The sequence below is a fragment of the Pinus tabuliformis genome, chromosome Q, assembly GCF_031772625.1.
Source record: "Pinus tabuliformis cultivar Carrire ecotype Pingquan chromosome Q, CPIR1, whole genome shotgun sequence".
In the NCBI taxonomy this organism is placed as follows: Eukaryota; Viridiplantae; Streptophyta; class Pinopsida; order Pinales; family Pinaceae; genus Pinus; species Pinus tabuliformis.
The window spans coordinates 638,315,166-638,387,254 of record NC_142296.1 but is presented as its reverse complement, the minus strand read 5'-3'; the positions used below and the strand labels follow the sequence as shown (position 1 = coordinate 638,387,254).

The 72,089-nt window shown below is 39.0% G+C and overlaps 1 protein-coding gene across 1 annotated transcript; it reads right to left on the bottom strand.

The window, feature by feature from the left end:
- Nucleotides 1-21,934: 21,934 nt before the first annotated feature.
- LOC149221086 (ran-binding protein 1 homolog c-like) lies at nucleotides 21,935-26,078 on the bottom strand. The gene is made up of 4 exons (XM_089384990.1): nucleotides 25,547-26,078; nucleotides 24,782-24,933; nucleotides 23,324-23,449; nucleotides 21,935-22,626 (listed from the first exon to the last, which is right to left on the bottom strand). The coding sequence occupies exons 1-4, from the start codon at nucleotides 25,726-25,728 to the stop codon at nucleotides 22,319-22,321; spliced, it is 768 nt and encodes a 255-aa protein (XP_089241116.1). The 5' UTR covers nucleotides 25,729-26,078; the 3' UTR covers nucleotides 21,935-22,318.
- Between the last annotated feature and the right edge of the window lie 46,011 nt (nucleotides 26,079-72,089).

The window sequence follows — 72,089 nt, the reverse complement described above, 5'->3', positions numbered from 1 at the left end:
GTAAGGGTTTCGTTGGTCATTTACAGATGGTTCTGAGGTAATCCATATGTTGTTGAAGGATCGATTCCATATGCAAGTCTAAATTTATCGTATATGTTAAGGGATTTACTCCATCTACAACTTTCAACCTCTTGCTATGACACAAACCCTTTGAAATATGTTGAATACTTCACTTGGTTGACAAAATTATTCTTTCAAGGGTTAACGTGGATATGAATTTATTCAACACTGCTTTTATTTCCTTTCATCCCCTTTGAATATTGATTTGAAAGCATACTTATAGGTGCAGATCTTTTAAAATTCCTTTGGCATTATACATATGTTCGTGACCCTATCTAAGGAGGTCTAAAGCATGGAAATTCTGAGAACAGATTTGAGTATTTTTTTCCTTAGAATCTAAAGCATCAATGGAGTCTTCCAAGGTGTATATCCAAAATCATGGAGCAGTTTAGCCTGGTTGTAGAAATTATGGTGTAGAATTGCAACTTCTTAGGAAATTTTAGTATATCACAAGACACAATCCTACTCTACTACTCTATGGAATTCAATTCACAATTTAGAACATAAATCACAAACATGCAATGAGAAATAACATACATTCACATAGTAGTATTTTTCCATGGGAAATCAATCTGCTAAAAACCCCTTTACCTGCTTGCATTAATCTGATGAATAAAGATGTATTACAATTGCTTGCTCAATCTGAACTCAACCTGCAAGTGAATAACCTATATCTCTACTCACTGAGAAGCTCTGACCCAAACTTAGTCAATTTTTGCCTCTTCTTGAGCCCCTATTTCCTTGTGCAATTCCTGAGGAAATTAGGCCCCTATTATTTAGGAATTTCCTCCAAAATTCTTTTGCAATTCCCAAGGTTGATCATCTAACTGCATGCAACACTTGTACACTCAAGACTAGTCTACAACTGATGTTACACTACCTTGGAATCTCCACCAAAGCTGGGGAACTTGAATTCTCTGCATGCACTAGCTATTTTGGGTTGATTGATTAGTTAACTGGATGATCACTGAGTTAGACTATTGTCCCACTGCACAACTAACCTTCCACTAGTTCCTCCAACAATTAAAACTAGTTTAATTGAAAACAACTTGAAATAACTAACTTTGATTGCTACAAATTAGCAATCACACATGCTTAACTAAAATATAACTCATCTAACTCAAATTTAGTAAGTGAATTGAGTGACAAGAGCCATACCACTTCAGTTAACTACATCCAAGTTGTCTGTTGATGTGGAAATTCAAATTTTCTCAATTTGACCAAGGAAAAATCAAATTGAGACTTTCTTGTTGCATTTTCAACACTCCCTATCCTACACCTGTGGAACTCGAACTTCCCTCTTGAGAAATCCTTTGTCAAAATGTCAACATCTTGTTCCTTTTTCTGAATGTATTGTAGCAATATTATCTGCCTCTGCACACAGTCCGTAAATGGTGATACTGGATATCAATATGCTTAGATCAATCATGAGATACAAGATTCTCAAAGAGCTTGATGCAAATTTGATTATCACAATGGATCACAGTTGGATCCATCATTTGATCAAATAGTCCCACAAGTATTTTTCTCATCCAAATCGCCTCACATGTTGCTTGACTTACAACCATGTATTATGCTTATGCTGAGTTGAGTGCCACAGATCTTTGCTTCATGCTATACTAGGATACATCTGTGAACCCAACACTAAAAATTACACCTAATGTACTCTTTCGGTCTAATGGACTCCCCAACCAATCTGTATATGTGAAGCCACACAACTTCATTCCCTCTATCTGTCTATACCATAGTCCAAAATGTGTAGTTCCTTTGAGGTACTGTAAAACATGCTTAGCTGACTTCCAACACAATTTGGTTTGCCTAACCATATCTTGGCTCAGTTGGTTGACTGCATAGCACATATTTGGTCATGTGTTCACAATAAACATCAGTGAACCCACTAGATGTCGATAAATAGTAGCATCCACCTCCTCACCAGAAGTGGCATCCTCCTTCCTCTAGTTGGTCACTAGAGGTGTCTCCATGGGTTTACAACTCTCCATGTAGAATCTCTGTAGTATCTCATTTTCATACTTTCCTTGAGACACAAACAATTCCCCATCACCTTGTCATACTTCCAACCCGAGGAATTAGTGCATGAGACCCATGTCCTTCATTTCAAATTCCCTTGCAAGGTCCTCCTTACAAGATCTAATCAACTGCACATTACCAGTTAAAATAAAATCATCAAAATATAAGACAATAATAATAAATTTACCTTCTACCAAAATATGATAAAGGTTCACATCCGCTTCACTTTTAGTGAAGCCCAAACCAATGAGATAATTGTCGATCCTGGTGTACCAAGCACGAGGTGCTTGTTTGAGACCGTACAATGCTTGCTTGAGTCTGCACACATGAGACTCTCGATCAAATGTCTCAAAACCTTTTGGTTGCTCGATGTACACCTCTTCCTCAATAACCCCATTGAGAAATGTTGTTTTTACATCCATTTGGTGAATATTCCACCCCATTTGTGCAGCCAATGCAATAATTTCTCTAATGGATGAATACCTTGCTATAGGAGCAAAGGTTTCCTCGTAGTCAATTCCCCCAACTTGAGAGAATCCTTTGGCCACAAATATGGGCTTATATTTCTCCATGCTTTCATCTATTGTGTGATTAACCTTGAAGATCCATCTCAAGCCCACAATTGATTTATCTGCTGGTCTTCGGACCACTTCCCAAAAATTGTTCTTTACAATGGATTCGTACTCTTCCACCATTGCATAAACCCATATAGGTTTCTCTGCTTCTTCGATAAAGGATGGCTCAATCTCTACAAGCTCAGTCATTAGAGCCATGTATCCTGTGTACTGTTTAGGTGACCTCCTTTGCTTGCACAAATTTGAAGGAGCTCCCACATTCTCCTCCGCATCTTGCACAAGTCTATCAACTTCCATGGTTCTTTTCCTACCTTCTCTGGATGGTTCTTCTTGAGTGGATTTCTCCACTCTCTGCTCCTCAATTTATGGTTTCTCCACAACTTCATGAGGCTCCTCCTTTGGAGCTAAGAGCTCCTCTTCTAGTGGGATCTGAAGCTCCCTCTTAAGAGAGAACCACATCTCTTTCTCCTCATCAAAATTTACATACCTTCACACAACTATCATTCTTAGGGAAGGTAAGTACACAAGGTATTAGTGAGGAGTTTTGTTTAACCCATAAATACCCCCAACTATGTTGTCGGCTCAAGTTTCTTCCTTGATTCTTTGGAGACATGGCAGTGTACAAAGGCTCCAAAAATCCTGAAGTGCGACACATCTAGCTTTCTCCCCGAGAAGGCCTCCTCCGGTGTAATCATCATACCAAGAATCTGATGAGGAATCTGGCTCTGCAAACAGACCAATTTGTTACATGCCCTAGCTCACAAATGCAGAGGTAAGCCTTGGTGATGTAACATAGAACTCGTTTCTCCCACAATGCTCTGATTCTTCCTCTCAGCTACCCCAATCTGCTGTGGGTTATGGGGTGTTGTCAGATCTCTTCAGATGCCTTATTTTGCACAATTTTTTTGAATACATTCAAAACATATTCACCTCCATTATTTCTCCTAGGAGCTTTCACCTTGTAGTCAGTTTCTTTCTCAACCAATGCCTTGAATTCTATGAATTTGGAGAATGTATCATCTTTCTTTTGCATGAAGAAGATCCAACACTTCCTTGAGAAGTCAACAATAAAAATGACAAAATATCTATGTCTGGCAGTGGAGGCTGTTGAGAAAAGTCCACAGACATCAGAGTGGATCCTTTCCAAGACTTCATGTGCTTTGTTGTCTCAATCTGGAATGTGGATTTTGCATACTTCCCCAAAGTACATCTTTTGAAAACATCTTGCTTCTCAAGTGCTCCTTTAGGGAGGCCAGTGGTTATTTGTTGCATAATCTTCAAGGCGTCATGATGCAAATGGCCAAGTCTTTTGTGCCAAATTTCACGAACATCGTGACTCTGCACTTTCTCTACCTTGATTCTTAATGCATCACAATCTTCCACATCTATCTTATACAGGTTCTTCACATGAACCCCAATCCTCTTCACCTATCCCATGGTTGTGTCTCAGGAATGCTTTCCCTTCACTGAAGATCACATCATAACCACGGTCTTCCAAAACTACAATAGAGATGAGATTTTTCTTTAAGCCTAGAACGAACTTGACATCCTTGAGTCTGAGAAGGGATCCCGAATCACTCTAAAAGGTGACTGTACCAATGTCGGTCGCGTTGTACCTTCCTTCATCCCCAAACTCGATGTGCATCTGGAGATCTTTCTCCTCCAAGTCACTGAAAAAATCTCTACACCCTATCATGTGGAACGACACACGTGATTCCAAGTACCACACGCTCCCCATCACCGTGTTTGTCATGCATGCGATAAGGATAAATTCAAGCTCGAACTATGAAGTCAAATATTCACCCACTACTCCTCCTTAGGTATTCTTGCTCTACTTTTTGAGTGGAAACTTTGTGGCATAGTGCCTGAATTCATGACAGTTGAAGCATTTAATTTTGAACAAATGTTTCTTCATGCCCCCTTGCCTGGATTTTGGTTTGGTTTAAGATTTCTTCCTTTTTCCCTTCTTTCCCTTTCCAACCAATGAAAAGTTTTCTTCATCCTCACCCTTGGATGAGGTCCCATATCTAGTGTTCCGCCTTATCTCCTCTTGTACCAAATCATACCATAAGTGTTCCCAATTTGGTAATTTCTCCCTCCTGTTCACCGAATCTTGGTAGTTGTGCCAACTTTTGAGAAGGCCTAGATGAGCTAGGCTAACCAATTCATCTTCTGCAACATTAACACCAACCCCACCAAGTTCATCATGAACTTGTGTAAATCTGCTTAGATACTGTGGAATAATGTCATTCTTTTGCATCTTGATATTTCGAAGTTTAACCTTGAGTTCTAGTTTCCTGCGGTCGAATAATTCGGTTAGTGCTTTCCACATTGTGAAAGGAGTTTATTTCCCATGGAGATTTTAGACAATGTTATCTCACACTCCCTCCAAGATTGTTCTCCTCGCCTTGGATACATATTTCTTCCATTGGGCTAAGTTTTGTGCATCAGATGCGTGTGGTTTTGCAATATTTGTCTTTACATATTCTATCAATCCATTGTCATCCAACACCGCCTCCATGTGATCCTTCCATGCAATGAAATCTGATTTTCCTTCCAAGGAATACTCTAATCTCAACCCGTTGAAGGTCGTCTTACCAAATATAAAGAGATCCTACTACACTGAACTGCAAATTCGATCTTCCTAAGAAATAACTTTGAAATTCCTGTTCTAATGTGAATCTTGCTCTGATACCATGTAGAAATTATGGTGTAGAATTGCAACTTCTCATGAAATTTTAATCTAAATCACAAGACACAATCCTACTCTATTTCTTTGTGGAATTCAATTCGCAATTTAGAACATCAATAAAACACATGCAATGAAAAATAACATACATGCACAGAGTAATTTTCCAAGGGAAAGAAATATGCTAAAAAAACCTTTTCCTGCTTGCATTAATCTTATGAATAGAGATGTTTTACAATTTCTTGCTCAATCTGAGCTCAACCTGCAAGTGAATAACCTCTCTCTCTGCTCACTAAGAAGCTCTGACCCAAACTTAGTCAATTTCTGCCTCTACCTGAGCCCCTATTTCCTTGCACAATTCCTAAGGAAATTAGGCCCCTGTTATTTAGGAATTTCCTCCAAAATTCTTGCGTAATTCCCAAGGTTGATCATCTGACTACATGCAACATTTGTGCACTCAAGACTAGTCGACAAATGATGTTACACTACCTTGGAATCTCCACCATAGTTGGGGAACTCGAATTATCTGCATGCACTAGCTATTTTGGGTTGATTGATCAGTTAATTGGATGATCACTCGGTTAGAATGTTGTTCCATTGCACAATTGACCTTCCACTAGTTCCTCCAACACTTAGAACTAGTTTAATTGAAAACAACTTGAAATAATTGACTCTGATTGCTACAAATTAGCAATCACACATGCTTAACTAAACTCTAACTTCTCTAACTTAAATTTACTGAGTTAATTGAGTGACAAGAGTCATGTCACCTCAGTTAACTGCATCAAAGTTGTCTGTTGATGTGAAAATTTGAATTTTCTCAATTTGACCAAGGAAAAATCAAATTGAGACTTTCTTGCTACATTTTCGACATTAGTTAAAACCAACACAAATTTGAGGTATCCCTAGTAATGTTTTTAACATCATTGTGATGTAGATATGAAGGTTTTAGCAACACATTTTTTTTCTAAAACTCTACTTTATTCCTTTTGTTAAGGTGTGTTGATCTATAATCTTTCGACTACTAAAACTCTTGTGATGTCTAATTCGGTGAGGGTTTGTATTGAGACTTAGATTCGGTTCACTATTGAAACGCACCATCTTAAGACTATAATTTAGACTAAATTATTGAAGGGTTTATGCAACTATTTAGTTAAGATTGTTCTTTATATCCGAAAGGAACGATCTAGACATGGTTGTACAAGCTTATCTCTGAGGTAATTTGTCAAGTGTACAAGTTTGTCATCTAAAGTTGTGTGAAGCCTGTAGCGTAACAATTCTTCAAGGTTTTATTTCAGAGCAATACAAAATTGATACAAATCTTCATCTTGTTACTATAGCATGAGGACTATTTGATTAAGGGTTGATTTAATACTAGAGGAATTCAGAATTTGTCACAATCAAAGCACAAATTTAAGGCTATTAGAAGTTCAAGTAAGAGTCATATTATCATTTTGCAGCAGTAAGGGTTTCATTATCAGTAGCCTCGTTTTGCAGTAATAATTTCATTATCATTCTTCAATAGTAAGGGTTTCATTATCATATCATTTTGCAGTGTCGTGGTTTTGCAGTAAGGGTTTCACTATCATATAGTTTTGCAACAACCTAATATCCTTATAAGTGTGTCATTATCCCTGGTACGAGAGTCCACAATTGGTTGTTTATTTTTATTAACATTTCTAGGGTGGTAGGGTGGTGCAAGACAAGAAATTGAAGTCTCCTTCAGGTTGTAGCTTGAGAACACTTCAGGGTGGCAGGGTGGTACTAGGGCAAGTTTGAGCTTGCAAGGTGTCGGAGCATCCTATCAGTGGTGGTTGATAAACCAGGGCATTGGAGCATATTTCTAGTTGAAGTTGGTAAATTGAATGCTTTTCTAGAGTACTAGGGAGTTGGGCCCTTTTCAATTGGACCTTAAGCATAACTTTTGTACTCATAAATTATTAGAGAAGTGTTCGGTGGTTTTTCTCCTTGAAGGGTTTCCATATAAAATTGTTGTCTATTATTCTTGTGATGTGTTGGTTGTTTTTTTTCAATTGTTGATGAAGAAGAAGAAGACTTCAAGAAAGGAAAGAAAAAATAAATAAGATTCAACAAGCAAAGTAAAAAGAAAGGCTTTAAGAAAAGCTTCTATTCAAAATAAGACAACTCTTTGTCTGAAGAAGAGAGCGATAGTGACAAAGAAAATGACATAGGAAGAGTGTTATTGATGGCTAGGAACAACAAGAAGGAAGTTCATGAAGAGGAAGATGGGGTTGATTTTGAAAACGAGATTATCAGAGTTATAAAGAATCACAAGGTTGAAAGAGGAGATGTCAAATCACTAGAAGTTGAGATAAAATAATTGAAGGAACATGCCATAAGCATAAATAAGAAGACTGAAGAATAAAATAATATCATCATCAATCTTAAGGTAGGTACAGTTGGAATAAGCCAAAAAAAATGAAGAATCACTCAAAAGAGAACGAGAAGAAAGCAACAAGGCAAAGGAATATTTAGAAGCAGAGATAGTCTTTGTGTGGAAGGAAGCACATAAAATAAATTTCCAACAAAACTTTGCAAACAACTCCAAAGCATTGGATGAAATTATCAGCAATCAAAGGCCATGCAGTGATAAGACAAAAATAGGCTAGAAGTAAACATTCGTGAAAGGCACAAGTTCCTCAATGACATAAAAGGGAGACGAACATAAAACTTAGGCGCAAATTATTAAAGGATCCATCAAGAAGGAAGAAATCTTCCCAACAGAACAAAATCCACATAATCAACAACCCACATTAAAGAAATCTCAAGAGGAAGGCTCTTGCAGAAAAACATCACAAAGATCTCCCCCTCTCAGGTATCAAACCATTTTTCTTGGTGTTTGTTATTCATGCAAAAAATTTGGACATAATGCTACAAATTGCAAAGCCTATGATAGGAACATAAGAAACTTTGGAAATTACTCCAAGAATGATTATCCAAAAATTCTCAAGAATATTACAAGAAAAATGATAACAGGTTTGGATACTTAAGCAATAAAGTGGAATACTATAAATGCAACAATTTTGGACATTTGGCTAAATATTGCACATTAATCACTCCTCCAAGGGAGTCACAACAAAATCGAAATGTCCCTTCGAAGGTCTAGAAGAAGAAAAATGAAAGTTGCGCATTTGCTCTAAAAGCTCAAAGCAAGAAGAATGTATGATATGTTGACAATGGCTTCTCAATACATATGACCAGGGATAAAGAAAATGTATATCTCTAGAAGAATGAAAGATGGAATAGCCTCATTTGGGAATGATGGTTTTGCAAACGTTATATGAAAAGGAACAATTAAGCTTGGAGGCAAGTAGGGTACAGAAAAAGATGTGTTACTCATAGAAAACATGAATCACAACTTACTAACCGTAAGTCAAATGTGTGATCAATGACACACATTGTTATTCGATTCAAAGAAATGTAAAATAAGGAAAGAGAAATCTGGCAACTGCAACTAGGACTCCAAATGATATATACACATTGGATGAGGTTAAAAACAAAGGTTGTTTCTTAGAAAAAGAGGATGAAAGTTGGCTCTGGCATAGAAGGATGGGACACATAAACTTTGACAACCTTGTCAAAATTAGTAAAAACGAATTTGTATGAGAAATATCGTAGATTTCAAAACCAACCAGGACCTCTTGTAGGCATGGAAAACAAATAAGAGTTGAATTCAATACCAAGTAACACTCCTCGTCAAAACCATTAGAGTTGGTACACAATGATCTATGTGGACCCATGAAGACCAAGGGACTAAATGGAGAACAATACTTCATGTTGATGATTGACGATTATACTAGGATAACAATAGCCAATTTTTTGAAGAAGTTTGAAGCCTTTTAATGTTTCAAAATCTACAAGGAAATGGTTGAGAATGAAATTGATTTGAAGATCAAATGTTTGAAATAAGATACTGGAGGGAAATTCACATCTATATAATTTCAAAACTTTTGTGAGGAACATGGAATAAAGGGACAATTCTCAACAGTCAAGACACCACAAAAAATGGGGTCGTCGAAAGGAAGAATAGAATAGTAGAAGAAATGGCTAGAATTATGTTGAATGCTTCAAAATTAAGCAATGGATTTTGGGTCCAAGCAATAGATAAAACAATGAACATTTTGAACAGAGGGTTGCTTAGAAGAAATTGTGATCATACTCCATACAAACTATGTAAGGGGATACCAACAAATGTCAAGCATTTCAGAGTCTTTGGAAGGAAGTGCTATATTAAAAGGGAGGACCAAAAGGTAAACAAAGGAATTTTTGTTGGATACTCATGCAAAAGTAAAGCATACATATGCTATAATCTAAGACTCAACCGGATAATTGAAAGCATCAATGTAATGTTTGATGAAGTTCATGGACCAAAGGCCAAACAAGGAAGTTCATCCTCAACTGAACTAGAAACAAGAAAAGATTAAAGAGGAATCCCAAGAGGAAGAGCAACCAAATGAGGAAACAAATGTCAACCAAGATGAGACATGATATGATCAACAAACACTTTCTAAGACACCCAAAAGATGGTAGCAAAAGAACCATCCTTAGGATCAAAGCATTGGGGACATCAATGGAGGTATAAGAACCAGAAAAAATCGACAGACACGCATGCCAAAACAAGCACATCTTGTGCTTCTATCCACATTTGAGCCTAACAAATTTGAAGAGGCCAGTTATGATGAGCATTGGATAACAACCATGAATGAAGAATTGGATCAGATTGAAATGAATGACACATGGGAATTGGTACCACGACCAAAGGACAAAAATGTCATTGGCACAAAATGGGTTTTCAAAAACAAGCTGAATGAGGATGGAAAGGTCACCAAAAAAAAGATAAGATTGGTCTATAAAGGGTATGCGCAGGTTGAAGGAATATATTTCGAAGAGACATTTGAAACCGTCACTAGGATGGAAGCCATCAGGATGTTCTTAGCCTATGCTTGTTCGAGAAGGATCAAGGTGTATCAGATGGACTTAATGTCATATTTTATGAATGGAGAATTGGAAGAAGAGGTCTACATTGAACAACCTGATTTTTTTTGCTTACTGACAAGAAGGGTTATTTTGCAGGTTATAGAAGGCTTTATACATCTCAAATAGGCTCCTAGATCTTGGTATGTCCGTCTAGACATGTACTTGCAAAAACAAGGGTTCAAAAGAGGAAATGTTGATAGAAACCTTTATGTAAATGTTGAACAAGATAGTTGATTATCATTGAAGTGTATGTGGATGACATCATCCTTGGAAGCAATGATGACAGGCTAAGTAAGAAGTTTGCATCAAATATGCACAGTGAAGTTTGAAATGTCACTACTTGGTGAGATGAATTTCTTCTTGGGACTTCAAATATATCAAGGAGACAATGGCATAATCATCTGTCCAACCAAGTAAATTAAAGAAATGTTGAAGAGGTTTCAGATGGAAGACAACAAACTGGTTAGCACTCTGGTGGTCACATGTTGCAAGTTGAGCATGGACGATATTTCTAAGGATGCATGCCAAAGAACATATAGATCAATGATTGACAGTCTACTATATGTAACATCTTCAAGGCCATATGTGATGCAGACAGTTAGACAGGTACCACGTTTTCAAGCAGCACCAAAAGAATACCATGTTGTCATAGTGAAGAGAATTTTTCGATACCTCAAGGGAACAACAGATTTTGGCCTATGGTATCCAAAAGGGAATAACCTAACTATCACAACTTATACAAACACAAATTGTTCAAGTAATGTTGATGATCATAAAAACACCAGTGGTGCAACCTTCTACATAGGTGGTTGTCTTGTATCATGGCTAAGCAAGAAGCGGTCTTCAATCTCATTATCCATAACAGAAGAAGAATGCATAGTAGTAGTGGCATGTTGTTCTTAGGTCCTTTGGATGAAACAAACTTTGCAGGATCTACAGGTAAAGTTCAATGAGCCCATTTCAATGTTCTATGACAACATCAATGCCATAAGAATCTCCAAGAATCCTGTCATGCATTCAAAATCAAAACACATTCTTATCAAATACCATTTTGTTCAAGAACAAGTTGCAGAGAAGAACGTCAAGGTCAAATAAATTGGGCCAAATGAACATATTGCTGATACTTTCACCAAACCTCTAACTCGGGATTATTTTGAATACCTTCGGAAGAAGATTGGGATTCTACCAGGTTCACATTGATATGTATTCAGACAGGGAGAGCACATGCATGTTACAGGAAAAAGGAAGTAAGGAGTTTGTCAGGGGGAGCCACACTTTGTCATTCATGTCAAAGGGGGAGAGAAATAGGTCAAGGAGATAGAAGGCATGGCTTCAGGGAGAGTAATGATCACAGGGGGAGTACATGTGTTGCCATCAATCACAAAGAGGGAGATTGTTGAAATATGGTTGTCACTGATGTCAACCCAAACAACACTAGGAGATGCCCTGCCTTTTATAACAAATATGACAAAGAAATTTAAGGTCTTTATGGACACAATCACCTTTATTGGATTATCCTCAACTTGTCGATTCCGACAGTATGTGGCACGTCATGAGGGTCCTTGTGGTTTGAGAGATATGCTTGTTCAAAGATGAAACCCCCTTCTTGGGGTCAATATCCCCATGAGCTAGATGATGTGGTCGTTTATTATTAATTAGCAACTCATGAGTTCAAAATGACTTCTCATTAAAAGTCAAATTAAATATTTTGTGGCTTAATTATTTCATTGAGTACATTAAAATTTAATTAATATCAAATGTTAAGGTCAACCTCATTTTGTGTGGGGTTTTTGGCTCCAACAAAATTAAAATTTGAATTTTATCTTCCCTCCATGAGAAGTCGAACTGCCTCTTCAAAAGAATTTAAACCTTTATAAATATAATTTGAATCTATCCTCCAAAGCACACAAGAAGATTCACTATTCTCTCTGACATAAAATTTGTCCTTGAGGAGTTTTGAAGATCTTGAAGATCCGACGAGGAGGTAAATTTTGAAAGGGTTTATGGGCTTGTGGTTTATCTTCTTGAGTTATGATTTGGTAAGGGTTTCGTTGGTCATTTATATGTGGTTATGAGGTAATCCATATGTTGTTGAAGGATCAATTCCATATGCATGTCTGAAGTTGTTGTATGTGTCAAGGGATTTACTCCATCTACAACTTTCAGCCTCTTGCTATGACAAAAATCCTCTAATATTTGTTGAAGACTTCGCTTGGTTAGCTTAAGTATTCTTTCCATGGTTAACATGGATTTGAAGTTATTCAATACCGATTTTATTTCCTTTCAGCCCCTTTGAAGATTGATTCAGAAGAAGAATTATAGATGCAGATCTTTTAAAATTCCTTTGGCACTATATATATGCTTGTGACCTTGTCTAACGAGGTCTAAAACGTGGAAATTATGAGCAAAGACCTGAGTCTTTTTCGACTTACAAATATGAAGCATCATTGGAGTCTTCCAAGGTGTATATCCAAAGTCGTGGAATAGTTTGGCCTCGTTAAAACCAACGGAGATCTGAGGCATCCCTAGTGATGTTTTTAACATCACCATGACACATATCTGAAGGTTTCATTAACACATTTTTTTATTATATAAAACTCTGATTTATTCCTTTTGTCAAGGTGCGTTGATCTATAATCTTTTGACTGTTAAAACTTTTGTGACGTCTAATCTAGTGAGGGATTATATTGAGACTTAGATTTTGCTCAACTCTTGAAACACACCATCTTAATACTATAATCTAGATCGAATTATTGAAGGGTTTATGCCACTGTTTAGTTAAGCTTGTTCTTTATGTCCAAAAGAACGAACTAGACACAATTGACAAGCTTAGCTCTTTGGTAATTTGTCAAGTGTACAAGTCTATAATCTGAAGTTATGTGAAGCTTGTAGCGAAACGATTCTTCAAGGGTTTATTTCAGAGTTGTACAAACTTGATATAAATATTCATCTTGTTTCTATGGTGTGAGGACTATTTAGTTAAGGGTTGATTTACTACTTGAGGGATTTAGAATTTGTCACAATCAAAGCACATATTTAAGGCCATCAGACGTTCAAGTAAGATTCAAATTATAATTTTGCAATAGTAAGGGTTTCACTGTCAATAGTATGGTTTTGCAGTAAGAATTTCATTATCATTCTGCAGCAATAAGGGTTTCATTGTCATATCATTTTGCAGCTATGTGGTTTTGTAGTAAGGGTTTCATTGTCATATAGTTTTGCAACATTTTGATATCCTTGTAAGTGGATCATTATCCCTCGTACGAGAGCCCACAATTGGTTTTTTTTTCATTATCATTTCTAGGGTGGTAGTGTGGTGTAAGGCATGAGGTTGAAGTCTCCTTTAGGTTGTAGCCTAAAAACACTTCAAGGTGGCAGGGTGGTGCTAGGGAAAGTTGGAGTTTGTAGGGTGTTGGAGCAATCTATTAGTGGCAGCTGATAAAACCAGGGCATTAGAGCATCATTCCAATTGAAGCTGGTAAATTGAACACTTTTCTAGAGTACTAGGGAGTTGGGGTTTCCCTTTTCAGTTGGAGCTTAAGCATATTTTTTGTACTCATAAATTATTAGAAACGTTTGGTGTATTTTCTCTCGGATGTTGAAAATGTAACTAGTGTCGGTCTTCATAATGTAATGTAAAACAATCATTGATGTATTTATTATATCCATTATTATATTTATTTTTGGTTAAAGCATGTTCTTCATGCTTATAGAGTCAAAAAAAAAAAGTAAAAAAAAAAAGTATATTATGAGCCAAAGAAAATGTACTTGAGTCATGTCCCATTTGGACATTTGTAAGAAAAATCAATTTTGAATTTTATTGAGTCAAAGTTCACCAAAAATTGTCAAGTTGGCCCTCCTTGGGAACAAGTTGACCTGGGCCTCCAAGAGCCACCTATTCAACCTCCTGAACTCACACACACACACACACACACATAGAAGATAATTCGATCACTTTGGGAGACACTCACTTATCATCATCATATACATCTTCTGCACCTAATAGAGTAATAGACCAAGCAATAAGGAGAGAAATAGCTCGCACATGTGGAAGAATTCCAAAGAGAGAAGGTCGAATTTTTGAACTAGTTACAAGGTCAAATTTCAGAGCTTGTTGCAAGCCTAAAATTTCAGGAAGGTGACCAGTTTGACCTATGTTGACTTTGACTTTGGAGGTGACTTGCAGGAGGGCTAGACTTGGAGTTTTTGGTGGCAATTCTAGTCTTGGCCTTGGATACCTCATTTTGTCTAATTCTATAAGAAAATATTGTTGTTGGGTTTTCCCCTTGTGGGGTTTTGCCTTGGCTTAGAGCCTAATTTCTAGTGTCTCTTGTCTCTTGTGCATTATGTTCTCTATTTTTGCTAATGTGTAATTGCTTGATGACATAACTAAACATGTTAATACTAAGAAAAGAATGCATATCAACCACAAGTAATTACCGTGATAAGAAATTCTATCATCTACTATAATTTCAACATGGTATCAAAGCTAAGGAAGATCAAAGCAGCATGTCTAAAGCATAAGTTCGAATCCTTTGGTGACTTGAACGAGGTTCTGTGGCATTTACCAAAGTCTACAACACATATCTGAATCTCTGTGGTGGCTTGATCAAGGTTTGTGACTCCTATCCGACTTTATGGTAACCTTAGACAAAACACAAAATATTTGATATTTTTCTGAAACTTGAGAGCGAGTTTTAGAGCCACATATTGATGCAAAGTTCTATGACATATTCTACCTCTGAAGTGTGAGCATTATAACTCTATGTGATGCAAGATTCTATGGTAAAATATCTCTATGATACAAGTTCCTATGGAAACATAGATCCAGATTGTAGTACCTTTGAAATGGCACCTTTGTGAAGAATCTAAACTTCTATGAGACACCGGAGTTTCTCACTATGATTTAAACAAATACTAATATGTGAAACTAATGGAGTTCAAGCTATCTATGACATCATGACCTTTGTAGTATATGATCTCTATAGTCTAAATCATCTTATGATTGAGAATACATTTATAAGAAGACAAGAAGGTAGATTGAAGGTGAAGAAAAGGAAAAAGAAGGATGCCATTGTGTAAATGAAATACATTGGATAGACATTGTTTTTGAACATCATCCAGTCAAAAAAAGAAGTCTTTTTAATATAAAAATCATCTCAATAAAAATAAAGGTGTACCCTATGCATAAACATAATCCTATAGCATTATGAGGATCATTTCTTGGAGGAAGGTTTGAATCACCAATGTAAGAACTTGTACATTGGTTCAGATCATCCCTACCTAAAGGGAATCTCCATCATCCGAAGGATATAATCAATTTGATTACCTCAATGACAGATCAATAGAAAGCATCTGAATTCCATGAAAGTTTGAGCAATATAAGAGACTATTGCGAAGGTTAAGCTTGAGAAAAAGACCATGTATAACATCCGAATTTGTAACTAGATTGAGCTTGAAAGGTATCTCCTTGAAGGCATCAATGATGACCCCAAATAACAATAGAACTTGACCAAGGATCCAAATTATACAAGTCATCCAAAACTTTATGAGTTGTCAAGTAAAAATGATGAATTTATCCAAGTTCTATGGCTTTATATTATGAAAATACTGCGACAATATACAACATATGAGATTATATGTGAACTCATTGATTTGTGGAACATTACTCCTTGACATATGCGAAGGACAAAAGTTTGAAGACCTAAGGATATAGGTTGACCTTTGAAGTTGATCTTGTTAAGCACTTTGAAGACTGTGGAAAGACTAAAACATACAGGTCTATAAATGATGTATGTGCAAACTATGTGAACCAAAACAAATTACATTGTTAGCAACTCAAAGAAATCTTTGTGAAGTCTAAAGAATCTCTATTGGAGAAAGATGACACATGTCAACTGAAGGAAAATTCAAGGGATCAAATCTCTGCAAGGATGGATGAGGTAAGGCTGAAAAAGGCGCATATGAACTTTATTCATTTGCAATCAATTGTAGTACATATAATGTAGAGATAATGATCTAATGATCTCTTGAAAGATGGCAATGCATCATTATAAAAAGGGGCCCGTGTAGAGATATTTTAGAGATCATTAATACGTTACGCATTTGAAATATTTCTTTGCATATAAATACTAGGATTTTGAAATGAATTCCATCTCACATATAGAGAGCTTGTTAGTGACATTTCTAGGGTTTGCAACTAACTCATTAGTATGCTTGTAGAATTTGCAATTCTTAAATGGCAAATCTTGAAGACTTTGGAGAATCTAGGGTTTGAAAACCATAACAAAGGTTTGAATTAGAAAACTCTAGGTACAAAAACGTAACTAATCATTTACGTTGAAAGAAGAAAGATCTAGCTCTTGAAGATGACAGAAATGACATCATGCTAATATGAGAACAAGGTTGATAAACAATTCCAAGATTAAGAAGAAGTTGACCTTTCTCAAAAGATAAGTACTCTACATCTCCTCCCCTTGTTTAATATTGTTGCTATTGTCTTTGTACTTTGTTCAATTATATTTGTTCTTTCATAGGCTTCTAATAAAGTCTGCAGATCAATTATAAGAATTGCCCAAGACTTGAAAAGCAAATGAACGAATGGAAAGAATGAAAGCACAAAGATGAAATAATGTGATTGCAGAAAAAGAGAGCATTTTGAAGGTTCTCCTAGTAAGAGGGAGAGGATCAAGTGAACACTGATTTCCTCAGTTAGAAGAGTTACTCCAAGATTTTGAAGAAGACTCGTGATTAGAGAAAACCTCGTACTTTGATAAAGAAGGATTCATGAGCTAAAGGAAGTAATATTGACTTCAGAGGGAGCTAGAAGTAGAAGTTGGCATGAAGGATTCGGTATGGTTTCCTCGAAAAATATGAAGAAAAATTATGTTGATTGCAGAGATAGAAGATGTGGTGATTGGTACAATCAACTATGAAGAAGTTTGGCTCCATAAGGTGTTTGATGAACTTGATGACATGTTGGATTCAATTATGATATTGATCAACGTTGCATGAAGATTTTCAGAGAACCGGGAAGGTCGAAGTGCTTTATGATTCGAGAGTATGATGCATATAGGAGACGAGAAGCTACAACAGATCTCCACGGAAGAACATGTAGCCGATGCATTGATGAAGTTCCTTTTCATGGAAAAGGATGAGTATTTTTTAAGACAAGCTTAGGCTTGTGGATATCTCCTCCCTTATTGAGAAGGAGTGAGGGTGGATCCGTATTCTCCATATGTCACATACTATGGTCAGGACTAACAACCGTAAGCCTAGTGCATGAATACTGGTAGGGAGAATGGTGTATTGGATAAGCATCTGGGACAAATATTCTTTAAAGATCTGTATTGTGACCAATACTAACCATCGTAAGTAAATTACATTGATCTAAGATAAGAATAGTCTCGAGGACCAACATTTCCTAGTGTCGAGTATTGTGACAGTGGATTAGGAAATGGTCTTGTGAGGGCATACCTTTGTGAACACTTGGGTTGGATATTTGCCTTGAGAGGCAATGGTGTCCAAATTTATGCCTCCCAACATTGTGCTCTGATCTAGTAGAGAGATAGAGCTTACTTGTCAAGGCGTTATTATTTTGACAATGTTGGCTATGATGATGTAAATCATTATTGATGCTTATCAATCCATATCCTTTCTTATACGAATATTTCAACTTGAGAATATCCTCTTGAGTCATTATGAATACATCCCTTGTTAAGAGGGAGCGTTGAAAATGTAAGTGTTGGTTTTCATTATGTAATGTAAAACAATCATTGATGTATTTATTATATTTATTTTTGGTCAAAGCATGTTCTTCATGCTTATAGAGTCAAAAAGAATTTATTATGAGTCAAATAAAATGTACTTGATTCATGTCCCATTTGGACATCTGTAAGAAAAACAAATTTTGAATTTTATTGAGTCGAAGTCCACCAAAAATTGTCAAGTCGAACCTCCTTGGGAACAAGTTGCTCTGGGCCTCCATGAGGCACCTATTCGACCTCCTAGATAGATATACATAGAAAACAATTTGATCACTTTGGGATCATCATCATATACATCTTCTACACCCAACGAAGGAGTAATAGAGCAAGGAATAAGGAGCAAAAGAGCTCGCACATGTGGAAGAATTTCAGAGAGAGAAGGTCGAATTTCAGAACTACTTACAAGGCCATATTTCAAAGCTTGTTGCAGGCCCGAAATTTCAAGAGTGAAATTTCAAGAAGATGACCAGTTTAACCTACTTTGACTTTGACTTTGGAGGTGACTTGGAGTTTTTGGTAGCAATTCTAGCCTTGGTCTTGGATACCTCATTTTGATATGATTTTATAAGAGAAGGATTGTTGTTGGGTTTTCCCTGTTGTGGGATTTTGCCCTGGCTTGGAGCCTAATTTCTAGTGTCTCTTGTCTCTTGTGCATTATATTCTCTATATTTTTGATAATGTGTAATTGCTTGATGACATAACTAAACAAGTAATATTAAGAAAATAATGCATATCAATTAAAAGTAATTACCATGATAAGAAATTCTATCATCTACCTAAGTTTCAACACCGCACCTAAAATTGTTATGTATTATTCTTGTGATGTGTTGATTGCTATTTTTATTGTTCTTGCTCAAAAAATTTAAAGATAAACTAATTGTAAGTGAAATATTGATTCACCTCCCTCTCAATATTTCCAACAATTACCAAGTTATGTGGGACTTTATTATTGTTATAGGAAAGGGCTTCAAAGGCCCTAGTATGCATGACTTAAGGGGATCTCTTTTGCAAAAAGAGGTTATGTCCATATAGGAATATTTGGAGTTTACAATGTCATAGGCCAACATAAGTTGTTTGATCATGTCAAATGGATGGACTAATGAAAAGAGTTGTACTATCATATATTTCCTCATCTCTTGTCCTTAAGGAACCCTATTTTCAAAATTAGTGGATGCATTTGATAGGGTGAAAGATGCAAATATATTATTGGAGTTTTTGGATGAGATGGTTAAGAAAGTGGGGGAGCAAAATGTTGTTTAGATTATCACAAATAATGTCTTGACATATGTTTCCATTGGTAAAATGTTAAAGTCAAAATATAAGGCCATATTTTGGACAACATGTGATGCACATTGCATGGACAACATGTGATGCACATTGCATGGACTTCATGCTAAAGCACAAAAGCAAAGTGGATTGAATAAAAAACACTATAGAGCATGCAAATGTATCACAAAATACATCGACAACCACTTATGAGTATTGAGCCTAACGAGGAAAAACATCGGGGGCAAAGAAATTGTTAAGCCTACAATCACGAGATTTGCAACGCACTTCCTCACGTTGCAATATCTTAATTCCCAATCACAAAACTTGTAGGAAATGAATGATGATTGGAATGTATCTCGATGGGCTCGTAGACAACATGGAAAAGACACCAAAAAGAAATCATTTGACAACATTTTCTAGAAAAAAAAGCATTGAAGATGGTGAAAATTAGCGAGCCCCTTGTAAAGGTGTTGCAACTAGTGGAAGGGAGAAAATTTGGCCATGGATTACATCTATGAAGCTATGGCCCAAGAAAATGAGCATATATGGGTAGCCTACAAAGATAAAATAAGTATGGCTATATTTGGAGATCATTGATAATAGATGGACAATCAACCCCATAAACCTATACATGTAGTTGGGTATTTCTTGAACCCAAGGTATAATTACAAAGCTCAATTAGGAGAAGATCAAATTGGGGAGGTGAAAGATGGGTTGTACAAGTGCTTGGAGAGCATGGTCCCTAATAAAATCTGAGCAATTAGAAATACATCAATAGATTAGTGCTTTCGGTAGGGCCACATGTACCTTTGGCAAAAACAGAGCAAAGATTGCAAGAGATGTGGACCACTTGGGTAAGAAATTCCAAAGTTTTTTTAAAGTTGAATTATTTAAAATTAAAATTGTAAATATTTTGATTTTTTAGCCAAACTCAATCTAATTTGTTAAACTAACTTTAGTCTTTGTCTTTGCAACACATTGGTGAGTCATTGCATGTCCTCAATTGCAAAAGTTTGCATTTAGAGTCCGCAACCAAACTTGCAGTGCTTTTAGATGTAACTATAATTGGTCTATTTTTTAGCAAATTCACGCAAAGAAGAAAAACCCGTTGGAACAAAACCAATTAAATGACTTCATCCTCATGCAATACAACCTCTGATTAAGATGCCACCAATTGCATAACAAAAAACATGATATTGATCCAAGTTCAAAAAGGATAGAAGAGTCTCAACCAATAGAGTTTGATGTTGCTTTTAATATTAATGCCATGGAGTTAGGGATGAGGAAAGGTTTGATCCCAATCCATATCTCGGAATCGGACTAGGTGCTAAAGGAAGTGAAGCACCAAGCATGGCACATGCATGCACTAGTCAAGTAAATCAACCAACTCGTGCTTCTACTAGGCCTACTACTACTACTAAGGTTGTGAATGTCCCTAAGGGGTTTGAGGTGTCTAGACTCTGAGCAAGATGGTGTTTTGGTAGCTCTTGCTAATGATTCCATTTCTAATAGTGATGATGAGCTTGATGATTGATCATGTGGATCAATGATTTGTAGTAGGTCAATAGCTTGTAGCATGGTTTTTGGACTCAAGAGGTCATTTAGACCCTCACTGATTATGTATTGTGGCATTGATATGTATTGCACTTAGTGCCCTTTGAGAAATTCACTCTTACATGTATATAGATGAGCAAACTTTGCATATTTTGTGTCTAATGGTTTGGAATCTTAAAATTGTTTTCTTCATCAAAATTTAATTCTTTTGTGTCTTTTTTTAAAAACCAGTTTCATTAAATCCAAGTCAATTTGAGTGTGAGTTGAAATCCAAGTTGATAGGTGGCCAAGTCAAAGTTTGAGTCCGAATTTTAAAACTATGGTCTGAATGACATCCTGTTTGCCGATGACTTTATATCCTCCTAAATTAATATTTACAAAACAGCATGATCTTTTAGGCTCTACCCTACTCTCTCAATTGAGTGTCCACTCATGTTGTCATAAACCATCCAAATTGCCTTGTAAGTTCATTCCATCCTATAAACCATGCTAAATGAACAAGCACATACAGAATCAAAACACAATATATGTTTTTCCGTTATACAATACCTAAAATGTCAATCAAAGGTTAGTTTCTCTTCAATTTTTTTATTTTTTCCCCAATGAAGTGTTGAATCTAGGTCAGGACCAGCCCTAAAGTCGGAAGAAGCATCTGCCCACCAGTGGGATGTTATCGCCAAATTTGTGCGAGACACCCCTTGGGACATTATAACTCCCATCCTCAACCTCTCTTCAATTATTTTTGGGAAAGTGACAAGAAAAGCCATTTCACACATTGTTATCTACGTAAAAAAGGGTTATAGGCATTTCGATGTATTGCTTACATAGCTATATTTGAATAAATTTTGGGATATTATTGATGGAACCCATGATTTACTGTCTTTCTCTGTGAGGCTAAACTGCTTCTACAAGGTTTCTGTATAAATTGCAATCTTAATAACTTGAACAATAGTAAAGCCAGGTTGCCAAGAACAGTGAACTGCAACTTAATAATCTGATCAAACTAGTACCAAAAGACAGGTTATATTGCAATGGAATTCAAAAGCTACCATACACGGCAACAATGAACAAAACACTCCTGGGGGTGGGAAGTTCTGAGAAAAACCATTTGCAAAAGTAGACAAAGAGAAGCAAAAAATCGCACTTAACTTTTGATGACTCTGACCCCTGATCTCTGACCTCAATGATTATTTGATGCCAAAGAAAAAAAAATATAATTTACTGGCAAATGGATCACACTGCAGCAAACAATAACCTAAGCAGGAAACACACTAAACATTTCTTTTTGACATTATGACTATAACAGCAACGCTAAATTCATCAACAAAATTATCTTAAATTGGGGGATCGAACATATCAAGCTTTTGGCAGGACAGCAATCAAGCTTCTTGTTTAGCTTCAGTAGCAGCTGGCTCTAGTGGTTCCTCCACTGTTGCTTCTCCTTTCACCTCTGACTTATCTTCTTCCTTTTCCTCATATTTAGTCTCCAACTTCTCTACTTTTTCCTTTTTCTCCTCTTTCGTGTCTTCTTTCAACTCTTCTTTGATTTCTTGTGTCTTGTTTCCATCTTCAATTTTCAAATCTCTGAGAACTTCAGCAGCTGTATCTGCAGCTTCGTCTTCCTCTTCAGAATTTCTGTCTTGGGATTTTGCAATTTCTTCAACCATCTCCATGAATTTCTTAGCATCTGCATTAAAAAGATACAGTAAGCAAAATTAGCAACTACTGATATTAAGAGAATAGAATGTTTTTTAGAGATAAAAGAGGAAGCCCAAAAACATTATGAGAAAACATAACACCGCCGCCTGTCCTCCTATAGAGAATACAGTGACTAGTTTCTAAAGCTGGTCAATGCTTGAAGACATCCTTTGTGCAGGGAAGCTTCACACCAGGATCTGCCAAGCAGTCTCTATATAAGCCATTTGAGATCATTTTATGATTAGTCTGAAATAGCAAGGAAAATGAGTAACCTGTCTACATCCACATATATTCACAAAGAAAGTTTCAGAACCGTATGATGGAAAAAGAAAGAACTCCAGATTCAGTTCAGGGATCACTATTCTCATAATCCATCAAAGTTTATCTTTACTATGATAAAATCATGTGCTGGTTAAAACTTACAAACCATGTTTAGCTAATCATTCAACAATTGCCGTTTAGCACATCAATACAAGGATTCAGGTTATGTAATGAATGATAAAGTGCAGGAATAAATACTACGTCTGAAAGATCCCATGGCAAATAAACTACATGCATCTCATCCAGTTATTCTGGACTTTGAATTCTTTTTATTAGTCAGTGCAAAAATCAACAGACACTCACCATATGATGGTCATAAAAAGCATCAAAATAAAAAATAATTATAGTGGGGAATGATTACTTACTCTCCACTGTAGCAAACCGGATGCAAAATAGTTCTTCCTTCAGTTCACCATCCGAGAAATCATTAGCATGCCAGACACAAGATTTCTCATTACCGCTGTGTTCCTGAACTGAGATTGAAGGAAGTACTGCATAACAAAGCCAGGCATACATCAAACCGAAAAGGAGATACCAAGAAAATCACTTCAGTTGAAAGGACTCGATGGATATCCAATATGACAACACAAACTGAAATTTGGCAAGAGCCTAAAACACTATGACAACATATTAATCACGTCCATGGATAATCACGTTGTTAAAGAGATTTAGGGGATTTCCAACCAACGGTTTACAAAATTCAAATTCAATGAAATCATTTCATTTTGAAACACAACACATACACTGTCTGAAAGAAAAACATATCTAGTCATCTAGGGCTCAATCACCGTTGGATTTCAAGTGAAAGAACTTTGCATAAAAATATGAAAACAAAAGGCCATTTGAGTACTGCAAAACGATATTCATAAGCACAATTCAAGTATTGTCAAACAATATTTATTACCCTAATTCAAGTGTTGTTAAATAGTGTTCATCATTACTGTCGTGCTCCTGATGGGAAAATTTGTAGGCAGAACTGCATAGCAAACATACGCATACACCAAACCCCAAAAACATAATACATGATAATACCAACAAATCCTATCTGCCACAATTAGTCAGCTCATATCCACTATGACAACCCAAGCTGAAACTTTGCAAAAGCCTCAAAACACACATTTAGGGCACAGTAATCAGGTCCTCGAATAATCATGTAGGCACATAGTTTATGGGAAATAATTTTCAACCAATGACGACAATTGTAATAACATATACCCCTGTTCTAAAGAGATACGCATCTTGTAGCCTCAGATCCAATCACCTTGGAAGATCAAACAAAATAATTTGGCATAAATGCATAAGAGGCCATACCTAATTCAATAAAGATAGCTGTATCCTTCTTTATAAGGGAGATCCTAACAAAGGACATTGAGAATATATTCATTGGGTCTTTGGATAATCACATTGGTACGTTGGCTTATGGGAAAGAATTTCCAACCAGTGGTGATAGCACATAATCGGATTCCAAATGACGAAATATCTTCTAGCCTGGGATGCAATAAAGTTAAAAAATAATTTTACATTATAAACATAGAAGGAAAAACCTAATTGTATCACCATTGCAGCTTCATCCTTATTTATCAATCAGCCAGCTTATCCAAGTGAAAACTGCTCATTTAAGGACATGGTAAAAGAAAAGTGAGCTATGCTCCATAGATTATTCATACATTTGTTGTCTTAAACCAGGTAAAATCTGCACAAGGAATGCGATATGCTATCTGCTAGCGACTGAATCAAAACCTGAACTGTTCAGGGTCTCCAATCCATCAAAACCAATTAAACACCAAACTAGGACTATCAGACAAAGGAGTCCACACACATACCTGAATGATTGGCGCAGATTTTCAAGGTCTTGGCCTGCCTCATGACCAATCTGACCTTCCCAGTCTCCTTGTGCTTCAACAGCTTTACCGTTCCAACTCCACGCTCTTTCCACTGATTCCCATCCTTATCAAACCGATACAACTTGGCCTTCCTAAAAAGGAAAAATTATATGAAAACATCCATTGGGGAAATCAGGTCTCTGGGATCATCTACATAATAAGTTATAACAATGATAGCTGCAAATCCTCATAAAAAGGAAAAAGAGCATATGAAATGTCGATATAAAAATTTCAAAAGTTTTATACAAGACCAAGTGAATTCAAAGAGCAACGCAATCTTAAAACATAGAATTTACACAGACCCTGGTGGTCTGAAGCCTCTAACACCTTAAGCATTGTTATGCTGAATATAACTAGACCCCAACGGACTTGAAACATACAGTACTGTAAAAACATAGTCTCAAGCCCAATCAGACTAGACCCCGATGGATTTGAACTCTATGACTTATAGAAAACTCCAACTACACCAAAATATATATAAAGCACAGGGCACTATAAAGACAAGTTTGAATCCTGGTCATGTAGAAAGATGGCATTTGTCAGAATCAGCATCAACCCAAATGCACTTCGAACTTACCCTACTGCTAAAACATTGCATTCAGGCAAATCTCGATAGAACAATGGTATCAGATCGTCCAACGAAGGTAACATTTCAGAGGAAAAGGGTAAAAATAAAATGCAATGTACTGGTTAAGAGTTGCTTACATATCAAGCATAACATCCTCCTCCTCCTCTCCAGTTGTGATCGAAACCTCCTGTAGTTTAACAATGGGTGCAACCTGAGCTCCTGTATCTTCCTCCTCTGCTACAGCCTTTCCTGCCTCTTCCTCTACCTTTCCTGCCTCTTCCTCTACCTCTACCTCATAGGCAACATTGTCTCCAGCCATTGCAAGGGAGATTTGGATTGAAATCAAAGGAAGAATGGGATCCGGAGGCAAAAAAATGGATCTTAATCAAAACGGAGGTTTTAACTGAAGCACGCGTGCAAGAAAATGCAGCAATAAAAAATGACAGAGCGACTGCCAGAGCTTACTGATAGATTGTCTATATGGAGGGAAATGAGCTTTGAGAGAAAAGTGAGAATGTGGGCAAGCATCCTCGCTTCGCTTTTCATAAAGTAGCATCTCTTTCGGCCTGGATTGAAGCGAGGGTGGTAAGAAAATAATTATAAATTAGAGAATCCCAAGGTAAGAGGTTCATGCTATTATGAGGGGATGTTTCCTTGCGAAGTTAATTTTTGTGCTCCAGAATCCCAAGGGCAAAATGTACTCAAGGCATGAGATACTGTATAAAAGTAGTATCGAAGCGTCATATAGGTACTTTTCACGTGGATATAACTAAAAACAAATTATATATATATTAAAAGGTTATAGATTTAAAATTATAGATAGATTTGGTGTAGGTTGATTAATTAATATTTATTTATTAGGGTTAGATGTTCCTTTAACATGGATCTTTCAAATGCTCATCATGGATGGAAGTAGCTTGGTCTTTGCCAAGTAATAAATTTCTGGTTTGTGGGATGTTGTTACTAGTTACACTTAGTGTTATTATTAAAAAAACAAAAAGCCAATACATCTAACCTTTTAGAATAATTTAATTGTCAAAGTTCATTATTGTCTTTTGTTTTTTATATTTAATTAATAGGTTTTAAGTAAAAGTGAAGTTTACATAGCTCCAAGGGATAGCTTAGTTGGTCGAGTTCTTATTGTTAAGTACCTTTCCAATTGGGAGGTCACGGAGTTAAGTCTTTTTTACGCCCTTGGGGTTAGGCACTGCTAGTTTGGTCGGCTAGTAGATCCCTTCGGGTTGATCTGCCTGGATTTTCCCGTGGATGTACCGGTCACTTTGTGTTCTTGAACCACATTTAAAAATAAAAAAGTGAAGATTACATTAAGAAATAGAATTGCATTAGTTAACTGTAATATACAATTCTTTTTAACCTAACCTAATGTGGGGTTTCAATTGTAACATACAATTATTTTCAACCTAACCTAATGTGGGGTCTCAATGAAAACCAAAGACTAAAAAATGATTTTATCACCTTGCTCATCTATGAGAAGCTTAACCCAATTTGAACCAAAGTCACTAAAATGTGTTTTTATCACCTTATCCATATATGAGAATCTTAACTCAATTTGAAAAGTTTTCATAGATTACATAAGAACTAATTGCATCCTTTATGAGAATAATAAGGAAAATATAATACTTCAAAGCAAAGTAAGTGACTAGGAACATTCCCCGATGGGGGTGATATCCCTATTGTTAATGCATATTCCTTGAGGTGCCTCCTTAACAGATGGCTTCATCTCGTTATGGCATGGTAGAGAATTGGTGGAGGGCGTTGTATGATAAAAACAAGTCCCGCCATTTTAAATGCAACCTTGAATCTTTAAGGTGGCAAGGGTACGTAACTTGTGGGAAATGAGGTGAGGTTGGTTTATACTCACCTTCCTCCTCCTTGGCCTGGGTGGTGTTGCCATTCCCTTTGCTTATGTGGAGTGTGGATGCAGCTGGTCTCTCTTAGGCATTTGGCTTTACAGTCTCAATAGCATTGGCACTGGGTTGGGTGATAAGAAGTGAGGTATTGTGGTTATTTCTTCATCAATTGTTTCACTATGTTGTGAATCTGGTTCTACATTCATATTTCATTCAGTGTAGTATAATTGCTGGTTGGATTGTGGTAGAATTCCACCTGTGTTATTATCTTTGTGATGGTTATTGGGACTATAATTGTTACGTTCTCTTTGTACATTTGAGTTTCAATTTGTCTCTATCTACTTGGGTATATACTTTTCATTGGGTCATTTTGGGCTTCATAACGCAGGTTTCGTTGGGTGGTTCCTAGTCTTCTCTCTGGGAACCCTTGGTGGTTAATTTAGGGTTGTTAATGATATTTTGTTTTGCCCTCAATTTGGGTGAGTCGCTTTGTACTATAGGAGTGGATATTGCTCTGAGTGTAAAGTTGAGTACTATTTTTTTTCTCAATTTGCTTAGGCTTTGGGGGTCTTTGCGTCTTATGTCCTTCAATTGTCTAGAATTGGGTTATTTACTTGACTTCGGTCCTTTGTTGTGGCAGTAGGGGGATGATTTGCTAGTCTTTCGTTCAAAAGAGTAAGGGTTAGTTGTTTGTCCTTCTTCCTATTTTGTTGGTCATGGGTTTTGTACTTGTTTAGTTTGCTATATGGTTTATGGCTTCATGCCTCCTCGGCATAGAATGTTGAGTAGGAAGGGTGGTATGAGTTATGTTGGCCTCAAACACACTCGTCCTTTTTCTTTTGATTCGGTTGGTACGTTCTTTGTTGTCGTTCCTCTTGACATTAGAAGGGAAATGATTCTCTTGGAGGCAAAAGAGATTGAGGAGCAACCCTATCATTATGATACTGAGCTTCAATTGTTAAGTTTGGATTTGAAAGGGGCCCCGGGCCCAGGATGATTTCGTAAGAAAAGGTTGCATTTCTTATATTCTCTTGCTTTGCACCAGCAAATGGAAACTTTTCTTCATTTGATTTTCAAAGATAAACAAGTTGAAAATTATAATTTGTTCTTTGAATTGGAAGACATCAAGCACATGTTGCACAATCTACACTTTTGTCTTGATAATGTGGATTCTAGACTGGCTCAGGTGGAAGAATTTCTATCATCAGACTCAGCCTCTGATGATCTGATAAACCCTCCTATTGATCATGGGGACTATATTGACCCTTCAGTGGATAGTGTTCAAGACATCACCATTATCTCATCTAATTAGGATTGAGTTCTGAGAACTCATGTTTTTGGCCTTTTTTCCATTGTCATTGCAGTACTAGTGTTGGGTCTCCTGGATTCCTATTTTGGATTTGGATGGTTTTACAATGGTCTCTTTCATCATTAGGGAAACTTATTTGTCATTTTGAAACTATGCTAGAGGATGTTTCATGTTAGGTGGACCATCGACTTTGGTTTAACCTCTTTTTGGCGTCCTGGTCCCGTTGGTCCTGTGCGAGGACTCTCTATGGGATGATGTTGGACGTAGCTTGTTTGGTTGATGGGATGAAGGAAAGTTTGATAGAGATGGCAAGACCGATGATGGCCCTCTCCATTTCTGTGGGCTTAAAGGAAATTATGGTAGTTGTGGTGTGCGCACATGGGTGGTTTAGTACTTGGCCCTTGTCATTTTGTTGGCAGTTATATGGTTGTTCCTTCTATAGGTATTCATGACCTCGGGCAGTGAGCAAGATCTATGGTGGATTTGTAACATGTTGTTTGTTATTCTCTATTATGTTTATATTTGCCCTAACTAATGGCAGGCTTCTGATCTCGAATTATGGTATAGTTTTTGCTTGGTGTTGTTGTAATTCAGAGTCCAAATGGTTCTTCTGGTTATGATAATTGCATGGGTCATATGTATCTATGATGTACCTCCTTTTTTATTAATAGAAAGATCTTTGTTGTAATTTACAAAAAAAAAAAAAAGTAGGAACATAGTTTATTGTATGGTAAGGGAGGGTAAGAAAGGTATATAGGAATATTTATTATATTTTTATTAGATTTCCATTATTATTTTTTCTTCCCTAGTTTTGCAAGTTAGGATCTCTTACTGCTAAAGTATCTTGAATATATATATATATATATATATATATATATATATATAGATAAAGAGAGAGAGAGAGAATGTTCTTACTCACCTTTCTCTATCAAAAATTGTATTGTCATTTTAGTTTCTCCATATTCTAAATTCTTCTATTTAGTGGTAAAGAAAACCTTTCTAAGCCAACCTTAGCCACCAATGTTCACCATAACCTACATCACTTTAAATTTTCTCTTTTTGTATGATTAACATTGCTTTATTTAAAACAATCTAGGGTTGTCATTTTCTATGATACAATAGGGGACAAAAGCCAATGAATCATGTCATATCTAGATTCTCAATCATGGATATTAGTTAAGGGGTAGATAATGGTTGGGAATCCCCTTCCACCTCCAACTATCAAAAATTGAGTTGATAGGCAAGATTTGACCCTATTTTCATTGCTTGGATCTTTGTTAAAGTATTATTATCAACAAATATATTAGTTGCAAAAATTACCACAAGGAATTTATGGTTGTTATGTAATATACCTATACACCAACTATGCTTGAGTTACCCGTTAAAGCCTAGTCAAAGTTAAGTTTGATTAATGGATGTATTTCAAAGCAAAGCAAGAGACAGCGGGAACATAGCTTATTGTATAGTAAGGCAGGTGAAGAAAGGTATATAGGAATCTTTATTTTATCTATTATTATATATTTTCATTATTATTTTTTCTTCCCTAATTTTGCCAGTAGGATCTTCATGGTGAAATATCTTGAAAAATTATATATAATATTTTCATTATTATTTTTTCTTCCCTAATTTTGCTGGTAGGATCTTCATGGTGAAATATCTTGAAAAATTATATATATATATATATAGATAGATAGATATATTTCTTACTCGCCTTTCTCTATCAAAACTTGTATTGTTATTTTAGTCTCTCCATCTCCTAAATTCTTCTATTTACTTATAAAGCAAACTTTTCTAAGCCAATCTTAGCCACCAATGTTCCCCATGACATACACCACTTTAATTTTTCTCTTTTTGTATGATTAACTTTGATTTATTTAAAGCAATATAGGGTTGTCATTTTCTATGATACAATAGCGGACAAAAACCAATGAATCATGTTAATATCTAGATTCTCAATCATAAATATTATTTGAGGGGTAGATAATAGTTGGGAATCCCCTTCAACCTCCAATTATCAAAAATTGAGTTGATAGGTTAGACTTAACCCTATTTTCATTGCTTGGATCTTTGTTAAAGTATTAGTATCAACACATATATTGGTTGCAAAAATTACCACAAGGAATTTATGGTTGTTATGTAATATACCTTTGCACCAACTACGCATGGGTTACCCCTAAAAGCCAAGTTAAAGTTAAGTTTGATCAATGGATGTATCTCAAAGCAAAGCAATATACAAGTGGGAACATAGTTTATTGTATTGTAAGAGAGGTGAAGAGAGGTATCTAGGAATCTTTATTTTAATTATTGTTATTTTTCATTATTATTTTTTCTTCCAAATTAATTTGGCAAGTAGGATATCTTACTAGTGAAATATCTTGAAAAATTATATATATATATATATATATATATATATATATATATAAATATATATATATATATATATATATATATATATATATATATATATATATATAAATATATATATATATATATATATATATATATATATATATATATATATATCTTACTCACATTTCTCTATCAAAATTTGTATTGTTATTTTAGTTTCTCCATCTTCTAAATTCTTTTATTTGCTTGTAAAGCAAACTTTTCTAAGCCAACCTTAGCCACCAATGTTCACCATAACATACACCACTTTAATTTTTCTCTTTTTGTATGATTAACATTGATTTATTTAAAGCAATCTAGGGTTGTCATTTTCTATGATACAATAGGGGACAAAAGCCAAGGAATCATGTTAATATCTAGATTCTCAATCATGGGTATTATTTGAGGGCTAGATAATAGTTGGGAATCCCCTTCAACCTCCAACTATCAAAAAATGAGTTGATATGTCATACTCAACCCTATTTTCATTATTTGGATCTTTGTTAAAGTATTAGTATCAACACATATATTGGTTTCAAAAATAACCACAAGGAATTTATGGTTGTTATGTAATATACCTTCACCAACTATGGATGGGTTACCCCTTAAAACCTAGTTAAAGTTAAGTTTGATTAATGGATTTATTCGAGGTCTCCAGTGATCCATTATATGATTTGCAAACACTAGGAATTTGATTTAAGCCTAATTTTTTCCTTTAGGATCCTTAATTTCTTGCATGTATTTGCCTCATGACCCTAAATATTAATTTCATGGCCCTTCCATTCCTTAGCCATTTAGATTCTTGCACACTCAATTATGCAATTAAAAATAGTTGTTGAAAATTGTTCTTGATGCCTGGAGTTTTTTTTGGTTTTTCTCCTTTCACAAACTCCCTCAAATGAAACCCAACACTATATTCCCTACATGATTCAACAATGAGATTTGAAAGGTTTCCTTGGGCTATCTTTGAATCATTTCATCTACTTAATTTGCATTGGTCTCTTCACTTTTTAAGATAAAGGCAACTTCATCCCAACATGTTTTGGCTACAAAACATATGGTAGAGAGATGAAATATTCTCTTTCGCATTTTTTAATAAATGGTAGATAGAAAACCTCCTTAATCTCATTTTTTTTTTTTAAATTTACCACTTTCTTCAAATAATAACCATATAGTTCTACCACTTTTAAGATTTTCCACAAATATTGTACGTCAAATTAGTTGAGATTGTTTTTAAATATTAAGAAAAAATATCTATTATTATCATTCCTTATTGTGAATCTCTATTAGTGAGATTCATATTTTTGGAATTGGAGATTCATTTTTTTGGGATTACTACTTGTTGTAAAAATATTCTTCCCAAATTAGAGCCTTTGAGATTCATTTTTTTGGAATTACTACTTCTTGTAATAATATTCTTCCCAAATTAGAGCCTTTGCATCTTCATGTAGCTCAATTGTCCACAATTCTAGTATAGTCCAAATTCATTTAAAGATACATGTGTTACATTGATGTTTTATTTAGGTTTAACATTGATTAAACAATGTACATCCATCTGATTTTTTGCACGTAGGCTCAGGATACGATAGCGGAGCTGGCGGAAGAAGAACTTGGGCGGCGAACCTAGGGTTTGCTCGGCTCTGGCTGCGGCCTGAGCCTGCGGCGGCGGGGCTACCTGCGGGGGGGGGGGGGGGCTCTGGACGACCTGTTCTGGCCGACCTTCCTTCTTACCTTCGCCCGATTTCTGTGCGGGGGCTCGTCCTGGTGACTATCTGCTGAGGAACTCACGCTTCTGGAATTTCTGCGACCAGTTTCTGCGGAGTGATCTTGACCTCGGCTCCCCTATTTCTCTCGCGCGGTTCTTCTTCCTTTCCGCGACTCGGGCTTTGGGCTAAGCGGCGTCGGCGTCCTCCGGTGCATCGGCGGCTCCCTGCTCTTCGACAGTCCTTCTGCCTTGAGGTTCGTCCGGGGTTTCGGGCCTGCGTCTTGCTCTTCGCCGCTGGTGGGGCCTTAGGTTTCTGGGCTTCTGAACTTCTTCTTGGGGGCGAGGTGGCTGCCCTTGCCGCCTCTGCCCCCGGATCTGACCCGCCTCAGCTCGTTCCGGGTCCTTATGGACTTCTGTGCTGATGGCTGGTTACATTTTTGGTCCTATGCCTGTCACCTCTGCGGCTATGGGGAGTGTTGAGGGATCTGTGATGCAGAGTCTGTGTCTGCATCCATTCGGGCCGCTCGTCCATGGTTGTTGCTGGTTTGGCTTTTGTTTTTCCTGGCTTCTCGGGGTATATGGGTAGCTCTCTTTCACTGGCTTCTACGGATTTTGGTGGAGAGTTGAGGGGATGGCGGAGGTGTCCTCCCATTTCGTGCCTCTCCCCACTGTCTTTTGGCTGCCTTTTGAGCTACTTCTGCCCTACACAGAAGCTCTCGTTTATTTACTGTTTTATTAGTTTGTAAGGTTTGTCGTATACGCCGGTTGGGGCTTTCACACCCTGTTTATGGCTGCCCTGTCTGAGGGCTTTTACTGCATACTTCCCTGAAGTATTGGATATTGTAAGTGGCTACTGCCACACATCTGCATATGCCTTGGCATCTACAACATGTAATCGCTATTATTTTTAATAGAAATTACGAACTCTATTTTCCCCGGAAAAAAAAACAATGTACATCCATCTTTAATAAATGTGTGAAATACCATACAACTTGTGCCTATGTAGGAAGGTCATGTTGATTTGAAGAATTATTTCAAAAACAATGAAATAGGAAGCAAAATTGTTATATTCAACATAAGCCTTTTATTTACCTCAAGTATATTTAATTTTCAAAATATTATCTCATAATATGTTTTTGTTTTTGGTAAAATGAATTTGTTGTTTAAATCTCTACTCATCATTCATTTTGGCAATTATGCAAGTTAGATATCAAATTGATGTATGAGATGTGAGATAAAGTATTTTTTTTGCATAATGATTTGATTTGCAAGAGTTCATAGAGTTGTAAATATTCTACTACTTTTTGGATTTGAACCTATAACCTCTTACAAGGAAACACATATTATTAACCATCAAACCTACTCAAAATATACATCTATAAGCTTGTAAAGCTAATTTAATTAGAAAAATTAGAGAAGCTAGGAAGAAAGCCAAAAATACCCAATTATTCAAACATGTCCTATATTTGTTTTGCAACCTCCTTGCAAGAAAGATTTCCAAGCTTGCAATCATATGTGTGCATAATATTCAAATTGAAAAACACTTCTATAGAAGAATGATATAAAACAATTTATTACGAAATAATTTTAATATTAAAAAGACATGAAATCACTAAAAATAATAGAATGTATAAGTATATTGAAATATTATTAAATAATGTTCTAATCCATTTATATATAAATAACTCAAAACCCACTTTTACATTTTTCAAATTTAAATTAGAAATTATAACTTGGTTAATTATCCCATCTAAATTTAAATGGACATATATATAGATACACACACATACACGAGTAGTCTAACTAATAGATGAAATTATCTTTTTTCAAATATTTTTTATAGTTATATTTGTCCAAATCTAGTATAGATTTTTATGAATCTTAATTTCAAGTTGTTTAGTTTGAAAAGTTCGAATGCCTTGAGATTTTTCATGGTGTTAAATGCATTTATAAATTCTAAAGTGCATTTTAAATAACATGAAATCACAATTTTGCTAGAAATTGTATTATCAGATTCTACAAAAAGAAAACAATTTTATCTGTTAAGAATATATATATATAACCCATTGTAAGACGTGTACACATGAGGATAAAGAGGGAATTATGAAAGCAATTGCCTAATAGAATTTACTCAAAATAAATTAATTGAATCTAATTTAGTATGAGATAGTGAGCAACCATGTTTGAATTTATTTTTCCTCTTTACTAACAATTGTGTTTTATATAAGTTCAAAGGATGATGTAAGATGTGTGAATTATATATATATATATATATGAAATTCATAAAATTCATAATTGCTTTCATGATTCCCTCTTTATCCTCTTGTGTACACGTCTTACAAGACAAGAAGACATCACATCACAAAGAGACACAAATTGTAAGGTAGAAACCCATACGAGAAAAAACCACCATCCTTCTTCTTCTTTCTTTTCAATTCACTACAACAATTTGCAGGCCCAGACCTGTTGGAGGCAACTATCCCCAAATATGCAAGTTTCCATTTGTGGTAAGATACAACCTGATAAAGGCTCCAACCTCAACAATGAGTAGGCTCCAACCTCCTTCTTCAACTTACTTGTGGATATAATGTCCCTTCCTAAATTATTTTGGAACAAGATTTATTTCTTACGTGGCCTGCTTGACGAACGTCAGCGACGAAGACATCGTAAATCGGTTCGCGGGCGTCGCGATAAGTCCCCTGTCCCACCACTTTTTGGGGGCCAATTTTGGTGAAGTCGGGGTCCATTTGATTTTTGATAGAAGACTTAGGAGTTAGAGACAAGTTAATTTTATATTAATTTGTTTTGATAATGATATGTGGGGACCACCCACATAAGAAATACTCACTCCCTAAGCCAATGATTCGAAATGTATGAGAGGGAAGAAAAGGCGGGAAGAAAGACTCCGCAGAAGTTATAAAAGGAAGACATCACACTTCATTTGGCATTCTTGGCTTATCGAATTTGATTATGCTGCTTGAGATGTTTAGTCAGGTCACTTATTGTTTGGCAAGAGTTTTCCAAGTAGAGAACTCATCCTTTATTCGAGGGACTTCGAGTCCCACCCTAGAGAGGTTCATCCATTATCATCTGGAGAAGATTTGTAGAGAGATTTCCAGCATTTGTATTCAGTTCGCCCCAGCAATGCGTATTTCTGGAGGACGCAATAGTGGATCTAGTGCAGCCATTGCAGCATTCTTCCGGAGGGATATTACCAGGAGAAATTAGGAGAAGAAGGATCAATAGATTTGTTGGCTGTTGAGTGAGTTTGAGGGCTGGAAGTGGCATCAATATTCAGGAATGACTTTGTAGAATCTATGGCCAGTGCACAAGAGAGAAATTGGGCATATGTGGGAGATAGAGTTTCAACCATTGGAGTTGTTGATTGGCAGGAAAAATAAGGGAAGTATTGGTGGAGTTGATTACTACATTTCAGGAGCGTCTGGGGAGGATTTTGCTGGTGTAATGGTAGGCAGTGTGCTTCAGCATATTTGGACGGCGTAGGGCCTTTTGGGGGTCGATTTTGGAAGTTCAAAACCAGGCCAAACTGGTTTTTATGGGTTTTTGACAAGGACCCTAGATATAAAATTTTAGAATTTTCTGAGCACCAGAGGTGGGGTTTTCAGCCATATCTTTGCAGCACATAGTGCATAATTACTAAGGACTATGCAGTGCCTTTTTGGGGGTCAATTTTGGAGGGTCAAAACCAGGACAAACAATTTCTGGGTTATTTTGGGTTTTTAAAAAGGAACTCAGAAATAAATTTGAAGAATTTTATGAGCACCGGAGGTGGGGTTTTCAACCATATCTTTGCAGCAGACAATGTATATTTACTAGGGCAAAGCATAGCAACAGTTGAACGACTTTTGGGTTATCATTGCTTCACCTGGGCATTGCTCTGCTTGCCAAAAAAGGCAAGCCCAAGTGTATTCCTTCCATATATTTGTACTCTTGCACCAATTATAATAAAATGGCTCAGTTGCATCCATATTTCTGATTATTCTTGGTGTTTACTAAATTATTTTAAAAAAAAAATGTGGTGTAAATTTGCTATTTTCTTGCATATATCGTTTTTCCTATTTTGGACATTACAGTGGTATCAGAGCCATAATCTTGGCTTAGCTTGTGAGAAACCTTCGTTCTATGACAAGGCTAGAATAAAAAACTAAGAAACCATGGGATCCAAAGAAAGATTAGAATCAAACAAAATGGTAGTTGTAACCTTGCATGAGGTGATTAGGATGTAATAAATGATGATTGATGTGGGGGGAAAGTTGATTTATTCTGCAATTGGGAATCATGACCATTCTCAATTATACAACAAATCCACTATGCCCAAAATTATGGGTAATGCACCAAGATGGCAAGACATGATTACAATTGATGTGGAGTTATTGGAAGCAAATTGGAGGGCATACCAATCGTTGGGTCATGACATTAAGGCATCCCTCTCTTTTTGAGAGTTATGTGAACTAAGAGGCATGCACAAACCAATGGGGATTTAGTGGAATGATGTTCGGATGATGGAGAGGATTAAGGAAGAAGACGAGAGAGTAGTTCAAGGGGCCATGGTTGGACAGGAGACAGTTGAGCATACAATCGTTGATGAGATGTCATCCGTTGTTGAGGTATCCATTGATGAGGTATCCCAGGTTGTGACTGAGTTCTCAAGTGATAGTAGTGCACCACATGTTGATGAGGTGTCGGGAGACATCCCCACTGTTGATGAGGAGCCAATAGGTACAGAGGCATCCAAATCTATGACAGAGTTGTCGGACGACAGTCACCTACAACTGATTGGTGAGCATGTCTTACATGTTGGGTTGTCTATGGAGGAGAAGTCAGAGGCTCGTGTAGAGTCCATGATGGATGAGGATGTGCAACCATCCTTTGGGCTAGCCATTGATGAGGGGCAACATAGAGACCACACATTGGAATTTTAGCACAGTTCACTTAAGAGGCACACTTATGGTATTTACAATGTTCTTAGCCCACCCTTATGCATTGGGTTGAGGGAGGAAGATTTGTCTAGACATACTAGAGGGGATGACCAAGTTAGCAACACTATTGGGTCACCTTTTCCCTTTGGAGGTGTTGTGGGGAAAAATGCCTATGCAGGACGATCCTATCCACCTAAGGTGTGACAGTGCCTTAGCAACAAACAGAGACAGCTATTCTAGTATTCTTCCTTTATGAAATAAGAATGAAGAGAGATGGATGGACTAACCGGTGTCTTCTGTTTGTCCCTCGATCCGGTTTCTCTTCTCTTTGGGAGTTCCCAGCTACTTGCCTTCTCACTCACCCAGCTTCAACAGGTCTCTGCAAGATCACAAGAGAAGAACACTACACAAAGACATAGATTCATATTCATAACTAGTTCAGGATTAGAAATAAACTAAATATACTAATGCAATCATACATCAAAGATACATCAGTATATAGGAGAAACCAAGATAGCTTTATTAATGAATAACAAGGTTCAGGAAGAGATACAACCCAGAGGGCTCCAATCCAGCATCTCCTTCCCAGCAAATGGAATTCCTATCTTCACCTCCCTTCAAAGCATTAAGCACCCAATGATTCTGATCTCAAACCAACAGCAATTCTTTGCAATCACAAAATTCCATCCTCTAGATCTCATGGAGGAGAGATCCATATATAGATGTTTGGAGAGAGGATGAGTCAGCTTGAGATCTGACTAGTGTCCTCTCCCTCTGTCAGTTCTTGATTCCACTTGGAGGTTCTTGCTTCCACTTGGAGATTTGGAACCTCTTACTCATCACCAGTCGAATTCCCTGAGGCAAGTGTCATTTTGGAAGCTTCCTGGGTTTTGACACCTTAAGAAATGAGCTTGCCACATGTCCACTCTCGCTCAGCGCAGGTAGCCAGTGTTGGCTTTGACATTCAGCGCAGGTAGCCAGTGTTGGCTTTGACATTCAGCGCAGACAGCCAGTGGAGCCATTGACATGATCCTGAATTGACTTGTTTTTGAGCAGTTTCTGGTGGAGAACTTCTGTGAATTGCTGTGGTTTGTTAGCCTTGTTCCTCTAGGGGTAGGGAAAACATGTTTAGGGACTTTGGATCCCTTAGATTATGGACATTTCATGCTCAATGCTGTAAGGCACAAAAATGTCTATAACAGTTTCCCCCTAAAGTATGAGGCCGTTTATCGGGTGAAATGCTTTATCCAGGAGGATCCAAAGTTCATCCAATGCTGGGAGAAGACCTGTAATAAGATACAATACAATACATTATTTTTCATACTGCTTTCATGATCTAGCTGAGGCGGGCATTCCTATGCTCAACTTTATAAATTCATTTTTCTGTACATAGAGTAGACAATCGTCTGATTGTAGACTGATAATTTTGATGAAATTATCATCCTTTGAGTAGGATGATTATCTGCTGCAATGATGTACATGTCAATGTCTTTATTTTTCCTGAATATATATTGCAGCCCGGATTGATGAAACTAGATCCGGGGTCTTCAAACTCATTCGATCTTCACTCTAAGTACAAGTCGATCCATGTGAGAAATGTTCTGAAGTCGAACATGGAAAGACATCGCTTGATTACCGGTCAATGAGGTAAACTGTTAACAAGCGCGAGAGGAATCACCGATAATGATAATGACCCTCAAGGTACTGCAGTACAATTCACGTGGTGTGAATAAAGGACTTGGCGTCGAACACCACGCAAAATCTTTCGGTCGAAGGTCATTGATGTATACCTGTCGCCGAAAGTGAGAAACTTGCCATTGAGGCATGCAAGCTTCAAAGTACTGAAGGGGTTGTTCCTAGATCAACTTCTTGGATAATGAGCTGATGTCGACAAGAAGCGATCCGTCAAAGGAGGGCCTTAATGAATCCCACATCAGTGACACGGAACGGAGCTAATGATTTTGATGGAGGTGAAAACGATCTGTGACATATGATCCAGGGTGGCGGTCATGAAAGGATGAAGGATAATGTATGGCAGTGGATGGGACACGGTTGACTTTTTCTGAACGACTTCTCTTGAACATATGGCGACACTGATGCGATGGATCGGTAGCATTACCCCAAATATGGATGGTATGGCGAGACCATGGTGATGTGACCGGTGAATGAAACAACCCAACCCGATTGTGGTACGGAGGAAAAGTGTCATGTTCAAGAGCGACTTGCTACCATCAAAGTTTTCTTTAGTTTCTCCCAATTTTTCCCCAGTCATTGCTGACCAGTACCTGTTTATTTTTGTCAAGCTTGAGGAGGATAACATATGCTTGTTCTATAACCTGCCCTTCGGGCAAGCCCATCGCTATGTTTTAACGAGCCTAGCGATAGTGAAACTCATTCTCGTCTAAAGACAAGTTTGTCGCTATTTAATGATTTTAACGAGTCTAACGACAAAGACAACTCGGTCCCTTTTCATTTTTAGAGAGTCTGAAAAGGTACGTAAAGATAACTCCAAAGTTCCTTTTTCGTCATCTAATCCCTTAGGTCCGAAAAAGTATAAAACAATACAGAAGGGATGAGTTTTTGATAGTTTTAACGAGCCGAATAAAACAAGCGCTCAATCTTTTTGTGCAATAATCCCTCAAGTCCAAAAAGATTAAAATCTAGAGGAGGGATAGCACTTCCGGTCGCTTTAACAAGCTGGAAGGCCAAAACTCGGCAATCTTTTCATATTTTACGAGTCAGATGAAAAGAGCTTAAAGAAGACTCGTCTTTTGAGGAACGAGTGATAAGGCAGGTTAGCAGCTGATTCCAGGTACAGGTTGGAATTTTTCAATCACGGCAGTGTCACAAGGATGGCTAGGTGAAATCACTCTTCGCAGTTGTTCCTCAAAATGGGTAAACAATCATATGGAGGTGAACGATCGGCCAAATGAAAAGTGGAGGTGACGGTGCAAACACGAGCAAGGCTTTAATGGCTGATAAGGTTACATTTACAGTGGTTATTTACCGGGTAGTGGTTCATTTTTTATTTTTAAAATGAGCTTAAACGCTGGTGGAAACACTTGCTCATTGCTTATGTTTATTTTTTAACGAGCATGAAGTCCGCGTTAAAACTGCTCGGATCTTGCATTTATTTTTTAACGAGCATGAACTGTGTGCTAAAACTGCTCGATTAACTCAGTCATATGATAAGAGTGTCTCATTGAGATTCTATTTTTTATGGAGCTTCATCTCACAAAGCTATGCCCCGCACCTTTCGTTATGCAAGTTCGGAAACGACTAATCCTACGAGTTTAAAGGGTTAGAGGTCCTAAAAATTTAAAAAATAAATAGTCGCCCCTTGCTTGCACTCCAAAAGGTTTGCATGCCCCCAGGTATAAAGTACGATTTCAAGGTTACCTCTACTTCTTTTCCGTCAAAACATTTGTTTTAACGAGAGAGGCTTACCTCTTTCAGGTTACCCAAAGATTGTCTCGTTCGCGGCTACGAATAAAACACTTCTTCGGCGATGTCTACCGAAATAAACAAAGGTGAGCGACGATGCCCGCCAACTCACATAACTTTGACAAAAGAATCTTATTCTAGAACAACCCCTCTTCCTCTACGGACGGGGTACGGACTAGTCATATTCTCCCACGGAAACCTACTCTATACCCAAAGTTTCCCTGCCGAAGCAGACCAGGACGCATGCCCCCTGGGTTTCAGTCATATCCTCCTGGATTACTCGCGCTCATCAGGAGGACGGACCATGGGTTGAGACACTTCTTGCGTGAATAGACCATTTAGGGATGGTTCATGACTATTTGCGATGCGTGATCTGGGAAATGAAAGTTGGTCCACGAGCTTGACCATTCTTCCTTTGTGCAGAAAACACATTACTCTAAAGAGTGAGGAGACTATGGCTCCCATGCAATATATATAGTCTCGTCCAAGGAGTAGGTTATAATCCAAGGGTCCTTGAACGACCATCACGTTCATTTGAACGGTCTTCCCTTTCAATGTTATGGGCACATTGGGGAGGATCCCTAAAGGTCGACTGGTTCCTTTATCAAAGCCTAATAGATTTCTCATTTCAGGCAAAAGCGCTGGCGAACCAAGCGCTTTCCAAGCAATAGAGGAAAGGATACTCACAGATGCCCCCTCATCAATGATAGTTCCAGCCATTACCATTCTGTATATTTGAACGATAATTCTGAATGGTATACTTGCTGGCAACCGGGGTCTGCCTAGTTGGTTCCAGTTGAACGAGACAACTAGGTTGCTTGGTGGTGGGACCGAATAGACGGCCGGATATCGTTCTGACGAACTTCCTTCCTGCGATAAAGGAATGGGGGCATTGCCCCCTTGTTCATCAGAGTCAGTGTTGATGAAGAGAATTTGGACGGTGTCGTCTTTATTCTCCTCTGTGATGGTATCATTCGAAGATAGAGCCTCTGAAGGCAAAACCGGGTCAACTGCCGCTTCAACCTTTTGACTTTCGTCAGGTATGGATTCAGACGGTTCATCTTCAATGATAGGTGCTTCGGCTGACCATCTGAGCGGGCCAGCCGGGTTTTGAACTAGCGAAGGACTTGGCAGGAGTCTTTGATATCCAGGAGGAAGTTGCGCTCGTAAAATCGGGCGATCTTCCAGAACTCTTTTTTCCTCGTCTAAGAAGGGACAACGGTGGATGGCATGATCGCCTTCACACAGTCTGCAGGGAAATTTAGCTTTCCCTCTCTGTCCTGGGGCTTCACTCCCGCTAGTTGACGGTGAGCAGTCAACATGGCTATCAGAGGTCGACGCTACCGAATTGTGCAAACGGGGAGACCAGTCCCTTAGTATCCGAGGGATGCAGGGACAATCTCTGTGGAAGTGGTCTCCCTTGCATATGACACATGGCGATTTAGGCCTAGTGAGTGCTGTGTGTGGATTTTTGTCAGACGACACTTGTTTGCCCCCAGTCGCCTTTGGCTCCTTCTTCTTCTTCTCTTTCTTCTTCTTTTCCTTCTTCTCCTTAGGAACTCGGTTTTTTGTTTTACCAGTTCCGTCAAGCGAAGAGGAAGGAGGAGAGGAAGAATTATATGAAGTAGAAGGCTGGTGGGCAATTCTGGTCTGATCTAACTGTTGACTCGACTGTTCAGGAATAGTGGTGTTCTGAACGACATTGGTTGAAAAGAGCCAGACCGGCAGGCCAATTGTCAGTCCTGGAAGCGACAATGTGGCCATATGGGGCACACCAACATCTCCCCAAGAGGAGAAGGGACTAGGATTTCCACCAAGGGGATTTCCTTGGTTGGTGGGCTCCATCTTTTCAACCTAAAGATCAACGTGGGAATAAAGGGTGATTGTTCCGTTTAAAATAAATTTTTAACGACGCTTTAGACACAACTTTCTTTTTCACTTTTAAAGAGTCGAGAAAAAGCTTAAAGATGACTCTAGTCTCCTTCGATGTTTTAACGAGCCCGAAGTGACAAATGCTCGGATGGACTTTTTCTGTTATAGAGTCTGAAAAAGGCCAAAAGAAACTGCTCTGGAGTTCTAGGCAGAGGGTGTGCCAAACTTTTCGCAAAACCGCAGAATACTTTTTAGGGTACGGGTGGTCGATCTTCCTGAATGCTGTGTTCAGTGCATTGCGATCAGTAGGGCGGCCGACACGGCTTCCTAAGGATAAAAGGTTTTATGCCTATAGGGGTCTCCCAATATATATGCGACGGTACGTGGGAGCACAATCCGTACTGGCGCTATCGTCCCTCAGGAGGAATCACCCACCTTCAACGAGATCGACAGTCACCAGGCTTTACGACGCCGGAACACGTCTCTAGCCTAGACCTCTATGTTGTGCGTTATGTTGCAAAGTGTTGTTAAGTTCATTCAGTTTATTTTAAGTTGATCTTTTTAGAAGTTTTCCTTTCTGGATCACCACGAGATGTATGGTACAATTCCTAAATGCAGTCTAAAGATGATAAGCAAGCTTTATATCTTTTCAACTTTGAAAATCCTAGCTACAAAGGGAAAAGAAAGACACCATCTTTTCTCAAAGAGCAATCAGCACACTCTAATGCACTTTTCCTAAATCAAGCATGCAAACTATCAAGATGCAAATGCACAATGCAGGTGTTTGTTTTCCGCTTTCTTAGTATTGATGCCTACAAAGAAAGCTTTTTGTACAACTTTGAATTTGCTTTTAAATGACAAGTACAAACAAGTTTACTTTTTCGAAATCAGAAAGGGTAGAAGAGAATACAACACTTTACGAATTTCGAAATGAACACTTGTTTTGACACTTAAAAGAGACAAACTCAAACCAAAAGCAAAAGTAAATGTATAATCAACTGTAAACAGCCAATGAACTCTCTCCTAAGATCACAACCAACAGATCTGAATCAAGGGCTACAAGATGATTATTTCACTCATGCAAAGGAAAACTGTAAATGACGCCACAAACACATAAAAACACTCACAGTCTTTTTGTACAAAAGGAGGCGGAATTTAAGCAGAGAAAAGGAGTTATCAGACTGGTACCTATGCTGGTTACAGGCTGCAAAAATCAGAGATCAAAACAGGGAAAAACAGAGCAGAGAACCCCAGTTGCACAAGGCCAAACTGGTTCAGCGCAACCTCAACACTGGGGTTTTGACATTCAGCGCAGGTAGCCTTCACGGGACCTGTGTTGAAATGCAGAACCTCTTCACAGGGTTCGCGCTGAAGGAGAAACGAGAGTTTCTCACTGGGTTCTGGGTCACATATTGCTGATTAATCAACGGTTTCAGGCCAAATCAAAAACACAAGCAAGGTACAATCAAAGGGATGCTTTGAGGGGGTACTAAGATCTATCACAAAGGATCATCAAATCATTTGTGAGTCCATTGTTCAGATCATAGACAAATCCAGTGATTGGATCAAGGCAGCAACTGTCTACTTTGCTTCTGAGTCTATGAAACAAACAATGATAGAGACACAAATAAAATGACTAAACAGATCTCCCCAGCGGAGTCGCCAATTTGTTGTGGGGAAAAATGCCTATGCAGGACGATCCTATCCACCTAAGGTGTGACAGTGCCTTAGCAACAAACAGAGACAGCTATTTTAGTATTCTTCCTTTATGAAATAAGAATGAAGAGAGATGGATGGACTAACCGGTGTCTTCCATTTGTCCCTCGATCCGGTTTCTCTTCTCTTTGGGAGTTCCCAGCTACTTGCCTTCTCACTCACCCAGCTTCAACAGGTCTCTGCAAGATCGCAAGAGAAGAACACTACACAAAGACATAGATTCATATTCATAACTAGTTCAGGATTAGAAATAAACTAAATATACTAATGCAATCATACATCAAAGATACATCAGTATATAGGAGAAACCAAGATAGCTTTATTAATGAATAACAAGGTTCAGGAAGAGATACAACCCAGAGGGCTCCAATCCAGCATCTCCTTCCCAGCAAATGGAATTCCTATCTTCACCTCCCTTCAAAGCATTAAGCACCCAATGATTCTGATCTCAAACCAACAGCAATTCTTTGCAATCACAAAATTCCAGCCTCTAGATCTCATGGAGGGGAGATCCATATATAGATGTTTGGAGAGAGGATGAGTCAGCTTGAGATCTGACTAGTGTCCTCGCCCTCTGTCAGTTCTTGATTCCACTTGGAGGTTCTTGCTTCCACTTGGAGATTTGGAACCTCTTACTCATCACCAGTCGAATTCCCTGAGGCAAGTGTCATTTTGGAAGCTTCTTGGGTTTTGACACCTTGAGAAATGAGCTTGCCACATGTCCACTCTCGCTCAGCGCAGGTAGCCAGTGTTGGCTTTGACATTCAGCGCAGGTAGCCAATGTTGGCTTTGACATTTAGCGCAGACAGCCAGTGGAGCCATTGACATGATCCTGAATTGACTTGTTTTTGAGCAGTTTCTGGTGGAGAACTTCTGTGAATTGCTGTGGTTTGTTAGCCTTGTTCCTCTAGGGGTAGGGAAAACATGTTTAGGGACTTTGGATCCCTTAGATTATGGACATTTCATGCTCAATGCTGTAAGGCACAAAAATGTCTATAACAGGAGGAAGGGAGACGAAGCTACCTAGTCAGATCTCATGTGTTGACTTAGATAGCAGGATGAGACGATCGAAGTTGCACAAGGTGCAACATCTGCATGTCAGGGTTGTTCTATGTGCGGGAGTTCATGCATTTGATCCCTCTCTTGGGGTTGGATGGTGATAGATTCTGAGTTGGTACTTTGTGGAGTGGACTAGACTCATGGAGATGATCATAGTCTGGAGTAAGGCTCAATGGGATCTCTTAGACACCGAGGGCACTGAAGGCCAAGGTTAGCACTGGGATCCAGCTGGAGATCCCTATCCAATATCAGACATGCAAGATGGATATGGAATTGATGAGGTAGTTGACCCAGCGACTGAGCACATACATTCCCTCGGGGAATTGCAGTCGGCATTAGCAAAAATGTAGTTTGTGAGCAGGCTCCGTGGATTGTATTAGCATGTTGGTTGCGCATGGGGTCGCAAGATGATTAAAATTCTCTAGCAAGAGATGGTTGGAGGAGGTGGCATGGGTAGGCCATCGAACTGGAGATTATATAGAGATGATGTTCTCCCATTGAGGTTTAGGACTCATGGGTCACAGAGGATCGGCACAACAGAGATATCCCATATGTTACAAGGTGGTATGACAATAGGCAGTGGTATACACGTCTGGACAAAGTCAAGTCGTAGCGTCCAGTGTTATATAGAGGGATGTGGCTTGATGCATATAGACCCGATTCTAGGCCATAGTGCCTAGTGGTGTGTAGGGCTATGCAACGAGGAGAAGTGTTCTGCAAAGGAGCATGGAGATGCACGGTGCTATACCACATAATGTCAGTTTACATTGTGGGGTAGGAGGAATGACTCCCATCACATTAAGGATGTGTGGGGAGTGGCAGGTGCAGATACATAGGCAAGACACAGGATTGTACATGATGGTATAGCCGTAGCTAGGGGTATCCAGTGGTGCATAGGGACAGGTTGCGACATACAGTGGCATGTCGACGAGTGTGGTGGTATGCAGTGACACATGATTCAATGCAGCACACTCTTGGAGTGTTGCCTCCAGGGAGACTTATGGACAGGGACAATAGGTGTACCTTTGGATGCAAATCACCTAGGATCGATGAGGACATTGTTGAGCATCTGGGGACACCATGTCTAGTGGAGGTAGGACCTCAAGGGGGTTATCAGTAGATCCAAGGCAAAGAGAGAGTCGTATGTAGGATTATTCTTGAGCATTCTGGCAGACTCTTGATCATACTCTTTGGGACATACCCACCCATCATCCTCCACTGTTGCTTATAGTCGCAGAGGGTTTGGATGTTGCCCTTTGACACTCTCCATTAAGGAAGCATGGCATGGGAGGCTCACCCTGTGCAGTTGGATGAGACATTGTGTGTCATGGGCTGAGAAGAGACTCTTTAGTTGATACACTTGGTAGGTGAACACGTTGACGGTTACAGGCTTAGGGATGGCATGGTTGATTGTCGAGGTAGCATATGTTCCACCCCTAGGCTCACACTTGGGGCGGTGACCAAGAGGGAGTTACATGGTGCTTTTTCAACTGGACATCTCGAGGCGTTAGGTGACCATGAGGTGTGGAGGACGATATTCCTTGTTGGTAGGATGATGCCTAGGCTTTTGGCAATACACGGGCACATCATCAGGAGTTGGGATAACATATCTCTCTATGTGATTTGGCAGGCACAGAGTAGCTAGATATTCATGACATGGGTTCTTGATGCTCGGTGCCTACCTATTGGATACCTACATGAGGCAGAGACAAGGCACAGAGGGATCCCAACAACTAGCATCATATCACAGCGACATGCATAGAAGATTAGGGGTTGTTGGACCTCCAGTATGGTTATGGGATCCAGGGATCTAGTGGATTGGTTGGATACTCCACTCCTCAGTGAGCATGTTCGGGATAATAGGCAGACTGATTCATTCACAGGCGGACACATGGGGGATCAGTGAAGCCCTCACCATAGGATGAGGCAGATTGTTTCTCAGGATTAGGGCTAGCCATGGAGTGATAGGCGGAGGCACAGTTGAGTCACTTTGGAAAGATTGGCCTAGCCTCAATCATCGCATAGATTATGGCCAAGAGTTATGGGAGAAGAGGCTCTGGTACAAGAATGTTAGGTAGTCAGTCATGGCCATAGTGTCACGATGCCAGTAGGATAGGTTCCTTCTGTGACAGGCAGGGGATTTTGGCATAACAGGGCTGAGCAGTTCAGCTACCCGTAGAGCTAGCTGTCTTTTATAGGGGAGGGTCAGCCATATCTTCCATTTGGTTTTAGTGATTCATTGATGGTGTGGGGAACTTTACCGGTGTGGCAGGGTGATCGACAAGAGGAGATCAGGGGAGGCCTGGGTAGATGAGGGTTCAATTCCACCAAGATTGGATTGCATATTCAAGAGTTTACTCTTGTAGTGCATGAGATGGAATGCTCAGTAGGGAAATTTCATGGGGAGTTGGGCAGAGCCTTGCATTATTGTGATGCTCTACTTATTGCTAGTATGCAGAGGGCTTTTGGTACCTGTATCTGGTTGGATAGCGAGTGGAGCAAGGTGTGCTTCACATTGATTAGGTTGGCTTGGGATCCTGATATCGATGGATTCCTTCATGTCAGGACAATACTAAGATTGGGGATGACTCAATAGTACATTTGGTACCCTGGTATTATTGGTGGTTATAGTAGTGATCAATAGTTAGAGAGGGCACTTGTTCAGGAATTGTTTGAGGACGAGAAATTTTTGGTGAGGAGGACTGTAATGTCCCTTCCTAAATTATTTTGGAACATGATTTATTTCTACATTTTGGGGGCCAATTTTGGTGAATACGAGGCCCATTTGATTTTTGATAGAAGACTTAGGAGTTAGAGGCAAGTTAATTTTATATTATTTTGTTTTGTTAGTGATATGTGGGGACCACTAAGAAATACACACTCCCTAAGTCAATGATTTGAAATGAATGAGAGGGGAGAAAAGGTGAGAAGAAAGGCTCCACGAAAGTTATAAAAGGAAGACAACACATTTCATTTAGCATTCTTGGCTTATCGAATTTGATTATGTTTCTCGAGCTATTTAACCAGGTCACTTGCTGTTTAGCAAGAGTTTTCCAAGCGAAGAACTCACCCTTTCTTCGAGGGACTACGAGTGCCACCCTAGAGAGTTTCATCCATTATCATCCGAAGGAGATTTGTAGAGAGATTTCCAACATTTGTATTCAATTTACCCCAACAGTGCGTATTTCTGGAGGATGCAGTAGTGGATCTAGTGTGGCCATTGCAATATTCTTCCAGAGAGCTATCGCCGAGATAATTTAGGAGAAGAAGGCTCAATAGATTTGTTGGCTATTGGGTGAGTTTGAGGGCTAGAAGTGGAAACAATATTCTGGAATGATTTTGCAAACTCTATGGCCAGCGCAGAAGAGAGAAATTGGGTATACGTGTGGGAGACAGAGTTTCAGCCATTGGGGCTATTGATTGCTGGGAGAAATAAGAGAAGTATTGGTGGAGTTGATTGCTACATTTTAGGAGTGTCTAGGGAGGATTTTGCTAGTGTATTGGTAGGAAGTGTGCTTCAGCAAATTTGGAGGGTGTAGGGCCTTTTGGGTGTCGATTTTGGAAGCTTAAAACCATGCCAAACCATTTTTGGATTTTTTTGGGTTTTTGACAAGGACCCTAGATATAAATTTGTAGAATTTTCTGATCATCGAGGGTGGGGTTTTCAGCCGTATCTTTGCAGCATACAGTGCATAATTGCTAGGGACTACATAGTGCCTTTTTGAGGGTGGATTTTGGAAGGTCAAAACCAGGCCAAACCATTTTTGGTTTTTTTTTTTGTTTTGTTTTGTATTTTTTTTGTTTTTTTTTTTGTTTTTTTGGGGTTTTTGACAAGGACCTTAGAAATAAATATACAAAAAAAATTTAGCATCAGAGGTGGGGTTTTCAACCATATCTTTGTAGAAGATAATGTATATTTGTTGGGGCAGCGCAGAGCAACAGTTGGGCAGTTTTTGGGTTATCATTGCTTCACCTGGGCATTGCTTTGCTTGCCAAAAAAGGAAAACCTAGGTGTATTCCTTCCATATATGTGTACTCTTGCACCAATTATAATAAAATGGCTCAACTGCTTCCATATTTCTGATTATTCTGGGTGTTTACTAAATTGTTTTAAATTTTTATGTGGTGTAAATTTGTTATTTGCTTGCATATCACTGTTTTTCCTATTTTGGAACATTATAGTGGTATCAGAGCCATAATATTGGCTCAGCCTATGGGAAACCCTTCATTCTATGACAAGACTAGAATAAAAAGCTAAGAAATCAAGGGATCCAAAGAAGGATTAGAATCAAACAACATGGCAGTAACCTTGAATGAAGTGATTAGAATGCAACAAATGATGATTGATGTGGGCAGAAAGTTGATTCATTCCACAATTGGGAATCAAGAGCATTCTCAATTATACAACAAATCCATTATGCAAAAAATTATGGGTAATGCATCAAGATGGCAAGGCATGATTGCAATTGATGTGGAGTTATTGGAAGCAAATTGAAGGGCATTCCAATCATTGGGTCATGACATTAAGGCGTCCCTCTCTTCTTGGGAGTTTTTTGAACTAAGAGGCATGCACAAACCAATGGGGATTCAGTGGAATGATGTTGGGATGATGGAGAGGATTAAGGAAGAAGATAAGAGAGTAGCTCAAGGGGCCATGGTTGGAAAGGAGACAGTTGAGCATACACTCGTTGATGAGATGTCATTTGTTGTTGAGGTATCCCGAGTTGTGACTGAGTTATCAGGTGATAGTAGTGCACCACAGGTTGATGAGGTGTCAGGAGACATCCCCACTATTGAAGAGGAGCCAATAGGTATAGAGGCATCCAGATCTATGACAGAGTTGTTGGATGACAGTCACCTACAGTTGACTGGTGAGCATGTCTTACATGTTGGGTTTTCTATGGAGGAGCAGTGAGAGGCTCGTGTAGAGTCCATGATGGATGATGATGTGCAACCATCCTTTGGGCTATCCATTGATGAGGGGAAGCATAGAGACCTCACATTGGGATTTCATCACAGTTCGCTTAAGAGGCACATTGATGGGATCTACAACGTTGTTAGCCCACCCTTATGCATTGGTTTGAGGGGGGAAGAGTTGTCTAGACATACCAGAGGGGATGACCAGGTTAGCAGCACAGCACAATTGGGTCACCTTTTCCCTTTGGAGAGAGGGAGACAATGCTACCTAGTCAGATCTCATGTGTTGACCTAGATAACAGGATGAGAAGATCAGAGTTGCACAAGGTGCAACATCTGCATGTCGGGGCTGTTCTATGTGTGGGAGTTTGTGCATTCGATCCCTCTCTTAGAGTTATATGGTGAGAGATTCTGAGTTGGTACTTGGTGGACTGGACTGGACTCATGGAGATGGTCATATTCTAGAGTAAGGCTCAGTGGGAGCTCTTAGACATTGAGGGCACTAGAGGCCCAAGTTGCCACTGGGTTCCAGGTGGAGCTCCCTATCTGATATCAAACATGCAGGATGACTATGGCATTGATGAGGTAGTCGACCCAGTGACTGAGCACATACATTCCCTAGAGGAATTCCATTCGGCATTAGTAGACAAGTAGTTTGTGAGTAGGCTCCATGGATTGTATTGGCATGTTGGTTGCGCATGGGGTCACAAGATGATTAGCATTCTCTGGCAGGAGCCGGTTGGAGGAGGTGGCATGGGTAGGTCACTAGACCAGATATTGTATGGAGACAATGTTCTCCCATTGAGGTTTAGGACTTAGGGGTCACAGAGGGTCGACACAACAAAGATATCCCCTCTAACAGGAGTGGAGTTAGGGTACATAGGTCTACCCTGATGGACAAGGGGACATGACCCGTGTCATGGTGGGGTCACTACCAGAGTGGCAGACACTTTGGCACATGCGGGATACCATATATTACAGGGTGGTATGACAGTAGGAAGTGGTACACAAGACTGTACAGAGTCAGGTCGTAACATCCAGTGTTATATAGAGGGATGTGGCCTGATGCATACAAACCTGATTCTAGTCCATAACGCCCAACGGTGTGCAGGGTTATGTAGCGAGGAGCAGTGGCCTACAGATGACCATGGAGATGCATGGTTGTATACCACTACATGTCAGTTTACACTGTGGGGTAGGAGGAGCGACTCACATCACATTGAGGACGTACAGGGAGTGACAGGTGCAGTGACACATGAAATACACAAGATGGTACAGGATGGTATAATCGTAGGCGGGGGTATCCAGTGGTGTGTAGGGATAGGTTGTGGGATATAATGGCATGTCGAGGAGTGTGGTGGTACTGGGTGGTATGCAGTGACACATGATGTGGCTCAGCGGGCTCTTGGAGCATTGCCTCCAGGGAGACTTGTGGACAAGGACATTAGGTGTACCATTGGATGAAACTCACCTAGGATCGATGAGGACATTGTTGAGCATCTAGGGACACCATGTCTAGGGGAGGCAAGGCCTCGAGGGGGTTATTAGCAGATTCGAGGCAGAAAGAGGGTCGTCTATAGGATTACTCTTGAGCATTCTGGTAGACTCTTGATCATACTCTTTGGGACATACACACCCATCATCCTCCACTGTTACTTACAATCACAAAGGTTTTGGTTGTTTCCCTTTGACACTCTCCATTCAGGAAGCAGGGCATGGGAGGCTCACCCTAGGCAGTTGGATTAGACACCATGTATCATGGGTCGAGAGGAGACTCTCCAATTGAGACACTTGGTAGGTGCACGAGTTGACAATTACAGGCTTAGGGATGGCATGGTTGATTGTCAAGGTAGCATATGTTCCACCCCTAGGCTCACACTTGGGGAGGTGACTGAGAGGGAGTTACATGGTTCTTTTCCAGCTGGACATCTTGAGGCATTAAGTGAGCATGAGGTGTAGAGGACATAGTCCTTGTTGGCAGGATGATGCCTAGGCTTCCGGCAATACCCAGGCACATCATCAGGATCTAGGATAGCAGATCTCATTGTGTGATTTGGCAGGCATAGAGCAGCTGGATATTTGCGGCAGAGGTTCTTGATGCTCAGTTCCTACCTATTGGATACCTACAAGAGGCAGAGACAGGGCATAGAGGGGTCCTAACAGCTAGCAACATATTGCAACGACAGGTAGAGAGGATTGGGGGTTGTGGACCTCAAGTATGGTTATGGGATCTAGGGATCCAGTGGATTGGTGGGATACTCCACTCCTCAGTGAGCATGGTTGGGATAACAGGCGGACTAATTCATTCACAGGCTGACACATGGGGGATCACTTAAGCCCTCACCATAGGATGAGGTAGATTGTTTCCCAAGATTGGGGCTAGCCATGGAGTGATAGGCATTGGCACTGTTGAGTCACTTTGGCAAGATTCGCCTAGCCTTGATCATTGCATAGATTATGGTCGAGAGTTATGGGATAGGAGGCTATGGTACGCACATGCTAGGTAGTTAGTCATGACCATATTGTCACGATGTCAGCAAGATAGGTTCCTTCTGCGACGAGCAAGGGATTCTGGCATAACAGGGATGAGCAGTTCAACTAACCGTAGAAGTGAACGAGTTTCTATAGGGGAGGGTCATCAAGATCTTCCATTTGGTTTTAGTGATTCGTTGATGATGTGGGGAACTTCACTGGTGTGGCGGGGTGATCGACAGGAGGAGATCAGGGGAGGCCCAGGTAGATGAGGGTTCAATTCCACTATGATTGGATTGCATCTTCAAGAGTTTATTCTTGTAGTGCATGAGATGGACTACTTAGTAGGGAAATTTCATGGGGAGTTGGGCAGAGCCTTGCATTATTGTGATGCTCTACTTATTGCTAGTATGTAGAGGGCTTCTGGTAGTTTTATTTGTTTGGATATTGAGTGGAGCAAGGTGTGCTTCACATTGATTAGGATGGCTTGGGATCCTGGTATCAAGGGATTCCTTCATGTCGGGATAATGCTGAGATTGGGGATGACTCAATGGTACATTTGGGACCTTGGTATTATTGGTGATTACAATGGTGATCAACAATGAGAGAGGGCACTTGTTCAAGAATTGCTTGAGGACAAGAAATTTTTGGTGGGTATGCCTGTAATGTCCCTTCCTAAATTATTTTGGAACAAGATTTATGTCTACATTTTGGGGGCCAATTTTGGTGAAGACTGGGCCCATTTGATTTTTGATAGAAGACTTAGGAGTTAGAGGCAAGTTAATTTTATATTATTTCGGTTTTTTAATGATATGTGGGCACCACCCAAATCCAATGATTCAAAATGCATGAGAGGGAAGAAAAGGTGGGAGAAAGGCTCCACGAAAGTTATAAAAGGAAGGCAGCACACTTCATTTGGAATTCTTGGCTTATCAATTTGATTTTGTTGATCGGGTTGTTTAGCAAGGTCACTTGTTTTTTAGCAAGATTTTCCAAGCATAGAACTCACCCTTTATTCGGGGGACTTCGAGTGCCACCCTAGAGAGGTTCATCCATTATCATCTGAAGGAGATTTGTAAAGAGATTTACAACATTTATATTCAATTCACTCAAAAATGAGTATTTATGGAGGTCGTAGTAGTGGATCTAGTGTGGCCATTGCAACATTCTTTGAGAGGGCTATTGTCAAGAGAAATTAGGAGAATAAGCCTCAATATATTTGTTGGCTATTAGGTGAGTTTGAGGGTTGGAAGTGGCCAATGTAGAAGAGAGAAACTAGGCATATGTGGAAAATTGAGTTTTAACCATTGGGGCTATTTCTTGCCAGGAGAAATAAGGGAAGTATTGGTGGAGTTGATTGCTACATTTTAGGAGTTTCTGGGGAGGTTTAGTTGGTGTATTGGTAGGCAGTGTGCTTCAATAGATTTGGAGGGTGTAGGGCCTTTTGGGGGTTGATTTTGGAAGGTCAAAACCAGGCCAAACCATTTATGTCTTTTCTGGGTTTTTGACAAGGACCCCAGATATAAATTTGCAGAATTTTTTGAGCACCAAAGGTGGGGTTTTCAGCCGTATCTTTGCAGCAGACTGTGTAGAATTGTTGGGGACTATGCAGTGCCTTTTTGGGGGTTGATTTTGGAAGGTCAAACCATTTCTGGATTTTTCTTAGTTTTTGACAAGGACCTCAGAAATAAATTTGCAGAATTTTCTAAGCACTGAAGGTGGGTTTTTCAGCCATATCTTTGCAACAAACAATGTATATTTGTTGGGGCAGCACAGAGCAACAGTTGGAAAATTTTTGGGTTATCATTGCTTCACCTGGGCATTACTACGCTTGCCAAAAAAAGCAAGCCTAGGTGTATTCCTTCCATATATTTGTACTCTTGCACCAATTATAATAAAATGGCTCAACTGCTTCCATATTTCAGATTATTTTGGGTGTTTACTAAATTGTTTTAAAATTTTATGTGGTGTAAATTTGTTCTTTGCTTGCACATCATTGTTTTTCCTATTTTGGAACATTACAGTGGACCTATATCTCATCACTTTTTCAAACTAGATCCACCATCATCATATATCACTAAATTTGCATATAAGGAACCTGTCACAACTTGCAAACACAATATGCAAATATTTCCATTGTCGATGTACTAATCATTGTCTTTTCCACACAACCTAAAACTACTACACTGCCATACAACTTGTACCAAAATTGCATATAAATCACTCTTGTTTTCTTTCATATTGCTTCCCATATTTTTCTTCAACCAAAACTTCAATATGGTCACTCAAACCCTTCCTTGGAACCTATTTACTTCATGTATAAAAAAAAGCAACATGCTCATAGACCTTCAAAGTGATTTTGGGCATCAAATATGAGTCAAAATAGCATCAATCCCCTCTAGTTACTTTCATCTTTGAATCCTTATCATCTAGCTTCTTTCATAACTCAATTTGAACAATTAATGACTCTAGAAACTCAAAATGGCCATAATAAATCATATATGAAATTAAATGCTCTACAATTTGTTCCTTTCCACGTGCACTTTAATAAGATTCCAAATTCCAGTGCTGACCACCGAAAATAGTTATAAATTTGACAAAATGAAACCTGTGGCTGATAATTAAAATTAAATTGACCTTTACTCAGTGGGGAGGAGTAGAACTTGTGACCACACACATACAACCCACATGCACTGCCAAACATGTTATTGGATGTTTCTTGTAATATTATAAACTTGTAGTCAGTTTGTTTCAAAGGAATTGATTCAAATAGGGTTGATACTCGTGAAATGACCTAAAATTTTCCATTCTTCAATCCAACCTACCAACAACATGCTTAGTTCCATTCCTCAGTTTCACTGTATCTACAGTGTATATAACCACGTCAGTAGTTTGTTACTTCAATGGTTCCACATGGTTCAATGTTGAACATGCACTTACCAACCACAAATTCCCAAGTTTTGATTAGGGTCTCGATTCAAACTAACATAATGAGTACATCACATTATAGTGCATCTATGTTTCAAGGCTTGAGCTAACCAAAATTCTCGATTATTACCTGTCAATCCATTGTTCACATCTGATGTGTAAGGAATGAACTAGGACTGTGTTAAAAACCTTTTACCAGTGAACCATGAACCATGGTCAGGTCATTCAATAAACTAATTGTAAGCAAACCAATAATGCTTTTAAAAACTCCGCTACCGAATTGGAAAATTGAACCACACCATATTTGTTTTGAAACCAAAACACTAATAAAAAGTTTAGCTGGAACTGAACAAAATGAACTTGACTGTTGATCCAGTTCGCTCCAGAAATTCTCAAAAATTAAAGTCTTCAACTCTCAGTGAAACCAAGTCCAAGTCGTAGATCTTTTCATTCTAAATCTGGTGGCGCAAATGACACTCAAATTCGAGTCTGTATGACCAACTTATCAGTGTCGGAAGTTTGCAAAGTTACACAGTAAAAGGGGACCCATCAGACATACATGGGAACTGACTGAACAATTGGCCATTGACACGTGGCACTCTAGCATTGGCCTCCTAGCTGATCCAGGTGGCTCTAGACACATGCAGAAGTCCTAGAGGACTCAGGAAGGGTCAAAATTCAAAGTGGTCAGAAGCTCTCAAACCAACACCAGATCGAGGTGCTCGTCTCCCTGATTCCGATGGTGCAAACGACACTCAAATCCGAGCTCGTATGAGGGAGAAAGAGCCAGTCAAAGTTTTGGTCAAAGTTGGGTCGTAGGCCGCTGCATTAAGTGCTAGAAAGAGTGATGATGTAGATGAATGTGTTTTCTCTATCATGCAAGGAATATGCCCCCATGTAGGAGTGGCTCCACGAGATGTTCCGCTGCAGGAACTCTCATTCACAAAAGGACTCCTATCAGCATGACATAATTTCACATATGATAATAATGAGCATCCCACCAACATGGCATCAAAGGGATCTCAATTCAAACATACATGGCGACAACATGAGTATCCCGTCAACATGACGACAAAAGGATCTCAATCAAAACATGACAATAAGTACATCTCACATCAAGAAAAAAACAAGATCCCACATCAAACATCAAACAGGGATCTATACAACACAATGCATCTCAAGCAAAGAGACAAAGAAGTACATGATCACACTACATATACCTCACATCAAGGAGTTATCTAAAGAAGAGGATGATAAACTGTTGGATCTGGCTGCACCATCAATCTTGTGGCATTGAATCTCACGGAAATGTCTGCTCGCACATTGAATGCTGACACTTGCACCCCACTTTGAAAAGTGGCCGAAAAATGGAATGACCAAATGGAAAATCTGATTACACCATCAGATTCGTGGCGTTGAATAGTGTAAAATTGACTGTCAAATTTCTAAATTCTGACAAAGTGAAAATCTGGGGCTATAGGAATATTTTAGATTCCACCTAGATTCCTCAAAGATTCCCTCCTTCAGTCATCTGAAGGCCTGCTACTCAAATCAGAAAACTGATCTCACCATTGAGATCCTTGTGAAATTCTGAGAAGAATGAGTATAAAGTTGGCTACATTCTGAATCTAGCGAATTTCAGCCTCCAAGGAATCTGGAAGATTCCCTCAAGATTCTCCTATGCTGGGAATCTGAAAATCTGCTGCTCAAAAGGAGAATCCAACCTTGCCATTGTGTTCCTTGCAAAAATATAAGAAAAATGACTATAAACTTGATTACATTCTGATAAAAAGAATTTTTACCTCCCAAGGAATCTTTAAGATTCCTCAAAGAATCTGCATGAGAATATTCCTTGGAATATTATGGGCATCTTGATCTAAGCAGGGACCTTGTTTTGTTCTTGATGTGAGATGTACTTATTGTCATGTTTTGATTGAGATCCATTTGTCATCATGTTGATAGGATACTCATGTTGTCTCCATGTATGATTGAATTGAGATCCCTTTGATGCCATGTTGGCGGGATGCTCATTATTATCATATGTGAAATTATGTCATGTTGATAGGAATCCTTTTGTGAATGAGAGTTCCTGCAGCAGAACATCTCGTGGAGCCACTCCTGCGTGATGTAGATTTTAACCCCATACAGAAATTACCCGCATACGAATTCTAAAACACAGAAAATGGAAAATGCGAGATCATAACACATAAAACACATATACATAGAAATTTTCCCCTGGATCCCAAAACCGGGACTACCAACTCGATTTTTTTTATTATGTTCCTTTCAATGTTATAATACATATTTATACATGCCGAAGCATCCAATACCATGGACCGAAAACCATCGCGTCCAATACCATGGACCAAAAACCATCGTGTCCAATACCATGGACCGAAAACCATCGCATTCAAAAAACATGTGCAAAAATCATGCAAAAAACCATAGGTGGGTATGCCAACCTAACATAGGGTCCAAAACCAAAATTTTCTGGGGCGTTTCCCCGGACCCCATAAAGTGGAGTTATGGGTGCCCCTCAAACCCCTTGTTAACTACGTGGAAAGAATATAACACAACCCAACATTCTCCCACTTGTTGTTTTCTTTCCACAGGCGGCCATAAGAGAGCTTAGTCATTTTTCCAGCCCTGAAATGCCCATTGTCTCTCTACACCAAGAGAATTTCTCAGAGCTCACAGATTTTGTCAATGCATCTGCAGTATTCTTCAAAGTGTCCACCTTTACCAGCAACACCTTTTTGTCTTCTATCATATCCCTCACAAAGTGATACTGAACATCAATGTGCTTTGTCTTTGAATGATATGCAGGGTTCTTTGCCAAGAAAATTGCACTTTGGCTGTCACAGTCTATCCTTATAGCTTCCTGTACTAACCCCATACTTGAACACAATCTTTGCAACCAAGCTACTTCCTTGCTTGCATGAGTGGCTGCCATGTATTCTACCTCTGTAGTTGATAGTGCCACTACAAATTGTTTCTTACTCATCCAACTGACTGCACCTTCAAATAGGTTAAACACATACCCACTTGTAGATCTTCTTTGATCCAGATCTCCAGCCCAGTCTGCATCAACAAAGCCATGAATATCCAACACTCTGTCCAATCTTGGTCTTCCTTGGTAGCACAAACCATAATCACTAGTGCCATGCAAATACCTGAAAACCCGCTTCACTGCTGTCCAATGCTCCTTCCCTGGTTTTGACATAAACCTGCTCAATACTCCCACTGCATGTGCAATGTCTGGTCTAGTACAGACCATTGCTTACATCAGGCTACCGACTGCACTTGCATATAGAACACGGGACATGTCCTCTTCCTCTTCTTGTGTCTTGGGACAATGTTCAGCAAATAACCTCACACCTACAAGAATAGGAACCTTCAACGGTTTACTATCCTGCATATTAAACCTCTACAGTATTGTCTCGACATACTTCCATTGGTTTAACCAGAGCTTCCTCTTTTCCCGATCTCTTTTAATTTCCATGCCCAAAATATAGTTTGCAGCACCAATATCTTTCATGTCGAATTTGGAGGACAATTGGGTCTTCAAATCCTGGATAATTTCTTTGTCATTTCCAACCAGCAACATATCATCCACATATAAGACCAGATAAATAACACGGTCACCAATTAATTTAAAATACACACAATGATATGCTTTGCTTCTGGTGAAGCGAAGTCCTCGTATAAATGTATCAAATTTCTGATACCACATCCTTGGTGACTGTTTTAACCCATATAGAGACTTCTTTAACTTACATACCAGTTCTTTCTTACCCTTCACTGCAAAGCCTTCAGGTTGCTTCATGTAGATCTCCTCTTCCAGATCCCCGTGAAGAAATGTTGTCTTCACATCCATCTGTTCTACCTCAAAATCAAAAGCAACAGCAACAGATAAAAGTAATCTAATAGAAGTTACCTTGGGAACAAGAGAAAAAATATCACCAAAATCAATTCCCGGCACCTGGGAATAACCTTTTGCTACCAACCGAGCTTTGTATTTCTCCACTTTTCCCTCTGCATTTGTCTTCTTTTTTAACACCCATTTGTTGCCAATGGAATTCCTTCCAGCCGGCAACTCCACCAGATCCCAAGCCTCATTTTTGTGCAATGGTGCCATTTCATCAACCATGGCCTCTTTCCAGAGTTTTCCATCCTCTGAATCCACTGCTTCCTTCACAATTTTGGGATCATCATCAATAATAGACAAAGCAAAATTTTAACAGAAAGCAGATGGACTATACCTCTCTGGCTGCCTTCTTTCTTGAACTGATCTTCTCACAGCCAGAGTTTGTGGCTCTTCATCTTCTGATTTCTCCTCTGCTGTAGAGTCTGGTTCTTCCTCCTTTAGCTCAAACTCTATCTTCTCAGGTTCCTTTGGTTGGACTTCATGTTTAATAACATCTTTCACCTCTCTGAACCACATCTCAGCTGTACACAACCTTCCTTGTTACTGGGTTCCAAAGTTTATAACCATTCAAACCATCCTTATACCCAATAAAGATGCACTTTTCAGATTTACTATCCAACTTGGTTCGTTTCTCCTTTGGAACATGTACATATGCATCACATCTAAATACCCTCAGATGTGAAAGAGATGGTTTCTTACTAGTCCATACTTCATGTGGAGTCTTATCCTCCAACGCTGATGAAGGTGACCTGTTGACCAGGCAACATGCAGTATCCACCGCCTTTGACCAAAATTCCTGTCCTAATCCGGCACAACACCCTTTCCATCAACGTCTTATTCATTCTTTCTGCAACTCCATTTTACTGAGGTGTATATGGAGTAGTCTTCTGCAGTGCTATACCACACTTCTTACAGAATTCTTCAAATTCCTTGCTGCAAAACTCTCCACCATTATTTTTCCTGAGCACCTTTATCTTCTTCTCTGTCTGATTTTCCACGAGAGCCTTAAATTCTTTAAACCTGTCAAAGACTTTAGATTTCTTCTTAAGGAAATATATCCATGTATTCCTTGAGAAGTCATCTATAAATGATACATAGTACACAGACTTACCCAGTGATGGAACCTTCATAGGTCCAAACACATCACTGTGCACCAACTCTAATATATGTTTCGCCCTCTTACCACCAGAGGGGAAACTCACCCGATTCTGCTTCCCGTATACACAAGTTTCACAGAAATCAAAATCCAGAGAGCTATTACTCATACCTTCTACCATACCTTTACCATGAAGTATTTGAAGGCCCTTCTCTCCAATATGTCCAAGCCTTTGATACCACAACATGGTCTTTTCTCCAGAGACCACTAGATTTTCTGCTCCACTTTCAGGAACCATAGAACTATTGCACCCATCAATAACGGTGCTACCTTGCAGCTTGTACATAGTTCCAATCCGAACTCCCCGCATCAATACCAGTGCTCCCCGAACCATCTTGCAGGTATCCTTCTCGAACACTATTTTTACACCTGCATCATCCTTACAGAAATCAGATTTCTGGCTAATGCAGGAATATGCAGAACACCCGGAAGCGTTCTAACCCTTCCACCTTGCAACTTCAACTTTACTTTTCCGTGACCAATGATTCTAGCCTTCATGTCATCCCCCAAGAAGACATCACCACCATCATATTTCTCATACTCGCAGAACCACTCTCTATGGGGAGTGAAGTGAAAGGATGCACCTGAGTCAATCAACCATGCCTCATGATCTACATGTGTACTTGAAGAAGCCAAGTACACATCCCCACCTTCATTTGAGGTGGTTTTCGCCTATGCGGAAGGAGCCTCTTCAGATCCCTTTCCTTTGTCAGGAGCTTTAGATTTACAGTCCCTTTTGAAGTGGCCTTCCTTTCTGCATTTCCAGCACACCACCTTTACAGGTTTTCTTAGAGATTTAGATCTCCCTCTAGATTTAGATCTCCCACTCGATGACTTATTTTTGTTTCTATTCTGGGACTGTCCTCGTACAAACAAGGCATCACCATTTTGGCTCTCGATATTTTTTCGTCTCATCTCCTCCGTCAGCAAGGCTGAGACTATTTCATCAAACTGCAAGGCAGTTGCATTGCTACCTATTGCAATAACTAGACTATCCCACGAATCTGGTAGAGAACACAACAAACTGATGCACTCATCTTCATCTGAAATTTTAATATCAACAGATGCTAACTGACTTACCACAGTATTAAATGCGTTCAGATGCTCTGTCACCGAGTGTCCATCTTTCATCCTCAGGTTATACAGCTTTTTCCGCAGAAACAGTTTATTCACCAGAGACTTAGATTGGTACAAAGTCTCTAACTTGTCCCACAAAGCCTTCGTCGTAGCTTCCCTTGATACATTCAACAATACTGAATCTGAGACACACAATCGTATTGTGCTCTTTGCCTTCTGATCCAACTTCTTCCATTCTTCATTAGACACTCTTGTTGGTTTAGTACTTGGATCTACAGTGATCCACTAATCTTTATCCACCAACAGATCCTCCATCTTGAGTTTCCACAACTCAAAGCTCTGACCATTAAATTTCTCGATCTCTATCTTTCCACTGCTCGCCATCTTCTTTCACCACCAGAATCGTTCTCGCGGATCTCCCACTGAACAGGGTCTACCACAGACCCGAGCGAAACCCCTCAGCAACAAAGGCGTCCCCTTGAAGCCAAAATAGCTTTGATACCAAATGTAGATTTTAACCCTCGTACAGAAATTACCTGCATACGAATTCTAAAACACAGAAAATAGAAAATGCGAGAGCATAACACATAAAACACATATACACAGAGATTTTCCCTTGGATCCCAAAACCGGGACTACCAGCTTGATTTTTTTTATTATGTTCCTTTCAATGTTATAATACATATTTATGCATGTCGAAGCATCCAATACCTTGGACCGAAAACCATCGCATCCAAAAAACATGTACGAAAATCATGCACAAAACCATAGGTGGGTCTACCCAACCTAACATAGGGTCCAAAACCAAAATTTTCCGGGGCGCTGCCTCGGACCCCATAAAGTGGGGTTACGGGTGCCCCTCAAACCCCTTGTTAACTACGTGGAAAGAATATAACACAACCCAACACGTGAGGGCATTTTCCTTGCATGATAGAGAAAACACATTCATGTACATCATCACTCTTTCCAGCACTTAATGCATTGGCCTACACCATCTTAACACTGAGGCCTGGAGACGTAGTCCCTCCTAGACAAACTCCGTTATCAACGTCTTCTGTTCTATGTTCCTGATTATTGTCATGTTTCTTCTTCTTTACGACATGCATATATGTTCCTTTATGCTATTTTAAATGAAATTTTAATCACATCACGAAAGCAAAAGATCTTGGTTAAATCCAGGAGTTGAGTCAACTCGGATCAAGTTTGGTATCGGAGCGGTCTTTGCATGGATGTGAATTGCGAGCGTAAACAATGGACATGCAGCGATGGAGGATGACAAAGCGATGTACGAGACCATGCTCAAAATTTTCCAAAAGGTGGAAATAATGTATGAAGCTCTACAAAAAGAGACAGAGGAAAAGCAGCAAGTGCAACTTCAGTTGCGAGCCACGGAAGAGGCCCTAGAAGAACAAAAGCACAACAACCATAGTCTTCAAGCAAAGAACGTTGAATTAAAGATGCTTCTACAAGAAGAGAAAGAGGAGAAGGATAGTTTGCTACAATAGCTGCAAGCTAAGGACAAGGCCTTGAAAAAGTTGCAGCGTGACCCATGTGAGGTAAAAAGTAGTTCTTTGACTTCATGTATGTTTCCTGATGTTGATTTCGTTGTTTTTGAAAATCATACCACAGGAATTGGGTCCAAACTGTTGAAGAGAATGGGGTATGAAGGAAAAGGCTCAGGAATTAATGGCCAAGGCATTGTCAATCCCATCAAAGTGGAGGAATTACCCTGTCAAGCAGGACTTGGGTATGTCAGGAAGGAAGTTGGGGAATGCAGTGAGATAGCCAGCGAACCACCAACAACAAATGATGAGAAGCCCTCATTAGTTCTTTCCAACTCAACAATGGAGGTAAAAGATGTTGATTTCCTTTCAGTTTCGTCTTCACATAGTATGATTTTTGTTGGAGATTTGGAGATCCCAATTACAGGGACAAACATGAGGCTCCTTACCAGGATGAGGTACAAGGAGGAAGAAGAACTTGGTGTTAATAACCAAGGCATAAATCGACCATTGGAGGTTGTGCAGAGACCTCAATTTGCAGGCTCGGGATACACCAAAGGAGAATGCTCGAAGGTGTCAGATTCTTCTGAGACATCATTGAAATTGTCAAGGGAAGAGAATGATGGGAACACATCACCATCATCCCATGGCAATGCCCATTGCATGGAAAGAGCTGAGGCAATCTCTCGTTGCCATAATGACACCAGAGACAGTGAGGAAAGGTATAACCAGTCTCAATATTCGAATGTTCATTTTGATTACAATCATGTTGTTAATGATGAACGTAAAACATGGAATTGAAAAACATGTACTTTTTGTGGATTACATAACCATACATTTGTTGAGTGTTAGAAAAGAATAGCAGCACACAAAAGGATGAGGCATGAAAGACCCTCTCAACAGTAAGAAAAGAAGAAGGTAAAGCAGATCTGGAGGAAGAAGACCTACTGCACTCGTTGCAATAGAAGTGGCCATCAAAGAGCCACGTGTTGGAGGTCCCATCCAGAGCAGTGCCTTAAAGACAAAGCGTCGGTGCATGAACCAAATGAAACGGTTGTTCGACCAGTGAAGGAGCCATAAGGAGGCAACCCATTCACCTTTATAAGTGAAAAATGGTTTCTAGATATGTTAGCTTGTCATGGTCGTGCTTTTGTAAATCATTTGTTACATTTTAAGATGTAAAAGTGATGATGTGTTTTCCATCATTTGTTAAGCAACAATGATGTCTGGTCTTATTTTGTGTTGCATTTTAAGCTGTGAAAGTGATGTTGTTTTTCCATCACTTGTCAAAGAAAAAATATTGTTTGGCCTTATTTTTGTAAATCATGTGTTGCAGTGATGATGTGTTTTCCATCGCTTGTTGAAGCAACAATGATATTTTGTCCTTGTTTTCATAACTGGGGTATTGTTTCCATTATGATGTAAACTTGATCACCGAGTACGTGTTATAATTTCGTGGCAATTATGGGATGCTTGGGTCATTAATTGGTCAAGTAGGTCAAGCATGTAATTTTAAAAACAATGTACTACAGGTTTGCAGAGGTTGCAGGTATCGGCTCATCGCTTATGGCTCCGAAGGACAAAGTTGAAGGAGAAGGAAGGGTGACATATCAGATACTTGTAGGTGCATACAGGGTGCAAAGAAGTGGCAGATTATTTTCATGCTTTTGGAGGGCCAAAATCTCCTCAGTGGGGAGGATTGATCCAGGTGGCTCCAGACACATGTAGAAGTCCCAGAGGACTTAGGAAGGGTCAAAATTCAAAGTGGTTAGAATGCTCCCAAACCAGCACTAGATCAAAGTGCTCATTGCTCTAATTCCAACGGTGTGAAGGACATTCAAATCCGAGCTCGTATGAGGGAGAAAAAGCGAGTCAAAGTTTTGGTCAAAGCTGGGTTGTGGGCGAGGTTTAAGTGTCCTACAAATTGGTCGAGTCCCGGACAGGGAATCTGGCTCCCGAGGAGCGGGCGAATTTATTGGATGCATAATTTGTCTAATAACCTTTATATTAGACAAAATAAAAAAATGACTTATTAGTTATAAAAATAAAAATATATATATTTAAAAATAGGTGGCACGCCATGTCCCTCGCCACCTCCATCAGACCCCAAATACATATATTAAAAACCAATTTTTATTAATAGGCTGGCGGCCATGACCTCGCCGGACCTCCAACTACCATCCCAAAACTTTACATATGAAACGGGGTGGGCGGGCCACTTCTGGTGGACCCGTCCCACACCCCAACCTGCTTTACCATATATATGTGCCATAAATAATTATGGGCCAGCGGGAATTGAACCCGCCTGGCCATGTGGCCGGCCCACTCCATGGGCGGCCCAACCCATGTACCAAACTCCATTTAACACACCTCACACCTACCAACTCAATTACGCAACAAACCATAACGGTTACCATCCAAATCTTAAACATGCCCTATTTAATCGTTTATGTATTAAAACATTACAATGGTTCATTAAAACAAAATAACAACGCGCATTGCAAGTTGGGGTCGGTGGGGTTGGAACCCCGACCACCTAAACCAAACTTAACATGCTTACCGTTAAGCCAAACTACTCCATGTTGATATCTTCGCAGACGAAAGCACATATAAACCTTCCACTTCATTTGCATGGGGAGAAAGGAGGATGGAACACCAAACAGAAGAGCAACGGAATGGAGGCTTGGCAGTGCAGAGGGTTTTGCCCTGGGCATGGAAAACAAGGCATATGCCCAGAATATTATAGGGAATATTCTCATGCAGATTCTTTGAGGAATTTTAAAGATTCCTTGGGAGGTAAAAATTCTTTTTATTAGAATGTAATCAAGTTTATAGTGCGGTAAAAAATTATAAAGTGTTGTAAGAAATCATAACCATATATACTGTAACACCCTCCCCCCACATCTACCCAAGTAATCAACCAAACAGGGTAAACATGTGATGATAAGTTACTATGATATGATTTGACCTCCTAAGTCACCTTAAGGAAGTGGAACAGACAGAAACACACCATACAAACCTTCCACATTAGAAACAAGACCCTCAGGAACCATCCCAACCTCTCAAGTAACCATCCCCTGGGTCCCAATGATTTCTTAAAACATTAAACTCCCAGACGCTCCCTTGATATGGGCATGCATGCGTTTAGGAGGCTCTCGACGCTCCCACAGCATGGGTATGTATGCATCTAGGGACTTTTCTGCCCAGCGTTGTGCTTGCATCTTCAAGATTTGAGGCACTTTTTTAGGCCCAAAGCCTAGGTCACTGCCCATAACTAAATGGCACCTTCAAACCAGAAAGATAGCAATGGAATAATGATACAAATGCAACTACTTGAAAAGGACTTGACTGGACCCCTACTAGCCATGACAAGCATTTCATCAAACATATCACAAATATGTAATCTACAGGTTTAAACGATGGATCTAAGAATATGGGTCTCATATGCATCAGAGAATCACTAAGAAGCATTGATGCCTCAACAAATTGGTTGTAGTTTCATCCATTAGGCCATAAATACATTATTCATCCATTTAAAATAAAAAACATGATGAGAGCCATACATAGCCACTGTCATAATACATGTTCATAACCAACATAATAGAAATAGAAATACCAAGGAAAAAACAACCATATAATCCACATATAAACCCGTATAATACTCATGAAATAACAAGGATAGATAACCTCATATTAACGATGCAAAGGAAAACCAATTGTGGGACTTTGACGAACCACCTGACCGTAGACATGGTTGAGCCATATCTCTCTTCGGCCAGCCACCCCCATGCCATATTCTAAGAATGAATGTAGGATCTCATAAAACACATCAATCAAAATCATCTAGGGCTTCTAGAGGCCAAACCACCTCAACCCATAAAACAATGATTCCACCTCTCGGTCAGACATCACAAACCATCACCAGATTGGTCTCTGGCCAAGCTTTCTACGGCTCTAGAGAATTTGTTCCAACCAAGGCTTCCAGGACTAGTAACTCAACCCACAACTTACTTTGAGCTTGCAAAGCATTTGTCCAACTAGGGATTCCAAGAATAGTAACCCAACCCCCAAGGGTTTCCAGAGTGTTTATCCAACCAAGGCTTCTAGGACTAGTAACTCAACCCAAGCTATTACAGGGCTTCTAGAGCATTTGTCCAACTAAGGCTCAAGGAACTAGTAACTCAACCCAAGTTAAAGGAAACATGAGAACCAACTAGAAAACTAAGAAATAAACCCACAACACCATGGCTATCCAAGAAATGGAAAGGCTAGGTAAATCCACTATCAATACAGGCAATCCTCCATGTCAGTGAAAAATTATGACCAATAAACCACATCTGTATGCCATGCATGCCAAAACTAGTGAAGAAAACATACATGCAACTCAGTACTTGCAAGCAAAAACTGATGTAGCTATTGATACCAATGTCCTCTTGCCCTTTCCTGCTCTTCCCTTGTTGCCTTGCTCCAAAACTCCAAGTATACCACACTATCCAAGAGTGCTCCAAGCAATCTCCAAGTGTCTAAGGGTATGAGAGAGGGAGAGAATAGAAGAGAGCTCCACCAAAACCTGTCAAGAAAAGCTTCCCAACTGATCCTCAAAAGCTTTTTTTTATCAATGAGGCCTCTATTTTCTTCATTTTCCATTATTTTCCTTCATTTTCCTCCTCACATGCAACATGTGACCTTTCACCTTCCTTTTCTCCTAATTTCCATTATTTTCATAAATAAAATGCTAATAAATGCCTCATGCATTTCTAAAGCCTTTGTCATTACCTTTTCCAATTTCCTTAGCCATAATAAGCCAATGAAACCCACACTAGGATATCTTGCCCAACATTCAACTTGGAATAAGTTTCCCATCAACTGTGGTTATTATTTTTCCTTCATTAACTTTTATTACATGAAATTCTCACCAAGATTGTTACAGAATCCTCCCCCTTGGGGGACACCGTCCTCAATGTTCAACTACACCTATACCTTAGTAAAACTGTTGAAAGGCAAACATACTTCCCATGTAGCTTTATAACATAGCTCGATGCAATATTTATAATGATCACCCCGCTAAAAATAAAACCAACATGACAACATAATAACTATAATGACATGACACCCATACCACTTATTGGAGCTTTATAACATAACTCATTGTGGTTTTTACATCCATATACATACGTACATATACCAAACATCAACAAAACATGTGCCAAAAACATAGACCAAATACATATACCAAAACATCCGCTTAAACATCGAATAAGGATACATAGCCTGCATCTGATCCGCCATCTCCCATGTAGCTTTATCAGGCCGAAAGTGCTTTCACTGCACTTTAACCTGCTCAATTTCTCAGTTCTAGAGCATGAACACCTTTCTCTGCAATATACACGGAGGCTCCAGTTGGAATTCTCCATCTAGCTCCACCTACAATACACACCACTAAATCACATGGTCAACATCTCTAACATACTTCTTAGGAAATGATACATGAAAAACATCATGGAATTTTACTGTTGGAGGTAGTGTAAGTCGATAGGCTAATGGCCTAATCCTCTCAACAATCCTGAACGGTCCACAAAACTGAGGTGCTAGCTTGGAAAATGACCCAATATGCAAGGTGATATTCTTTTGTTTGATGAAAAAGTACACCTATTCCCCAACCTGGAACTCCTTGAAGAACCTATTCTGATCTACATAGATTTTCTGCCTATCTTGTGTTGCTTTCAAATTCTTCTTGATTACCTGCATTTCTTGTCCCATTTCTGCCAACATGTCTAGTCCAATCAACACCCTATTAACCAGATCACTCCAACTAATGGGATTATTGCAACTCCGCCCATACAATGCCTCAAAACAACTCATCTTCAAAGATTCTTGATACCCATTGTTGTAAGCGAACTCTACCAGTAGAAGATACTCTTGCCACTTTCGTTGCTAATGCATAACGTACATCCTCAACATGTCCTCCAATATCCTGTTGACCCTCTCAGTCTGTCCATTTGCTTGCGGATGATAAGATGTACTGAAGGCCAAATCTGTGCCCAAACCTACAAACAACTCCTTCCAAAACTTAGAAATGAACTTTGCATCCTTGTCTGACACAATCTTCTTTGGAACTCTATGAATTTTGACCACATCCCGGATGAAGACCTGTGCTAGATCACTCACTAAGAATGTAGACTTCACTGGAATGAAGTGCACAACCTTTGTCAATTTGTCCACAACAACCATGATGGAATCATGTTGTCTCACTGTCCTTGGCAAAGATGTGATAAATTCCATGGAAATGACCTCCCATTTCCACTATGGAATCGTAATCGGTTATAGCAGTTCACCTGGATGCTTGCACTTTTCCTTTAATTGTTGACAATCCAAACACCTAGCCACAAAATTTGCTACACCTTCTTCATTTTTTCCACTGGAAAAATCCGTAATATTTCATTATAAATATGAAAGATTACATATGTAGATGCTTTGAAGCATATGACAACTGTTCTGTACATTTTCACAAAAAATTTGCATGTCTGTGCTGTATATCTGTCTGTTACATTTTCAAAAATTGTGCAAAATTGGTGCCATTTTTGGCAATCCTGCTACACCTTCTTCATATTTGGCCAATAATAAAACTTCTTCACTGCGGTTAATGTCTTCTGATAACTTGGGTGACCTGAATATAGTTTCAAATGAAACTCCCTCATGATCACCTTCTTGAGCTCATTGCTATCTAACACATATATCTTCTCCTTAAATCTAACCAATCCATCTGTCCTAATATGATAGTCCACATCCTATGAGCCTACAGATGTACACGTACATGTACCTATACCATTACCTGTACCTGTACCTGTACTCTGCTGCAACCTATGCACAATCTCCATATACCTCACATCCTGCTGACCTTCATGCAAGATCCTATCCTATAAGTTTATCCCATAGGAGCTCAAAGCTGCTATGCGATTTACATGTATCTAACGACTAAGAGCATCTGCCACCCTATTCTCTTTATCTTTGACGTATATGATCTCAAAATCAAACTCATTGATCATGGCCAATGATTTATCTTGCCTCGCGTTCAAATTCAGCAAGTAAAGCAAGGATATCAACCCACTGTGATAACTCATCAATACAAACATCCTGCCAAGAATATGTGCCTCCACATCTTCAATGCATGTGTGATCGTCGTTAGCTCAAGATCATGCGTCAGATAGTTATGCTTGTACTCATTCAGTTTTTGTGACTCATAGCACACCACCTATCCTTCCTACATAAGGACTCCACCAAGTCCTCTCTTGTAAGAATCTGTACATACTACAAATTATTTGTCTGGATTTGTGATCTTTAACATTGGTGCATGTGTCAACAACTACTTGCGCTGCTCAAAACTGACCTCACACTCCTCTGTCCATTCAAATTTCTTACCTTTCCTCTGCAACGATGTAATAGGATAAACAATATGTGAGAATTTACTAATGAACCTCGTGTAATAACTTGTTAATCCCATGAAAGATCTTACCTCATCTAAATTTCTAGGAGTTTCCCACTCCATGATAACTCTTATCTTTTTTGGATCCACTATTATGCCATCCTTGGAAACCACATGTCCCAAGTAATGTACCTTAGTTTGAAAGAAACTGCACTTGCTGAGCTTAACATACTGTTGATTCTCTCTCAACAATCTCAACACTGCTACTAAATGTTCGACATGCTCTTCCTTATTTTTAGAATATACCAATATGTCATCAATGAACATAATAACAAACTTATCCAAATAGGGACGCAAAACACTATTCAACAAACACATAAAGGTAGTTGGAGAATTAGTCAAACTGAATGGAACTACAATAAACTCATAATGCCCATACCTGGTTTGAAAAGTTATCTTGTAAATGTCTTCCTCTTTAATGCGTACTTGATGGTATCTGGATCTTAGATCAATCTTCGTAAACACTGCTGCCCCTTTAGTTGATCAAACGAGTCATCAATCCTTGGCAACAGATACCTGTTCTTGATGGTCACTTTGTTCAAATGCATGTAGTCAATGCATAATCTTAGAGTACCATTATTCTTATTTACAAACAATACTAGTGCGCCCCATGGTGATACACTTGGCCTAATGTATCCATTTTCAAACATATCTTTTAGCTACAACTTTAACTCTACTAAATCAGGTGTGATCATCTTGTAAGGTGCTTTTGATGCTGGTGCTGCCCTTGGTACCAACTCAATAGAAAAGTCTACAACCCTGTGAGGTGGAAACTCTAGAATATTTCTGGGAAACACATCCTGAAACTACTGTAGAAATGGGTACCTGCTAAAAACATCTGGATCCTCAACTTCCTTACCTTTGTGCTAGAAATATGCAGTGCAATAACACATACCCTTTCTTGCTACTGCAC

What these genes read in the sequence shown, in the direction of transcription:
- LOC149221086 (XM_089384990.1), bottom strand. Translation starts at nt 25,728, where the DNA reads ATGGCTGGAGACAATGTTGCCTATGAGGTAGAGGTAGAGGAAGAGGCA. An exon ending in GAGGATGTTATGCTTGATAT is followed by an intron (nt 24,934 to 25,546) that starts GTAAGCAACTCT and finishes TTTCCTTTTTAG; the next exon opens with GAAGGCCAAGTTGTATCGGT. An exon ending in CCGGTTTGCTACAGTGGAGA is followed by an intron (nt 22,627 to 23,323) that starts GTAAGTAATCAT and finishes TTTTTAATGCAG; the next exon opens with ATGCTAAGAAATTCATGGAG.